Genomic DNA, 72,089 nt, shown 5'->3' with positions numbered 1-72,089 from the left:
ACCCCATCGTTCTTCCTCTCCCACCCCGGCCCTCTCCTCTACCAACAGAGGCTTCTTTCATACCTCCCTCCTCCTAATGAACCCCTCCTGTACATCCTGTACCAGCACGCAGTGCTGCATGTCTATGGAGCTGCACTAGAATACCAGCAGCAGGGTCGGGCCGCAGTGGAGAAGATGAAAAGCTTCAAGTTCCTCTGCGTTCACATCACTGACAATCTTAAATGGTCCAACCACACAGACAGTGTGGGGAAGAAGGCACAACATTCCCTCTTCAACCTTTAGGAGGCTGAAGAAATGTGGGTTGGCCCTAAGACCCTCACAAACTTTTACAGATGGACCATTGGGAGCATCCTGTTGGGCTGTATCACCGCCTGGTACAGCAACTGCAAAGTCTGCAGGGCTCTCCATAGGGTGGTGCATTCTGCCCAACGTATCACCTGGGGCACACTGCCTGCCCTCCAAGACATCTACAGCACCCGGTGTCACAGGAAGGCCAAGAAGATCATCAATGACGAGGTCAGTACAGGTGCATCAAAGCTGGGACCGAGAGACAGCTTCTATCTCAAGGCCATCAAACTGTTAAATAGTTACCACTAGGCCAGACTCCACCCAGTACTGTGCCCTGAACTTTATTCACTGTCACTAGCCGGCTACCACCCGCTTACTCTACCATACACTGTAGAGGGTGCTGCCCTATCTATGTAGTCATGGAACACCGGTCTGTTTTACTGTTTTACCCACTTCATATGTATATACTGTATTCTAGTCAAGGCCATCCTATTCAACTATTGCTGTACATATACTATTCTACCCCACGTATTCTTCTGATATATTACATATTCTATCTGCTAAACATCTGCTAAAAATGTGTTTGCGACCAATACAATTTGATTTTTTATATGGATGTCAGTCTATAACACTGGGTTTATGGACACTGTAAGGGGTGTGTGTTAAGACATTGAATCAAAATGATAGGGTGTGAGTGAGAGGTATGCACACTGGAATTTTTTTTATGCATGTTTGTTAAGGGGCTCCCCCGACAACCGGTTTTGACTAGATGGGATAAAGCTTTTGTCAGATTTAACTTTTTGTAGCAGGTTAAGAGAACTTACAAAGCAGGCTAGGATAATTAAAGTAGCAGATTATGATAATTAGGTTAAGGTTATTAAAAGGGTTAGGGTTAACGAAAATGTAACAACAACAAAAAAAATCTGTTTTTGACATTAATTTGACAAAAGCTGATTCCCTTATAGAAATGACTTTGACAACCCTATAACTACTGTATGATCTGCGGGCCTACAAAAGAGGATGATCTGGATGATCTAGATTCATGAATTGGTTATCTCAACAGTATCACTGCACTGGACCTAGCTCTTGGTTCTTCTCTTTTGGTTATTCTCCTAGAGTGGGGATTAAACAACTGTGAATAGGAATGCTGACATTCCCCCCAGCTTAGGTCGGCCTTCCCTTCTTGCAGCTAGCTAGCGTACCAAACCCCTTTGTAAATTAAAACACATCCTGGGGGCTGGGAGGTGCCCCTTCTCCCTTTTTTCACACTTTTGAAATATGTAAGGGTAGACTTAGTCATATGTCTTGTTTGTGGTAGACAACAAGATCCCATTCATTTTAATGACGTTTCAAACGATGAATCACTTGATTGGGAAGGAATTTACACACAGAAGAATGATGTAATTTTTTTTTGGTCACCTCTGTATCGCTAGTATTTTTGTGTTGTTTCATTTAAGTGCACATGGGAACACCCATTTGCTTTCAACCCTGTCCAAACCCCCTTTAGCAAGTAAGCACTCTCATTTCTTCAGAGAAACCATAATGTATATGCTTCCACACACATTTCTATTTCAGCTAAAGTACTGGTAATCCTGCTTTGGCTGCAGTACTCTCTTCCCTGTCTTCTCGCTTGCAGACGCTTTTGATGTTTATTTTTTCCACCTCGCCCAATCCACTGGTTAAAGCCATGCTGCCCTTTCTCAAGTACCAATTATCTCTGTCTAATACTGGGCCCCTCACAGAGATATGTGGGGATCATATGGAACCATGGAACCATACAGAGCCGGCCACAGTCATAAGCGTCATAGCGGTTGCCTAGGGCCTTAGGCCTCTAGGGGGTCCCCGACCAATAACACATATCTATCTGTATACAGTACATGACCAAAAGTATGTGGAAACCTGCTCATCAAACATCTCATTCCAAAATCATGGGCATTAATATGGAGTTGGTCCCAATTTGCTGCTACATCATCCTCCACTCTTCTGGGAAGGCTTTCCACTAGATGTTGGAACATTGCTGTGGGGACTTCCATTCAGCCACAAGAGCATTAGTGAGGAAGGGCACTGATGTTGGGCGATTAGGCCTGGCTCACAGTTGGCATTCCAATTCATCCCAAAGGTGCTAGATGGGATTGAGGTCAGGACTCTGTGCAGGCCAGTAAAGTTCTTCCACACCGATCTCGACAAACCATTTCTGTATGGACCTCGCATTGTGCATAGGGGCATTGCCATGATGAAACATGAAAGGGCCTTCCCCAAACTGTTGCTACAAATTTGGAAGCACAGGATCGTCAGGCATGTCATTGTATGCTGTTGCGTTAAGATTTCCCTTCACCGGAACTAAGGGGCCGAGCCCGAACCATGAAAAACAGCCTCAGACCTTTATTCCTCGTCCACCAAACTTTACAGTTGGTACTATGCATTGAGGCAGGTAACGTTCTCCTGGCATCCGTCAAACCCAGATTCGTCCGTCAGACTGCCAGATGGTGAAGTGTGATTCATCACTCCAGAGAACGCATTTCAACTGTTCCTGAGTCCAATGGCGGTGAGCTTCACACCACTCCACCTGACTCTTGGTATTGCACATGGTGATCTTAGGCTTGTGTGCGGCTGCTCGGCCATGGAAACCCATTTCATGAAGCTCCCGACGAACAGTTATTGTTCTGACATTGCTTCCAGAGGCAGTTTGGAACTCGGTAGTGAGTGTTGCAACCGAGGACAGATGATTTTGACACACTATGTACTTCAGCACATTCTGTGAGCTTGTGTGGCCTACCACTTCACAGCTGAACCGTTGTTGCTCCTCGATGTTTCCACTTTACAATAACAGCACTTACGGTTGACCAGATTGTTTCAACAGATTGTAAATTAAAGATGAACATTTTTGCTAAGAGTATTATTATATAATATTGATCAATTGACTATGACTTTTCAGATCACCCAGCTGTGCTATTTGCAGATTTAATTCCAGGTTAATGTTGCAATTCCTCCGCCATTTCTGAACCAGTACCAAAACAAATGATTGAATGATCCTGTCTCTTTGCAGAAAAATCTGCAAAGGTGGGATGGTTGTATCCCCCATATATATAACATTCTATTGGATGCAATAATTTTTTAAATAATAATTTAAATTGAAAAACGTAAAGTTTGAATTTGCAGTTGTTTTGTGAATCAATTCATACACCATGGGGTCTCAATTTACTGTTGATAGGTAGAATACGGGCCTCCTGAGAGACGCAGCAGGTCCACAAAATGCTAGGCCCTGGAACCATACATCTGGACCACAACAGGGGTCTCCTCCAACACTTGGCAGGGGTCAAGGCATATGACTCCTGGGTTGTGTTGGGTGACATGGACTGTTTTCTTAAAATGAAATGTTAATGTAACCCCTCTCTACCCTTTCCCATTAGATTATACACGGACTGGACCCTCATTGGATTCCATTTTCACCCCTCCTTTTCTGAGCAGATATATTAGATCTCTATGGTAAACTTTGTCTAGTCAGCTCTGACGTCAATCTGCTAACATTTACAGATGCTCGGCAGGGAACTCAACAAGTTCAAAAAGAGAAAAATATCTGGTGTTAAAACAACCAAAACCCTGCAACGTCATGTAAGCATACTAAATGCATCACCATACCATGAGATGGTATCAGTAAAAAAAGGACTCCACATAAGCAGACCATTCAACTCACTAAATTATTCTTTACACCAGTTCCCAGCTTTACACAACTTCCCATAACCATGCTTATCTAGAACATATTCTGGAATATTTTAGTATCGGTGACAGGCCTTTTCTGACATCTACTACCTATAGGCCACATCATGTCCCAAATACAGAACTGTTTTGTTTTAATAGGATTGGTTAGAAGTGGAGAACATGTTAACTTAAACATATTTCTCTGTACTGTCAAAATAAATATTGCCATCATCTTGGGTGAAAAGTTAACTTCCAGACACTGCATTTGACAGTTTGAAGCTGGTCCTCTTTGTAAATGATATCTAATGTGGACAGGAGTTGGACATGCAGAGGCTTGACGCTCACATATTTCATGAACTTTGAGAGTAGAGTACCCTACAATTCCACTTTTCTCCTGCTACGGGGCTGAAAACAGATGACATCACAGTTTCTCTTTCCTGGAGCGAGGAGGTGAGGTATGGGATGACCGATCCATCTTGACGAAATAGTTACTTTCCTATTGACTATTCTCTGTTACAGCAATCAGTATAGATAAAATAAAAAATACAAATGAACAGAGTATTACGTCATTACTGTATTGGAACCTTCATGTGTTCTCTTTCAGCATACGCTTGTCTTTCTTGGGGTAACAGCAGAACAAGAAGCCTGAACTTTAAAATAACGATCGGTCACATATTTTTAATCTCCCTTCACTGTACAAGAGTCAGTCAGTCAGAGCCAACAGGAGCTTCATTTTTAGGAGGGATATACTGAAGGGAATGAGAGAAACATGTACGGAAGTACTATAATTACGCAGACAGTTTAATACATCTCAGAGAGACACTGTGCTCCTGCTTGCTGTTTGCGGTCTAGGCCAGGTTAATGTAAAGCACGTTATGACAACTGTTGAGGTAAAAAAATTAAAATAACAATTGACCGATTGATTGACTGTATCTAAAGGTTATCAAAATGAGCACCAATGTTATTGGATCCGCCTCAGGCAGAAAACAGTTGGAGGGGGGAGCGGAATAAACATGCACCTACTTCTCTTTCTTTATTAACACTCGGTTCTGATCAAAAGTTTCTCTTTGCCACTAATTGTTGATTACAGATCTAGGGGTAATATGAGGGTGCCTCAGAGTGCAACCAGCCATTATCTGACTGGCAGAATGCCTGACCATGCCAGGTAGGCTTGTGGCTCCACATGGAAGGCAGGTGATACACTGTCATACACTTCATTGTATACAGCAGACTGTGTTACATTAAAATACATGTTGGGTAATGATGACACAATAAACCTTATTCCTGCGGGGTATTCTAACACTTTTTAAATCTCACGCTGACATTTATGTAATGACAATTGTTCATTGCAGCGGGAGGTAGAATTTGATGGCGATTAAAAACAGGGAAGACTAGGGGCAAATAGTCACCTGGAAGTTAAGAGGAAAGAACACGCAGGGCAAGCTGAAACGTGTGTCTTATCTAACCATACACCTGCAGAAGTGAAGGTCTCTTTTTTTTGTAAATAATAATTTTTCTGTCCATTTGCTTTTTGGCAGCACACTCAATCACAACACGGGGCTTGTGGTGGAAGGTGGAAGTGAGCCCTGGTGCTGGTGCTGGAGGCAACGAGGGGGGCATTGCTGGGATGACACAGCCCAGACATGGCAGAGCAGGTCTGGGCAATACAGAGACAGGCAGCAGTCCGACGCTGGAGGTAGTGAACCAGCCAACACGAAGTGGAAGCATTGATCCTTGACCCCAACATGTTTCACCTACAGGCTGAGAGGTCAAAGGCCCTAGAGACAGCTGCACACCAACAGAGACACTGCAGCACCATGATAACACTACGCTGGTTGAAATAATGTAGTCCCTGCAGCATAGAGGTAGTTCTAACAACCCCCTTCAGAGTGAAAGAACAATCCTGGTGACTCCTGGTGACTATGCACAATCATTAAAACAATCCTGGTGACTCCTGGTGACTATGCACAATCATTAAAACAATCCTGGTGACTCCTGGTGACTATGCACAATCATTAAAACAATCCTGGTGACTATGCAATTACAGTGACCATGTTTAGACAAGATTGTGATTTCTGAAAACCATGATTGCACTTGGCTATCAAAGTGTGAGATTTGGTTTAATTTTGGGAGCGTTTGGAGGGCAACGATGTGATTATGCTGCACAGAGAGAGTACCTCCCTATTACTGCTGTTAAAGAGCTGTGTCTTTCTTACAGGCATTCCAAACAAGGACTTAAACAATCTCCCAGTGACAATGTTCATATTTCAGCTACTCCTATTCTCCACATTTTCTGTGTTTGCCAGACACCATCAAAACTTTGATTCGTTTCACTCACAATGTGAGTAAAACTCAGATTTTACTCAACTAAGACAACTTGGGCATGTTGGTTTGTGTCTGAACTGCGCCTAGCCATTGCCTTGACATGCTGAGAGAGAGAGAGAGGTGTATAGGCTACATCACTCAATTTGACAATGCACTATGAGGTAAGATTTAGCAGCTCAAGGCCAAAAACACCCTCCTTTGAAGCTTAGGTACCAGGTATGTAAGTCAGTAGCCTCGCAAGAGCCTTAGCTTGTGCCAACCAGAATGGCTAATAGGAGTCTATCTACTGTAACATGAGGCAGCTTGAAGTACACCACCTGGACAGGACGCTAGTCGATCACCGCGCTTTACCTCCAATCTAGCTCCTTAGAGACCCATCAGGTCCCATTTGTACAGACTTTGGTAAGACTCAGCCAGGACAGCCACTCTCACCACTATTCCACTCACCTCAGTAACACTGCATGTCAAATAAAACAATTGACTAGCAGCAGTCCTTTCACTGTTTATTTCTGTTTCAGGTGTTTGGATACACTTGCCAGCATGAAGGATGGAGTGAATTGATCCTCTTGGTAAAATAGGGTTGGGTGGCATAATCCCATAGCAGAGCAGCATGCAGGAAGAAAGAACAGTGTTAATGCTTTTCTTCCTCAAGGGGAGAGACTAAATGGCCTGAGCAGATTAGTTCAACAAGCCCACTGAGACTGCTGCCGTTCTCCTCTGCGCTCAGTACGCTGCTGGAGATGGGTTCTCTTCTTCTTCATCTTCATCTTCTTCGCTGATACTGAAAACAACTTCTCCAAATAACGGAGACATTTATTTGTGTTGAGATCACCCTACTTCTGATAGCCTTTGTAAAAAAGTACCTTGGAGGATTCTTGCTATACATTAGGCATATAGGCTACTATACATGAAAATCCTGTTCTGGCAATTGGCTCCTAGACATACAATTCAGGGCTTTCCCAAGTACAATCTCAATGACGCTTAACAACGATGGCCACTTTTCTTGGGAAAAACCCTGTATCATATAACAACTAAATCACAGGTAGACTAGCATCATGATACAACTACAGCAGTTTGCTTATCGTGTCGCATTTGGAGAGGGCTAGATCCTCTTTCTCAGGGGGTTCACCTGTGCTAAAGAATAGTGTTTTGCAGTGCATTACAGCAACCTCTGAGTAAATGTCACTCATTATCGTTCATGCCTATGTGGCAGATGGAGACTCTAGGTGAGCAGTACAGAGAGTCCATTGTAGCCCGTGTCAGGAGCAGCCTTCATGACTGGGTCCTTGTTGTAAGAGAAAATACTGATTCCATGTGAGGGCCGAAAATGCACCTCAAAATAGAGGTCCGTGGAGAGGCTCTATACCATGTCCCAACCTTACCCCCACCATGCCAAGAAGGCTGCCTTTCTCTATGCACACACTCAAACAAAAAACGACATAATGTACCATATATGCCTGATAAGATAAACCTTAAAGGCCAGACTTGGCCGATGAGTGATTAGGCTACCTTTCAACTGAGATTCACTGAGAAAAATTGGCAATAGAAAGGATCCTTTTTTTGTTAACCAGGTAAGTTGAATGAGAACACATTCTCATTTACAGCAACCAGCTGGGGAATAGTTACAGGGGAGAGGCAATGAATGAGCCAATTGGAAACGATGATTAGGTCACCATGATGGTATGAGGGCAAGATTGGGAATTTAGCCAGGACACCAGGGTTAACAGCCCTGTTCCCCAGGCACCGAAGACATTGATGTCAATTATGACAGCACTCCACACCTCTCTGATTCAGAGGGGTTGGGTTAAATGCAGAAGATAGATTTCAGTTGAATAACTGACAAAGTATCCCCCTTTCCCTACACTTACACCAAGTGCCATGGGACCTTTGGTGACCACAGAGAGTCAGAACACTTGTTTAACATCCCATCCAAAAGACAACACCCAACACAGGATAATGTCCTAAATCACTGCCTTGGGACATACAATTTTATTATTTTTTAGACCAGAGGAAAGAGCGCCTCCTACTGTCTCTGCAACACCACTTCCAGCAACATCTGTTCTCCCATCCAGGGACCAAACAGAACCAACCCTGTTTAGCGCCAGAAGCGAGCCAGCAGTGGGATGCAGGATGGTATTCTTCTGGTGGTAGGCTGCTGGATACAAATGATCATAATTATAAATGTGTTTTTTTTTCTTGTTTCTTGTTGAGGTAGCTAAGTTATACCTAGTTAGATTAGCAATGTTAGACCCTTTAAACTATGTCTATGTTGCTATTGGGAGACATATTTTACTGTCGTGCTTCAACATGCTGAAACTATTTGATAGCCTGAACATCTAATTGTTGTTTTCAAAAAGTACCTTATATTTGTTTTGAACTTCTCTTCTTACAGGCAATGATAAACTCTGATACAATGCAGCAAGATCCCTTGGACAAATCCTGGGTCTTTTTTCTACTGTAATTTGTTGGTATGAAACCATAACTCCACATCTCAGCTCTCTGTGGTCTCCCCAGACTGAGCCAACATGTGTCAAACAAGGACTTCATGAGTTGATTAGAGAGGCAGTGTCTGAAAATGTCAATGTCTGGCACGAAGGCCTACGCTTGTCATCTCACAATGTTGTGACGTATTTAGTCCGTACTATTGGGGGCCTCATATAGAGCTTTACTATCAAGAGGGTGTGGTCCGAAATTAGCTTAGATTTGTTTCTGTTCTTGGATGACATAATTGGATCTAACTACCCATTTATGTATTAGCATGTTAACTCAAAACATTAGGGAGTGAATTTTGGCCATTCCTAACAAATATATATATTTTTCTTCCTATCCTTCCTTGTCAATACCATGGCCATGTAGAATGTCACCAGGAATGACACCTGGTGGGCACTACTGTATACCTCACCCACAGGCTCGCTTAGTGACCAAATAAAAGGAACTCAGTCTGAGATTTTAGGAACTCAGTTGGGGTCTAAACTTACTGTTGAGAGTTATAATAGTAGAATAAACAAGGTGCCAGCTATCTAAACTTGTGCCCAGGGGCCCTGATCCCCAGGGGGCCTCCATTGATTTTGTTAGTGACTCTTACTCAGATACGCTATATATACAAATGTATGTTGACACCCCTTCAAATTAGTGGTTTCGGCAATTTCAGCCACACCTGTTGCTGACAGGTGTATACAATCGAGCACACTGCCATGCAATCTCCATAGACACACATTGGCAGTAGAATGGGCTTAACGAAGAACTCAGTGACTTTTAACATGGCACCGTCATAGGATGCCACCTTTCCAACAAGTCAGTTTGTCTACATTCTGCCCTGCTAGAGCTGCCCCAGTCAACTGTGCTGTTATTGTGAAGTGTAAAAGTCTAGGAGCAACAATGGCTCAGCTGCAAAGTGGTAGGCCACACAAGCTCACAGAATGGGACAGCCGATCTCTGAAGCGCGTAGCGCGCAAAAATTCTCTGTCCTCGGTTGTAACATTCACTACTGAGTTCCAATCTGCCTCTGGAAGCAACATCAGCACAATAACTGTTCATCTGGAGTTTCATGAAATGGGTTTCCATGGCCAAGCAGTCGCACACAAAACAAAAATCACCATTCGTAATGCTAAGCGTCGGCTGGAGTGGTGTAAAGCTCACCGCCACTGGGACTCTGGAGCAGTGGAAATCCGTTTTCTGGACTGATGAATCACGCTTCACCATCTGGCCGTCCAACGGACAAATCTGGGTTTGGCGAATGCCAGCAGAACGCTACCTGCCCGAATCCATAGTGCCAACTGTAAAATTTGGTGAAGAACGAATAATGGTCTGGGGCTGTTTTTCATGGTTTGGGCTCGGCTCCTTAGTTCCAGTGAAGAAAAATGTTTATGCTAAAGCATACAATGACATTCTATACGATTCTGTGGTTCCAACTTTATGGCAACAGTTTGGGGAAGGACCTTTCCTGTTTCAACATGACAAATTGCCTTGTGTACAAAGCGAGGTCCATACAGAAATGGTTTGTTGAGATTGGTGTGGAAGATCTTGACTGGCCTGCTCAGAGCCCTGACCTCAACCGCATCAAACACCTTTGGGATAAATTGGAATGCCAACTTTGTGCCTAAATGCCCAACATCAGTTCCGACCTCACTAATGTTCTTGTGGTTGAATGGAAGCAATGTTTCAATATCTAGTGGAAAGCCTTCCCAGAAGAGTGGACTCCATATTAATGCCCATGATTTTGGAATGAGATGTTCGACGAGCAGGTGTCTACATACTTTAGGTCATGTAGTGTATACAAACATGGCATAAGTCATCGTAAATTGTGTAGAATTGCAGCAAATTTTCTTTGAAATTGCAATATTTTCTCTGCGTCCCAAAATGATGGTCAGGGCCCCAAAAAGTCTAGGGCCGGCCATGCTCCAAAGGGAGAATATACCGGAATAACACAAGATTTAGTTCCTTCATCATTGATTATCACTAAGGCCCCTTGAAACACAAGGAGGATATGGGCCTAATATGGATAACATCTAGGACTGGACTTTGTCTGTCTGCAGTCAGTCATCTATACTGGCTTCCAGTGTAGTTAGTGCGTGTAGCCAGGCTAAGAGACATGAAATCAGGAAAACAGAGATTCCAGCACAGAAACCACAATCTCATTCAAATAAATGAAGATGAAATAAATACCGGGACACTATCAATTTGTATATGACTGTTGGCCTCAGTACAAAATGTCATAATCCTCTTCCTGGTCGAAGCAGTGCAGGCCACCTTTTCCAGTTCAGTTCTGTTGTTGAAAGCAGATTGAAGAGAGCAAAGAAGGGATGAAAAAAAGAAACCCTTTTAAAAAAGTCCTGCCTGGCGTAGATTTTTTTTCCATCAAAAGAAGTGAAGCACATCTGCATGGCACATTACCGTGGAAAACCAATGGAGCAGGAGAGTTCATATCCTCTGGACATGCTTCTCATTATGCTCTCTGAGATTAACTAAATGTGTGAAAACACAGATTTGGCCCTGTTTTGCCCCATTTAATAACAAGCAACCCATGTAATAGTATGTCATTATTAAATATTGGTGGTGATCCTACAAATACCTTCATTGTGTGTGGATAACTCAGCTAGGCTGCATCTTGTAAGCACCCTATTTCCTATAGAGTGCACTTTTGACCAGCAGGATAAGATGAAAAAAAATCTTTGAATCTTAAATAACCAAAAAAAGACTAGTTTCATGCATCTTATCGTGTTAAAACAACACAAATAGAAACCCACCCTGTGAACACCATGGAAACTGCACTCCCAGTTCGCCACTTCCTGTCCAGGCTAATGAAAGGACAACTTCAGTTTCCATAAAGGCCATTATAAACACACTGTCTGGCCCCTACTTACCTGAGGGTACTCTCTCCCCTACCTAGATCCAGTTCTCCCATAATGAAAGACCTCACTCTGAGGCTGGGGATGACCTGGTTTACTGTTTGGGTCTGGGCTGAGGTTGCTGCACCAACGACCTGCTGAAGGAGCACTCAGGGAGCTTGAACAAACAGTACGACCCAGGCCAAGCTCAGAAATATGGAACCTTCAACCTTTGGAATATGGAACCTATTTTAATATCTCTCTCTCTCTCTGCAACTGGATATTGAACTTCCTGACTCCCCAGGTGGTGAGGGTGGGCAACATTTCTTCCCCCATGCTGACTCTCAACGCGGGGGCCCCACAGGGGTGTGTGTTTAGTCCCCTCTTGTACTACCTGTTCACCCACGACTGCGTGGCCACGCACGACTCCAACACCATCATCAAGTTTCCTGACGACATGGCGGTGGTAGGCCTGATCACCGGTGAGGATGAGCCTACAGGGAGGTCAGTGATCTGGCATGGCACTACTTAGGGTGGTGCGTTCAGCCCAGTATATCACTGGGGCCGAGCTCCCTGCCATCCAGGACCTCTATAACAGGCAGTGTGAATGGAAGGCTCAGAAAAGACTTCAACCACCCAAGCCATAGACTGTCCTCTCTGTTTCCGAAAGGCAAGCGGTACCGGAGTGTCAAGTCTGATACTAACATGCTCCTGAACAGCTTCTATTGCCAAGCCATAAGACTACTAAATAGCTAACAAAATGGCTACATGGACTATATGCATTGACCCTTATATTTTTATTTTAGACTCTACACACACACACACACACACACTTAATTTGCTCACACAAACATAACAAGCACACACATTCATACTGACTCTCCACACACGCACACACACTCAGGCATAATCATAATATACGCTGCTGCTACTCTGTTTATCATATCTCCCGATGCCTACCCTACCCCTATACATACTGTATCTACTCCTACTACAGTAAAGGTGCTATCTAAACCATAAAGTGTTCTTCGTCTCTCCCCATAGGAGAACCCTTTCTAAGAGTGTACCACTCCAGTATCCCTGCACATTGTAAATATGGTACTGGCACTGATCCTGGAACTAGCTTACATACTTTCTTGTGTGTTTACTTTACTTTATTTTACAGTATAATATTTTTTACAAATGATACTGATTACAGCATTGTTGAGAAGGAGCTTGCAAGAAAAGCATTTCAGTGTACTTATGCACATGACAATAAAACTTGAAACTTGAATCAGGAACCTTCTCAGAGGACTTCTAACCTGCTGGTCCCAGATCAGTTTGAGCTGTCTTACCAACTCCTAAGGTCGCTGTGTGAGTATTACAGCACGAACAGATCTGCAACCAGCAGGCTTGTGGATCTCTGCTGAAGTTCCCACCCACTGTTAAGAAAGTGACTGAGAGATGTCAGATTTGAAACATCTGCTCCACATAGCTCTAAAACTTAAAAGTGGGCAACTACAGTTCACCCCTCAAAGAAGAAACAATGTGACATTTTCTGAAATAATGTACTATTTGCAGGTGGACATGTATTTCCGCGTACATACATCTCCAATCATCGGGTTCAAGTCTAAGGACGCAGAGCTGAAGCCTTGATGGCTTTTAAAACATGTATTGTATATAATGACCAGCAGTCATGTTAGAAGACGTTGAATGTTTTGGGATTTGAGGTTTTCCTTCAACCTTAAACAGGAGTCTTGGTTTAGAGCTGTCCTATATATTACTGCATGTGGAATGTGCTCCTTAAACGTTGTGTGGATTCAGACTTACACATGAACTGCATCCTGGCTAGTACGCTGATTCCCAGTCTCTTGTCCCCCACACTCCAATGGATGTTTATTACTGGCAAACATCTCCAACTTTGTCTGGTCTCCCAGTGGAGAACGTTGAGAAACCATGGTCTGTCTCTTTGGGGAGAGGAAGAAGAGGATGAACCGGTGTCATTGAACACACCAAGACCTTGCCAAATACTGAAGAACATGGCTTTTCTACTTAGGTCCTAGACAGCAGGCCCAAATCTTTACTGTTGGCTACTGTCATATACAGCTAAGAAAGTATTTCTCAAAGTGACCAGCTTACTAATAGAGTTGAAGTTGGAAGTTGGCATACACCTTAGCCAAATACATTTAAACTCAGTTTTTCACAATTCCTGACATTTAATCGTAGTCTTAGGTCAGTTAGGATCACCACTTTATTTCAAGAATGTGAAATGTCAGAATAATAGAAGAGGGAATGATAGATTTAAGCTTTTATTTCTTTCTTCACATTACTAGTAGGTCAGAAGTTTACATACACTCAATTAGTATTTGGTAGCATTGCCTTTAAATTGTTTAACTTGGGTCAAACATTTCGGGTAGCCTTCTACATGCTTCCCACAATAAATTCGGTGAATTTTGGCCCATTCCTCCTGACAGAGCTGGTGTAACCGAGTCAGGTTTGTAGGCCTCCTTGCTCGCACACACTTTTTCAGTTCAGCGCACACATTTTCTATGGGATTGAGGTTACGGCTTTGTGATGACCACTACCATACCTTGACTTTCTTGTCGTTAAGCCATTTTGCCACAACTTTGGGAGTATGCTTGGGGTCATTGTCCATTTGGAAGACCCATTTGCGACCAAACTAATATCTTGAGATGTTGCTTCAAAATATCCACATAGTTTTCCTACCTCATGATGCCATCTATTTTGTGAAGAGCACGAGTCCCTCCTGCAGCAAAGCACCCCCACAACATGATGCTGCCACCCCCGTGCTTCACGGTTGTAGATGGTGTTCTTCGGCTTGCAAGCATCCCCCTTTTTCCTCCAAACATAACGATGGTCATTATGGCCAAAATGTTCTATTTTTGTTTCATCAGACCAGAGGATATTTCTCCAAAAAGTACGATCTTTGTCCCAATGCAACCTGTAGTCTGGCTTTTTTAATGGTGGTTTTGGAGCAGCCCTTCAGGTTATGTCGATATAGGGCTCGTTTTACTGTGGATATAGATACTTTTGTACCTGTTTCCTTCAGCATCTTCACAAGATCCTTTGCTGTTGTTTTGGGATTGATTTGCACTTTTTGCACCAAAGTACTTTCATCTCTAGGAGACAGAATGTGTCTCCTTCCTGAGCGGTATGGCGGCTGCGTGGTCCCATGGTGTTTATACTTGTGTACTATTGTTTGTACAGATGAACGTGGTACCTTCAGGCGTTTGGAAATTGCTCCCAATGATGAACCAGACTTGTGGAAGTCTACAATTTATTTTCTGAAGTCTTGGCTGATTTATTTTGATTTTCCCATGACGTCAAGCAAACAGGCACTGAGTTTGAAGGTAGGCCTTGAAATACATCCACAGGTACACCTCCAATTGACTCACATTATGTCAAATAGCCCACCAGAAGCTTCTAAAGCCATGACATAATTTTCTGGACTTTTCCAAGCTGTTTAAAGGCACAGTCAACTTGGAGTATGTAAACTTCTGACCCACTGGAATTGTGATACAGTAAATTGTCTGTAAACAATTGTTGTAAAAATGACTTGTGTCATGCACAAAGTAGATGTCCTAACCGACTTGCCAAAACTATAGTTTTTTAACAAGAAATTTGTGGAGTGGTTGAAAAACCATGTTTAACGACTCCAACCTAAGTGTATGTAAACTTCCAACTTCAACTGTACATTTACACTGCACCGAACACAAATCCCAAATCTCAGGGCTATCCATCTGTCAGTTCCATGTATGATTTGAGACAAAATGCATTTGAATTTTCTACTGTAAAGTGATATTGCTCTAATCACTGTAAAATATATTTTACAAATAAATCCTTGATGGTCACTGTGAGAATGTCTCTCTCTCAATTCAATTCAATTCAAGGGCTTTATCTCTCTCTCTCTCTATCTCCTCTCCCTCACTCTCTATCTATGTCTCCTTCTCTATCTCCCTCTCCCATAAAATTCCACCCAACCTCTACCAGGGGCTTGGGCTGAGTGCGTAGTCCTGGGATGGGAAAAAAGTATACCGTTCCTCCCCTCACCTGTGAAATTTCAGAGGGAGCCAGGGTGAAAGGGGGCATTGTTTCCCCCCTAGAGGAATGCCCCGTGTTGTCCTCAAATAAAGGCTTCATTTGCACAGGAATTTGGAAGCTCCTTGAGACTTGAGAACATAGAGGAGATCTTGGATTAATGTCCTCTGGTGGGACTGGTCACTAACTGGTCAGTGGGTTGTGTAACTGTAGATTTATATGCCCTAATTTGCAATGAGATATGAGTATGTGACAGTAAGGAACTTCTGTGATGATGTTATCTGATGAGTTATTTTTCGTCATATTTCAGAATACATTATCATACATTATAACATCCCAGATAGTAACCAACTGTTTGAGAGGCATTTTCAAAACTGTCTCTAGAAGCTTGCCTCTATGAAAGATGAAGTGTGACACAGGAAACTAGTTTGGCCTGGAATGAATGAGTGACAAAAGTTGACAATTTTACTTGGCCAAATGCCAACTATACAGGCCCCTGAGAGAGAGAGCCACTGCGGACAATACACTGTGGTACTTAGGACAACTGGGGTAGTTGAGGAAATATATATTAATACTGGATTCATTGTCTTGTCTACAATAGTTTCAGGGGTTGTTGTTCCTCATTACCCAGACCAACTAAGTAATAAAATTTACTTTCAGTTGTCTGTGTCTTCTTGGTAGTATCTCTAGACAATTAAAGACAAATAAAACGGTGAGTATACCTACAATACTGTGATGTGCTTTGTGCAATGGGTTTCAAACTAAAACCTCTAATTTCTCATAGTTCATCAACTTTAGGGACCTGACTATTTTATTGATAATGTTGACCTCTACTGGTGAAAGGAAAGCGATACACTCAAGTAAATAATCCTAGTGATGGACATCCTGCTTAACCAACAGACTTTGAATGCTTGGTAGGCGGTCAAATATGTAAACATCCAATCATCGATCATTTTGGTCGGAAGTGGTTCGCATGCGCTCCTGGCTGCAAGAAAACCTATATTAGCTAGCAGGTATGTGGCAAAAACAGTTCTTTAAATTCATAAATTTACTTCATTACAATGAGCTACTCATTGAATGACTTGTTGTAATGTTATAGCAACATGTACGACATTAAATGGTGGAGAATGTGAATTAAACGCTAGTTACAAATATCAGCTTGTCTAGCTGATGCAGGTCCAATAGCTATCTAGCTAGCTACCTACTGTACTTGCCTCGGAGTCTGAATTGAGTTAATCGACAAAATGTTAGGTCTGTGTCTGGACGCTGTGGGATATTAGCTATCAGAAAGGAATAACCAAATACATCTTTGATATGTTGGATATCATACCGGTGTGGGTTTTGTTTGGCAGGCCGGGAGGATTTCAGAGGATGAACTAGCTGGTTTCATTTCGCTGATCAATGTATAGGTAACGTTAACGGGTGGGGATAATTTGTGGAACGCTCGAACAGGAATCTGTTGCAAAAACGTCGTAAATAACAAGGCTGCCAACAAACAACGCATACAAAGTTGTATAGCGGCAGAATAAGATACCCGGTAACGTAGGCCGTGGGCTTTTTAATTACGTTTTTCACTCCCAACGTATATTCCGAAAAATGTTTGTCCTCACTCTGGTAGTCTATGGACAAACGTTAAGAATAAGCGACGTGGTTAGTTGATGCCTATTCTGCAGCTAGTTAGCTAGGTGAATTGGTCATGCTACTTTGTATGCGTTGTTTGTTGGCAACCTTGTACTTTACGAAGTTTTTGGAACAGATTCCCGTTGGAACGTTCCACAAATTATACCCTGCCAATATAATGTTAACGCTTGAGTAAATGAGGAATACCAAATCAAATTTTATTTGTCAGATACACGTGGTTAGCAGATGTTAATGCGAGTGTAGCGAAATGCTTGTGCTTCTAGTTCCGACAATGCAGTAATAATCCATCAAGTAATCTAACTAAATTCCACAAAAAAACGACTGTCTTATACACAGTGTAAGGGGATAAAGAATATGTACATAAAGATATGAATGAGTGATGGTACAGAGCAGCTTAGGCAAGATACAGTAGATGGTATCGAGTACAGTATATACATATGAGATGAGTATGTAAACAAAGTCACCAAAGTACATATAAGGTCTATTGAAAGCAGGTTCTTCCACACAGGTGTGGTTATTGAGTTGTTTAAAGGAAAATTCCATTTAAGATCTATAACTTTAAGAATACAGTTGGTATGATGCATTTTGCATCATATGATGCTGCGTTTTCAAATACAATTGTATTGGTCGCATACACATATGATGCTGCGTTTTGCGTCATATTATGCTGAAACGTCATTCCAGCTGTGTTTCTGTTTTTGAAAGCTATATCTCTTGAATGCTGACATGCAAAACATTTTGGTACTATATCGACAATGGACTAATGAACGAATACCAGACGGTAGTTTATGGGTCGAGTTTTCCTTTAAGCAATTAACATACATCATGCTTAGGGTCATGTATTAAAATGCTGTACAGGTCATTATTTTGGTCATTCGTTTTTGCTACCATGGCTATGCCCCCATCCACAGGTCACTGAATGGTTTGACGATCTCAGTCACCAAATCTCAACCCAAATGAACACTTCTGGGAGATTCTTGAGATGTGCCTGAGACGGCGTTTTCCAACAAAACACCAAATGATGGAATTTCTTGTGGAAGAATAGTGTCGCATCCCTCCAATAAGAGTCCCTGACATTTGTAGAGTTTATGCCTAGGCACATTGAATCTTTTCTGGCTCGTGGCCCAACACCATATTAATAACACACTTTATGTTGGCGTTTCCTCTATTTTGACAGTTAACTGTACACAACAGCAACTAGCTAGCCAGCACAGGTTAGTCTCTCAATAATGTAGGTTATTTCCCAGCCTTGTCATTGATTCTTCTTTATCTGCACTCTGATCTGGAACACAGGGTAGGTAAAAGCCCAGTTCCTATAAATCACTACAGATAAAGTAATGGAGACAAGAGGTTCACACCATTGCAGATGCATACTTGCAAGCCACCATATTGCATTCAACCCTCCCTCAACAGTAACATTAAGTCTCGTAGCTCGTTAGCTTTCTTTTTCTATCCCCAGGTAATGTTACCGGGTTAGTCAACATATTCTGATCTGTCTCTGAAAGCGCTATGGCGGGTGAGGACGAGGAGTTGGTCCAGTCGAGGAAAAGTAGAACTCTGATCATCCGCCATCTCCCTGCTGACCTGTCCAGGGATGAGAAGCAGGATCTACTCAAGTACTTTGGTGCCGTGGGAGTCAGAGTGTTCTCTGATAAAGGAGTACTGGTAGGTCAGACCATGTAGCCCACTGCCGTATCTTCAGTCGTAGGTGGCTACTGTCTTAAAACAGTAGATTTTTCACCATAAACAACACCATCATGACAACAAAACAACATGACATCAAAAAACACAATCCAATAGCACATTTAATACATCACTGAAGCTGGAGACTCATATCTCCCTCACTAACTTTAAGCACCAGCTGTCAGCAGCTCACAGATCACTGCACCTGTACATAGCCCATCCAACTGCCTCATCCCCCATACTGTTATTTATTTGATTTATTTTGCTCCTTTGCACCCCTGTATCTCTACTTGCACACTCATCTTCTGCACATCTATCACTCCAGTGTTTAATTGCTACATTGTAATTATCTCGCCACTATGGCCTATTTATTGCCTTACCTCCCTTATTTGCACACACTGTATATAGGCCTTTTCTATTGTATTATTGACTGCATGTTTGTTTATCCCATGTGTAACTGTGTTGTTCTTTGTGTCGCACTGCTTTGCTTTATCTTGGCCAGGTCGCAGTTGTAAATGAGAACTTGTTCTCAACTAGCCTACCTGGTTAAATAAAGGTGAAAAAAAACCTTTATTATTATTCTTTTTTTTTTACAACAATTGTACATTCATTCAAAACCGCTGGGCCTCGATGGACCACCTTCAAGCTAATGAGCACTCATTCTGACTGCAGCATTGTAACAGTGTAATTTATATATTTCATAGCCTATATGTGCAAAGTTGCCTTGATAAATAGTGAAACTCGGCACAAATGTAATAATTGCATTATAATTAATGTGTCGATATGATGGCAGTCAAAAATAGTCAATTGTCAGCTACGTGCTTGTATTGTGTACATCTTCAGGCAATGGCATCATTTGGATTTCATTTAGCTGTTATCCCTTGTCCTAACAGTTGACACAAATTTCGTAACTTTCACTTCCTTGACACACTTTGACATACTTTTGTTTGGTTGTAGTGCATAATAGTCTCCGGTTTTCTCTTTGTGTTCCCGTTGTCTTGTCATTCTTTGGCACCGTTGTACGGCTGTGCCGGGGTGCCTTATTATGCGCAGCGGGAAGGAGCTTGCCTCTCACTTTGTTCATGGACTCCGACATTCGCTCACCTGCTGCCCGATGTAGATATTTTCACAGATATTGAAAGCCGTTCAGCATGTACAATTCCGCCTACTATAACTGTGTAGCCTACTCCAAGTATGGCCAGAGTAGACTGATAAGACTGCTTTTATTTAGTGGACTGAAGTAGGGTACATACCATTTTAAGATTAGAATGGATCAGTACAATAATTGGTGATGACATAATTATGCATCGTTCGCTTCCCCTCGCTCATCAACTCACCCATTCTCCCCTTTTCTCCCCTTCATACTGGAGAATGCATTTCCACTTCTCCAGAGTCCAATGGCGGCGAGCTTACACTACTCCAGCTGACTGTTGGCATTGCGCATGGTGATCTTAGGCTCCCGACGAACAGTTCTTGTCCTGGCGTTGCTTCCAGAGGCAGTTTGGAACTCGGTAGGGAGTGTTGCAACTGAGGACAAACGATTTTTACGCACTTCAGCACTTGGCGATCCCGTTCTGTGAGCTTGTGTGGCCTACCACTACGCGGCTGAGCCGTTGTTTCTCCTAGACGTTTCCACTTGACAATAACAGCGCTAACAGTTGACCGGAGCAGCTCTAGAAGGGCAGAAATTTGATGAACTGACTTGTTGGAAAGGTGGCATCCTATGATGTGCCATGTTGAAAGTCACTGAGCTCTTCCGTAAGGCTATTCTACTGTTAGTGTTTGTCTATGGAGATTGCATGGCTGTGTGCTCGACGTTATACACCTGTTAGCAACGGGTGTGGCTGAAATAGCCAAATCCACTAATTTGAAGGAGTGTCCACATACTTTTGTGTGAAATTCATTTTGGTATAGTTTAGATTCAGTTTTGAGGCAATTATTGGTGTGATTATCAGAGAAGGAGAGGCAGTGGGGAAAACAATACAAAAAAATGACTTGTCCTCCTCAAACTGGTTCTGGCTCTATTTCTTTTTATGATATTAAGATTTTAGCACCAACGGTGTGTTTAGACTTATTTAGGAAAAGTCAAGGGTGGATATTGACTTAAATGGCAGAGTAATAAATAACTACAAAATCATGAACAGTCACAATGACTGCTTTAGCGGTTCCCGTGCTAATGCAATTCAATCCTTATACCTCCAGAGACACACAGCCTTTGCAACATTTGCGAGTGAAAAGTCTGCAGCAAAGGTAGGCTAATTGTTTCTGCCTTCAGTAGCAGTTCATTATTATATTACATGATGTAAATTAGTGTTCTAGTAAAACCTGTATTCTCTCCCCTGTCCTGCAGGCTCTGAGCAGGCTTCACCAGCTACAGATCCTCAACCATACCCTGGTGGTGGAGTTTGCCAAAGACCAGGAACATGTGACAGTGCTGAAAGACCCACCTGTGTCAGACAGGTAATTTACTTCAACTAGGTGAGGCAGTCAAATATGTTCAATTGTAAAGCAAAACTTGTCTAGTGTGTATTAAACCCTTTATTTTTCTCAGTGCAACAGATGGCAAAGATGTGAAGAAGAAAAAGGAAGTGACACAACCGAGTATACCACTAATAGAGACTGGCACTGCACCCAAACTCGGGTAATTGTGTGCGTGCATGTGTGTGTCTTGAGACTGATGCTGTGTGTGTGTGTGCGTGTGTGCTGCCTGGGGGGAGACTGACTAAGACTCGGCCGGAATCTCCAATGAGGAGCTGTCAGCATTCTCATGTCCAATTATAACCCCAGGTCTCAGGTCTGTGGCTGAGCACATCAGCAGTGGCAGGTCAGGTCTGTGGCTTGGTGCTCGGCAGTGACATTAGCAGTGGCAGGCCATCTGCCGCTGCCAGTTGGTGGCACCAGGTGGCCTTTGATAAAGACACTCAGGGCTGAGGTGTAAGGTGTCATGCCACTATGAGAAGTCACCTATCCTACACATCACACACATTGGAGGTTGATTTGTCTGTCAGTTATTTGAGGGTATGTGCATAATCGTTGTTGGATGAAATGCATATGTACAGTCATTTTTTGTAATTACTTGGCTTTGAAGCTCCAGTAAGCCGAAAGCAAGACTTGCAGCAAGTTGTGCTTTAGGGACGGTTTCTCAGTCCTATACTGAAAGTGTTTTTTAGTCCAGGAATAGGCTTATTCCAGGAAAGCGGCCCATTGAGTTCATGTTCCCTGCACATTCAGTTACAAAGTATAATTTTTAATGCAGGTAATGGCTTTTTAAAATTAAAAGCCCCCCATACCCTGAGTGTAAATAGACTTTGAATTGAATGAGTTTCAGCCTCTATGGCTGGCCCAGCACAGAACAGGGCCTAGCCTAAGCTCGGACCTTAGTCATTACATGAGAACAGACCTTGAATAGATGCTGAGATGGCATACTGTTCCCAACGTCCCTGAAGAGGAAGTGTGATATTGAGTGTATTTCAGGCGCATGCTGTGCAGGTTGTTAAGGAGAAAGGCAGCCAAAGCCCGCTACTAAACCTCGGTTGCCTGCTTACGTATTTATGCGGCCCCATTATTTAGACATATATTGTTTCTGGTATTATTTTTGCGTGTTGGGAGACCGTACGTTTGTAGGTAGCGCTTGACATGTTTTATGTGCTAATTATTCTCTTTCCTGTTGCCTTTTTTGTCCCTCATTTGCTGCAGGTTGAAATTTCAATCAAATCCCAGTCTGAAATATTTATATCCACCTCCTTCGAATGGGATTCTGACAAACATAACACATGCCCTTCTGAGCGTACCAAACTTTTACGTTCAAGTGAGTACATCCTGCAAAGTGACTCCTTCTGTGTTGGTTTATTTCAGAAATCATGCTGGGAAATGTATTTATTCAAATATATATTATTCCTCATATCTCTGCTTTTATCTATTCCACAGTTAGATGTCCTCCTTTTAACCTTAGAGAAAAACAATTGTGTTAACAAAATAACATTTATATATTGTTATAAGAGGTCCAAATTGACTTAGAACATTAAAAAAAAAAAAGTTATCCCTTGTGTTTTTTTTGACCACATCCAACACACTTTAAAGATCTAACAGAAAACATTTGCCTTGGAAATTACAATTGAGGGTGCGTTGCAAATTTTAATATTAAGACTAAGTGGGAGGCATGAGTAAAGGGTTTAACATTTGCCTCCATGCTGCTGGGCTGCCCTTCTTACTCTGTGGGAACTATTCACATTTGCAGTAGCTCATAATGGTCTCTTGGTGGCGCTAGTGTGTTGTGGAAGAGCAGGCTATTGTCCTAACAATGCAGGCACTCTCCTCAATCAGTACCTCACCCACTATATAGTTCCATGGGTAAATGTTGCAGACATATGCTCTCCTTGCAATCTGTGTTGCATATGGAGCTGAGGTCACAATGACAGTGTGTTTGTGTTGCTAGCATAGATGTCAAAACCAGTAGCTGGTGATAATGCTGATTAGAGGTCGACCGATTATGACTTTTCAATGCCAGTACCGATTATTGGAGGGCCAAAAAAATGCCGATACCGATTAATCTGGCAATTTTTTAAATATATATATGTATGTGTGTATATGTATGTTTGCATGTGTAATAATGACAATTACAATAATACTGAATTAACACTTATTTTAATTTAATATAATACATAAATAAAATCAATTTAGTCTCAGATAAATAGTGAAACATATTCAATTTGGTTTAAATAATGCAAAAACAGGGTTGGAGAAAAAAGTAAAAGTGCAATATCTGTCATGTAAAAAAGCTAACATTTAAGTTCCTTGCTCAGAACATGAGTCTTCAATATTCCCAGTTAAGACATTTTAGGTTGTAGTTTATTATAGGACTATTTCTCTCTATACCATTTCTATTTCATATACCTTTGACTATTGGATGTTCTTATAGGCACTTTAGTATTGCCAGCCTAATCTCGGGAGTTGATAGGCTTGAAGTCATAAACAGGGCTGTGCTTTAAGCATTGTTAAGAGCTGCTGTTTGAATGAATGCTTGCGAGCCTGCTGCTGCCTTCCACCACTCAGTCAGACTGCTATATCAAATCATATACTTAGTTATAGGATAATAAACACACAGAAAAATGAGCCTTTGGTCATTAATATGGTCAAATCCGGAAACGTTCATTTTGAAAACAAAACGCTTATTCTTTCAGTGAAATACGGAACCGTTCCGTATTTTATTGAACAGGTGGCAGCCCTAAGTCTAAATTTTGCTGCACAACCTTCAATGTTATGTCATAATTATGTAAAATTCTGGCAAATTAATTACAGTCTTTGTTAGGAATAAATGGCCGTTCAAACAGTTCGCAACAAGCCAGGCGGCCCAAACTGCTGCATATACCCTGACTCTGCTTGCACTGAACGCATGAGAAGTGACACCATTTCCCTAGTTAATATTGCCTGCTAACTTGAATTTCTTTTAACTACATATGCAGGTTTAAAGATTATACGTGTATTGATTTTAAGAACGGCATTGATGTTTATGGTTAGGTACATTATTGCAACGATTGTGCTTTTTTCGCGAATACGCTTTTGTTAAATCATCACCCGTTTGGCGTAGTTGAAGTAGGCTGCGATTCGATGATAAATTAACAGGCACTGCATTAATTATATGCAACACAGAACAAGCTAGTTAACCTAGTAATATCATCAACCATGTGTAGTTAACGAGTGATTATGTGAAGATTGTTTTTTATAAAGTAAGTTTAATGCTAGCTAGCAACTTACCTTGGCTCCTTGCTGCCACAAGGTTCTTTTGATGCTGCACTCGCGTAACCGGTGGTCAGCCTGCCCACGCAGTCTCCTCGTGGATTGCAATGTAATCGGCCATAATCGGCATTCCAAAAAGGCAGACTACCGATTGTTATGAAAACTTGAAATCGACCCTAATTAATTGTCCATGCCGATTAATCGATCGACCTCTAGTGCTGATGTCATCCACGTATTCCTATTGAAAACTCCCATTGGCGCATGAAGCCAGAAGTATTTCAATTTGAATTGTGCCATATTGCTGAATGGCACCAAAATATCTCTAAGGATCATGGTGAAAGTGGCCATAACTAGCAAAGGATCATGGTCGATGTAATTGTTTCATCCTGACAGAGGGTCAACTATAGTCTCCTCGAAGCCTACTCACTCGTGATTTGTTTGTGTCAGCATGTATGATGACAAATGTAGTAGTCAGAATGGATCACTGTTTCATAAAATATTTAAATTTGTACTGAACGTTCAAATAATTCACTGTGGGGATTGAACTCGATCATAATAAACAAACTTTGAAATCCAAAACGGCAGCCCAAATTTTTGGGGGGCCGATCTGGCGATCATAATTTACGCATTAGCCGCCTAGCAGAGTTTGTGACTTCGCGCTCCAGACCGGACACTGGGGGCCTGGCTGCTAGTGTGTGTTTGTGATATTAGCACAGTCACGCCAATCCGCCCAGACGTTTTACAATAAATCATTTGATTCAGAGCTTCAGCTAGCTAAGCCTTTAAGAAGTGGAGCATTGTAGTCTGGGTGCTACAGTACAGTGTGTTGTCATCCAACAGGTCCTTCACCTGATGAACAAGATGAACCTACCGTCTCCGTTCGGCCCCATCACAGCAAGACCTCCGATGGTGAGATTACCGGATCACACTCCAACACACAGATTAGTAGATTATATACTAGCTTCATTTCATATTCTAGAACACAGATTAATAATCTATAGATTGTTCAATAGCTAGATTACGGGAACCATACTCCGAAAGACCCAGATTATTGTCACAACTAGACTGTCCAATACCTGTATATTATACACTAGTTAGATTTCAAACCCATCTGTGGATGTAGACTAGTGTTACAACTTTGTGTGTGATTGTATGAAAGATTGTGTACTGTAGCAGATCTTGTAAATTCAGGCCTCAATTAATATACTCTCTCTTTCTACCCTTAGTATGAGATGCATCCTGCCCCCCCTCCACCAATGCCGCCCCCCTATCCTCCCCACTACCCCCCCTTACCAGCAGATGAGATAGACCTCTCCAGCGAGGAGGGGTCTGAGTATGAGAGTGGAGATGACGAGGACAAAGAGAGGTGAGGGACCAATCACACGACTTTATTGGCGATTGATTGAAATTTCAACCAATAAAGTCAGTTTAGAGGCTGCCCCCGTCAATGCATTTTGGTCTCAAGCCAAATGATTACAAGAGAGATGAGATTTTGGCGTTTTTGTGTTGTACCTGTGTTTTTTTTCTTCACCGCTAGGAATTTGCTCGAGCATATCCAAATGGGTTGTTGCAATGAATGTTGAGTCACATTATTCTGACAATATTTCACAGTATACCACTATTTCCCCTGTGCCATTTCTAGAGCAGTCATCATTTGCACAGTGGCATGAATGTCTAGGCTGCCTTTATTTTCTTTTGTTGATTTCTTCTCCAGGATGATTCGCCTGATGGGTCTGGTCAACCAAGCATGCAAGAGACCTCTGAGAACTAAAGTGTCCTCCAAGAGAAAGAAACCCAAGTTCAAGGACCTTCTCTTTGTCCCCAAGCCCGAATCTCAGAGGTACCCAGCCGCTCATGCACATCAACCCTCTCCCTTTTCTTCTTAATCTATTCTCAACTTTAAAATATGCAGTTTTCTGTTTGAAATGTACAGGGTTGTCTGTCTGAAGGGCCAGACAACACTACTAGCTGTGAAGGATTTATCCGCCTTCCAGACATTTCTCACTTGTAATAGTCCGCCAATGTGGCTTTGACTGCATATTGGATATCTGCCTGCACCTTGTGTAACCCCAAAACAGATCAGACCACAAACTCAGTTTGAAGAGAGTAGAAATACAACAAACGCACCCTAAAATGTTCCCTAAGTCTACTCAGTGGCCTGGGAAATATCAAGCTGACCAGAAAAAAAGATAAACTAGCTAGATTCACAGATAAATACAGTTTACTGTGCCCATTGCCAGACCCTGGTGTTTAGTGGGGTATGTTAGCTTTCTTGTACCAGACCCTGGTGTTTAGTGGGGTATGTTAGCTTTCTTGTACCAGACCCTGGTGTTTAGTGGGGTATGTTAGCTTTCTTGTACCAGACCCTGGTGTTTAGTGGGGTATGTTAGCTTTCTTGTACCAGACCCTGGTGTTTAGTGGGGTATGTTAGCTTTCTTGTACCAGACCCTGGTGTTTAGTGGGGTATGTTAGCTTTCTTGTACCAGACCCTGGTGTTTAGTGGGGTATTTTAGCTTTCTTGTACCAGACCCTGGTGTTTAGTGGGGTATTTTAGCTTTCTTGTGGTCTCAGTGCTCCAGGGCCCATCTTGCAGCCATCAGATGTGTTTGAGCAGCCCCAGCCCTGCGGACAGAAGAAGATTGAGTTCCACATTTCAGCAGACGTGTCAGCCATACTGGAAGGAGGAAACTCCACCCAGCCACAGGAGCCCACTAAGGAGGCTGAAGGTAGGGCCTTCGACTCGGACTCGCCACAGGGCCAGGCTGCACAGCTCTGGGAAACACACCAACTACCTACAGTTTCAGTAGTCTAAGGTTACATCCAAAATGGCACCCTATTTCCTATATAGTGCACTACATTTGGCTTTGGTGAAAAGGAGTGCACTATATAGGGAATAGGGTGCCATTTCAAAATGAATCCATAAGTCATTTACAGTACCAGTCAAAAATTTGGACACCTACTCAAGAGTTTTTCTATATTCTTTATTGTAGAATAATAGTAGTAAATGTAGCCACCCTTTGCCTTGATGACAGCTTTGAATACTCTTGGCATTCTCTCAACCAGCTTCATGAGGTATTCATTTAAATTAACAGGTGTGCCTTGTTAAAAGTTCATTTGCGCATCATTTAGCAGACACTCTTATCCAGAGCGTCTTACAGGAGCAATTAGGGTTAAGTGCCTTGCTCAAGGGCACATTGACAGATTCTTCATCTAGTCAGCTCGGGGATTGGAACCAGCAACCTTTCGGTTACTGCCCCAATGCTCTTAACCTCTAGGCTACCTGCTACCCCTAGATGAAGCTTCTATTCCTTGAGACTTGGAAGAACAATTCCAAGGGGGAATTTAACATGTCAACTTAAAAAATTGAGAAGATAATATTATAGGCCACACAAAGGTTATAATACAGCTTTAGCATATTTTAGCACATTTTGAATGGTAATAATGAGTACTCATAGAATTATGTAAAAGGAATTTTAATTGGAACATCTGTGATTCCATGTTTACAATACATGGATTAATTTCAATCAGTTGCCGCACCCCTAGAGGAATCACAGGATATGCTATATTGTATTTCAAGGCTTCTATAGAATGCACTATAGAATTATCAAAGCAGGAAGGTGTTTCACTATCAGGATTAAAGAAATGTCATCTTTTGGCACTGTTGTCGTCACCTGCCACCTGACTGGCTGTCTCAGCTTGTCTTATCTTCCGTCTCTTATAAGCCACCCTCTTCCCATGAATCCACTCTCGTCCCAACTCCCGAGAAATAACGCGTATCTAAACAAATCCAGGGCAAAAGATTGTCTAACGCATAGAAGACAAACTGTGGCAGGTTGGTTTTTGGATTAGTCTTGTTTTGGGGCACTGATAAACAACCCGTTTTAAATTATGTGAAGGGGGTTGGGGTGTGATGAGGAGGATCATTTGAAAAAAGGATCTAGTTCTCTACTGAGAACATATCAGAACAGCCCTGGCGTTCCGCCGTGGTGGGCGAGCACGCGCAAGCTGGATGTGTGTGACAAGTTTCCAGAGGATTTGTATAAGCTCGTTGCTCTTCATCATTTTGTGTGCGTGTGTGTGCGCGCGCACCTCCGAGTTAACCTCCAGGCTACAGTTCCAAAATACTTTTTTCCCTCAGCCTCAAGTGAAAGTTCCATGGAGCAGTGCCTGCTGAATGCTCTGTTTTAAAACTGTCCGCATAGCAGTAGCAGTCAACCAAATGCTTTAACAAACGTATCATTTATTGCAGCTTGTCCACTCATTACAGTAGACTGGTTCAGCCTAAACACATAAGATTTCCAATGTGTTTATTACATAAGCCAAATTTAACATGACATTTGAGACTAATAATCCCATATTTGTCCCAGTAGCAGCTGAGGAGATGCAGGCCACCACCACTACAGAGGAGGATCCAGGGGAGGGCTTTGGGAAGATCTACCCTGCCGCCCAGGCCTCCCAACTGGAGGAGGACAGTGATGAGGACGAGGATGTCCCCTCTGATGTCATCTCCAGGAAGGAACTGGATAAGGGACGGCTGTCCAGAGACGGTACACTTACCTACCAGATCACTAGTCTGTTACTACAGCATTTGATCAACAGACAGAGACAGTACACTTCTCACTTTACCCAGACCACTACACCACTCTGTCTGGGTAGCTCAGACGCCACTCTAAGCATTTCAAAGTTTGAAAGGGCACCATTACTTGAAAAGTCTGAGAGAAATGCGTAGTGTCTGGATTTGTAACTGTTGTGAAGCGTTGTTGGCAATGGGTCTGCCAGGCTGGCTGTTTGGTTCCAGCTCACTTGTTTATAAAGATCAAATGGAAAAGAAAATGGGGGTGTTGAGATCAAACATGCCTTTTTAATGTAGCAATGTGTTCTGACTGTAGGGAGTGACTCAATGTTTGGCCTTGAATTGAAATAAGGTTTGAATTGCCATCAGATTAGTAGAGGCACCCCCGTGGTCTTCTGTAGCTGTGTTTATTGAAGTAGGACTGGGGTTGACTGGGTTCTTCTCTTACCTCTTTTAAACCAGAGATAAAAAGGATGTCCGTGTATAAAAATTATGAACCTGGAGAGCCGACCAGCAGACTTTACGTGAAGAATATCGCCAAGTCAGTAGAAGAGAAAGTAGGTACCTTTATACTATAGAGTTGACAAACTTTCAATATGTATGTTTAGTTTACACACATTTGCTTCTCGTCTTCTGCTTCTACCGTCTAATTGCATCAAATCATGTACAATGTGGTGTTAAGATGGCTATGTTGATGGTAGCTGTTTGTTCTCTGTATTGCAGGATCTGAAATACATCTATGGGCGATACATCGACGTTTCATCTGAGGCAGAGAGAAATATGTATGTATGAAGACATTTCTTGCAGTGTACGGCGCTTCAAATCACAATCAAATATTTAGGATATCTTCATGAGAATGATCTGCGTCACTTCTCTCCCCCAGGTTTGACATAGGGAATGTGTAGACTAGGTATCAGTGAGAATAACCTCTCCCTTGTCTCTGCCTAAGGTTTGACATAGTGCTGATGAAGGAGGGTCGTATGAAGGGCCAGGCATTCGTTGGTCTCCCAAGTGAGAGGAGTGCAGAGAAGGCCCTGAGAGACACCAATGGTTACGTCCTCTATGACAAGCCCCTCGTCGTCGTATCCTTTACTTCTAATCACTTATAAAACAGACAAATATATACTTTCAACAATCATTAAGAATATACTTGTTTAGTTCATTTAAAAAAGGTCATCACAACAGTGTTAACAGTTATAAAGCTAGGTTGGTTTTGAAATTCTTCAGAGATGCATATTACGCTTAGTGGATCACAGTTTGTGTGATGCTTCCTGTACAATATTTGAACTCTTTCAGACCTTAACTCAGACCTTCCAGTCGTTTGCCAGGTCTGCCAGACCTAAAGCGGACACCCCGGACCCCAAGAAAGGACCCAAACGAACCCGATGAACAGGTGAGAAAGGGTTCTTCTGCTCTTCTAGGTCCAAATTACGTTGTCTCACCGACTTTTGAAAAAGGGAAATGGAACTCTTGAAATATAAATTCTGTGTTGATTCAAAGATCGCTTGAACTTCTCAGATTAGGCCTATTTATTTGTGAAATTATAATAGTTCTGTATCTAAAACATGATCCCTATATTTATCTAAAACACTATCTGTATCTTTAAATTTTTTTGTTGAAGATATTGATGTCAAGTTGAAGTTACATGGTGATAGTGTGGCCCAGCAGTCAGTACCATTCGTATCCTTCTGATTCTGTCATATCCTTTCCAAAGCACATCATACCATCACAATACCTGTGTTTTCCTCCTCTTTGGTACACATTAGACCCATAGACAACCATGCCGTTCGGAAATGATCTTGTAGTTAAAACGCCAAACATTAAGCATAGCTCTAATATCCAGTGAAATCAAGTAGTTTTATAATGATAGGTTATAACCTAACTGCCTAACATACCTTTTTTTAAAGAAATCACAGTATACAGGCTTATGGGTTTTTCTTTTCTGATGAGGGACATAATACACACCTGTTTGTATCCTTCACACACACTGATTCTTGCATAAATTGTAGCGCCTGGAGTCAGTGTTATTTATCTGAAATGTTCTTCTCCCCTGATAATAAAAAAAATATATGTAATAATGTTGCTGTGAGATGTAGTATTTTTAATCTGTGAAATTCTATTTTTGACATCTCCCCTGTTTGGTTCTGAACTACAGGTGATGGAATCCTCTGCAAACTGAAGACAACACGTTAGGAATATAATTTCTTCAGTTTTTTTAAAAAATAAAATATATTTTATATATGTATTGTCTGTCTATAAATGCCTTCTAGTCCACTGTAAGGTCTATGTGTTTTCTTTTAATACTTTTTTTGGTACATGTTACATAATCACACAATGTCAAAGTTGCCTAATTAGAACATATAGATATGAATTTACACAATTTTGTATTATTGGTGAACTATCTGTAGGGTCACAGGAATTTTTATCCTCAGAGAAAGTGAGAACTGAACAGGAGAGAGAGAGTAGGTAAATATAGACAGTGAAAGCAATTTGAAATCTGAATTGGCTGTGAGCTGCAGCAACAGATGGTGGTGTCAACGCTGTAGACTAGAGTAACACACTCCTGACGAGATGAGACAAACAAACAAACAAGCAAACAAACACGGACTGTGAAAGATGCTGGTAGGCAACGTGGCTGTACCCTGCTGGCTGTACTCTGGATTCATGATGATTGCTAGATTTTATTGGGGATTGAGCAAAGTGCACACTGGAGGAAGGTGAGCATTTCAATTAAAACAGACATTGTTTATTATTAAAATCACGTTTCTTGTATTGTCAGTTCCATGCACCGAGGTAAAGAACTGACAATTTTGATATTCGACGGATATTCGCTCTTTCAAACCTCAATAGCTTTCAAACCACTTGAGCCACAGACTCCAAATAAGTGTCATGATTTTGGAAAAATTGCGTACAACATTGCACAGGTCTTATTTTCACGATTTAGACATTCATTTGCTTTCCAAAGCTAATAAACATGTGGAAATGTGAGCAGCGTCTTGTATTCCTAGTTGAATTAGTTAGGGCGCTTGAACAAACTTTTTTTTACATTCGAATTTCAATCGCTCCTAGGTTGTGACTTCAAACAAGGTTCAGAATGTCCACTCAGTGGGTCTACACATTGCACACTGATGTTTGTCTACTTTCATCTCATGCTATTAGACTTAAATCTGTAAGCTTTGCAGGCCTTCATTTTACATGGGTGTTTAAAAAAACTTAAGTCAACAAATGTTCCATCCTCACAATAACTATCTTTCACATGGACACTAAAAACATAAGCAAATGGCTGTATGTGGAATGGATCAAGAACAGGAGAGGTGTTCAGAGGTGCTTACAGGAAGGCGCACAGGTAGGCCTCATGAAAAACACTGTTTCATATGCTCTTTTTAATCACAGTAATAGGCAGTGATTTGTCAGTCACAGTGAGCTTGATAACGTGAAATAACCTTTTTATAGCATCACTTTCATATACTGTACATTAAGACAAATCCTTCTACTTGAGTATTAGAACGCAGTTTACATAAACCGATAATGACTTGATATTTGAGTGCATTCACCCGCAGACAACTTACAAAATGCAATATTGCATTTGAGGGTTCGTTTTTCTGATGGAAATAGTTATTTGATGCATGGCCTACTATTTCTAACTGGGAAAATACATTCCTACTTCTTTTGTGAGTAAAATCCCTTTTCCAAAATTGATTTAGGTACATTTTTGTGAAGAGGTATGAGGGTTGTGATATGGGTCATTTAATAGTAATATCATTTAGGGGATCAATACATTTCTATATTGCTTCCCCAGTATCTGCATGAACCATCAGGCCAAGTGTTTTTGGTTGACCCTGCTGGACAGAAAGGGAAGGAGGAATCGGAACACACTGCATTCAAATTCAGGTCTTAGTTATTCCATTGTACTGGATCTAATACATATTTACATTCATAAGTGTAATACTTTTTTTATGACATACTGTGAAAAACTATTGGCTGTTGGCTCTGTCACTTTCAGACATGCACAGAGCAGACTTGAACCACAGGGGTTCTCTGTAAAGAGAGAGTAATCCAAAAGGCACAGACACACCCCTTGATTTTCAATTGGCACAGTTGACCTGTATGTATTCTCTCCTGATTGGCTCTGTGGTGCACAGTCTGGCAGTCTGACTAAAGTACCAGAGGTATGAGGAGAGACATCCTCCTTTGTATTTATGGGAAAAAATATTTCCTAACACTTTGGATCCTATTCTTGGACAGTTAGAAGACAAAATGCATCAATGCAAAAAAATATGTATTACTAATTACTGTCCATGAGTAACCTCAACCTTGTGGGTCTGTGGGTGTTTGGGCCAATAAAGTGCCAACTCAATTCTACCACTGACTAGTCTCTCATGCCCCTATGAACGGGGACACAGGGCAATAGTTTTTAATCTAAACCAGCCCTTTTTTACTGGACTACACTAACCCCTAATTGGGTCTCTTTTCTTGACACATAGTAGCAGTTTACCAGATAAGTCAAGAACAAAAAGTAGATTGTTGTAAGGGTGTATTACATCCTGTGCTGGCCCCATTGTCAAATCCATTCTGGATTCTGAGTGGTAAAATCAGAGCTGAAAAATGCCTTTATGTATGTGTATACATTTTCCGCCAAGACAGAACTGCCAAAGGGGGTGGAGTTGCAATCTACTACAGAAACAGCCTGCAGAGTTCTGTCATGCTATCCAAGTCTGTGCCCAAACAGTTCGAGCTTCTAATTTTAAAAATCCACCTTTCCAGAAATACGTCTCTCACTGTTGCCGCTTGTTACAGACCCTCCTCAGCCCCCAGCTGCACCCTGGACACCATATGTGAATTAATTGCCCCCCATTTATCTTCAGAGTTTGTAATGTTAGGTGACCTAAACTGGGACATGCTTAACACCTCGGCCATCCCACAATCTAAACTAGATGCCCTCAATCTCACCCAAATTATCATGGAACCTACCAGGTACAACCCTAAATCCATAAACTCGGGTACCCTCATAGATACCATCCTGACCAACCTGTCCTCTAAATACACCTCTGCTGTCTTCAACCAGGATCTCAGCGATCACTGCCTCATTGCCTGCATCAGTAATGGGTCCACGGTCAAACGATCACCCCTCATCACAGTCAAACTCTCCCTAAAACACTTCAGCGAGCAGGCCTTTCTACTCGACCTGGCCCGGGTATCCTGGAAAGATATTGACCTCATTCCGTCAGTAGAGGATGCCTGGTTATTCCTTAAAAGTGCTTTCCTCACCATCAAAAAATGTAGAACCAGGAACAGATATAGCCCTTGGTTCACTCCAGACCTGACTGCCCTTGACCAGCTCAAAAACATCCTGTGGCGTACTCCATTAGCATCGAATATCCCCCGAGATATGCAACTTTTCAGGGAAGTTAGGAACCAATATACACAGGCAGTTAGGAAAGCTAAGGATAGCTTTTTCAAACAGAAATTTACATCCTGTAGCACAAACTCCAAAAAGTTATGGGACACTGTAAAGTCCATGGAGAATAAGAGCACCTCCTCCCAGCTGCCCACTGCACTGAGGCTAGGAAACACTGCCACCATCGATAAATCTATGATTATCGAGAATTTCAATAAGCATTTTTCTAAGGCTGGGCTTGGTTTCCACCTGGCTACCCCTAACCCGGTCAACAGCTCTGCACCCCTCACAGCAACTTGCCCAAACCTCCACCATTTATCCTTCACCCAAATCCAGATATCTGATGTTCTGAAAGAGCTGCAAAATATGGACCCCTACAAATCAGCTGGGCTAGATAATCTGGACTCTCTCTTTCTAAAATTATCCGCCGCAATTGTTGCAACCCCTATTACTAGCCTGTTCAACCTCTCTTTCGTCTCGTCTGAAATCCCCAAAGATTAAAAAGCTGCCGCGGTCATCCCCCTCTTCAAAGGGGGAGACACTCTAGACCCAAACTGTTACAAACCTATATCTATCCTACCCTGCCTTTCTAAGGTCTTCGAAAGCCAAGTTAACAAACAGATCACCGACCATTTTGAATCCCACCGTACCTTCTCAGCTATGCAATCTGGTTACCAAGCTGGTTATGCGTGCACCTCAGCCACGTTCAAGGTCTTAAACGATATCATAATCGCCATCGACAAAAGACAATTCTGTGCAGCCGTATCCATCGACCTGGCCAAGGCTTTCGACTCTGTCAATCACAGCATTCTTATCGGCAGACTGAACAGCCTTGGTATCTCAAATGACTGTCTCGCCTGGTTCACCAACTACTTCTCAGATAGAGTTCAGTGTGTCAAATGGGAAGGCCTGTTATCTGGACCTCTGGCAGTCTCTATGGGGATGCCACAGGGTTCAATTCTCGGGCCGACTCTCTTCTCTGTATACATCAATAATGTAGCTCTTGCGACTGGTGATTCTCTGATCCACTTCTATGCAAACGACACCATTCTGTATACTTCTGGCCCTTCTTTGGACACTGTGTTCACTAACCTTCAAACGAGCTTCAGTGCCATACAACTATCCTTCCGTGGCCTCCAACTGCTCTTAAATGCAAGTAAAACTAAATGCATGCTCTTCAACCGATCGCTGCCCGCATCTGCCCACCCGCATAGCATCACTACTCTGGACGGTTCTGACTTAGAATATGTGGACAACTACAAATACCTAGGTGTCTGATTAGACTGTAAACTCTCCTTCCAGACTCATATTAAGCATCTCCAATCCAAAATTAAATCTAGAATCGGATTCCTATTTCGCAACAAGGCATCCTTCACTCATGCTGCCAAACATATCCTCGTAAAACTGACGATCCTTGACTTTGGCGATGTCATTTACAAAATAGCCTCCAACACTCTACTCAGCAAATTGGATGCAGTACGTTTCATCAACAAAGGCCCATATACTACCCACCACTGCAACCTGTACGCTCTCGTTGGCTGGCCTTCGCTTCACATTCGTCACCAAACCCACTGGCTCCAGGTCAATCTATAAATCAAATCAAATCAAATGTATTTATATAGCCCTTCGTACATCAGCTGATATCTCAAAGTGCTGTACAGAAACCCAGCCTAAAACCCCAAACAGCAAGCAATGCAGGTGTTCAAGCACGGTGGCTAGGAAAAACTCCCTAGAAAGGTCAAAACCTAAGAAGAAAGAAACCTAGAGAGGAACCAGGCTATGAAGAGTGGCCAGTCCTCTTCTGGCTGTGCCGGGTGGAGATTATAACAGAACATTGACAAGATGTTCAAATGTTCATAAATGTCCAGCATGGTCAAATAATAATAATCACAGTAGTTGTCGAGGGTGCAGCAAGTCAGCACCTCAGGAGTAAATGTCAGTTGGCTTTGCATAGCCGATCATTAAGAGTATCTCTACCACTCCTGCTGTCTCTAGAGAGTTGAAAACAGCAGGTCTGGGACAGGTAGCACGTCCGGTGAACAGGTCAGGATTCCATAGCCACAGGCAGAACAGTTGAAACTGGAGCAGCAGCATGGCCAGGTGGACTGGAGACAGCAAGGAGTCATCATGCCAGGTAGTCCTGAGGCATGGTCCTAGGGCTCAGGTCCTCCGAGAGAAAGAGAGAATTAGAGAGAGCATACTTAAATTCACACAGGACACCGGATAAGACAGGAGAAGGACTCCAGGTATAACAAACTGACCCTAGCCCCCTGACACATAAACTACTGCAGCATAAATACTGGAGGCTGAGACAGGAGGGGTCAGGAGACACTGTGGCCACATCCGACAGGGCCAAAGAGGAAGGATATAAGTCCTTGCTAGGTAAAGCCCCGCCTTATCTCAGCTCACTGGTCACCATAGCATCAGCACCCACCCAAAGCACGTGCTCCAGCAGGGGTATATTTCACTGGTCACCCCCAAAGCCAATTCCTCCTTTTTCCGCCTTTCCTTCCAGATCTCTGCTGCCAATGACTGGAACGAATTGAAAAAAATCACTGAAGCTGGAGACTCATATCTCCCTCACTATCTTTAAGCATCAGCCGTCAGAGCAGCTTACAGATCATTGCACCTGTACGTAGCCCATCTGTAAATAGCACATCCAACTACCTCATCCCCATATTGTTATTTATTTTATTTATATATATATATATATATATATATATATATATATTATCCCCTTTGCACCACAATATCTCTACTTGCACATTCCTCTTCTGCACATCTCACTCCAGTGTTTATTTACAAAATTGTAATTATTTCGCCACTTATTGCCTTACCTCCCTAATCTTACTTAATTTTCACACACTGTATATAGACTTTTCTATTGTGTTATTGACTGTACATTTGTTTATTGCATGTGTAACTCTGTGTTGTTGTTTCTGTCACATTACTTTGCTTTGTCTTGGCCAGGTCGCAGTTGTAAATAAGAGCTTGTTCTCAACTGGCTGACCTGGTTGAGTAAAGGTGAAATAAAAAAATACTGTATGTGGGAATGTCTTATGTCCGTCCTACATGTAGTGTTGGTACATGGAATATTCCTCAACTGCATATATCATACATTTCTATTGTAAATAGAACTATTATGTTCAACAACTGACATTTTCAGATGTTATTTTGACAAACACTTTGGTGCTTACAATTTGTTCTCTATTTTCATAGATTTGGTGGGCACTGTCATCTGTGATCTTTGTGATATGACTTTCTTTAAGCACGTACTGATGAAACTGTCACTTAATATTTTTTTCTTAAAATCTACAAACGCTCTACAGTCGTGGCCAAACGTTTTGAGAATGACACAAATATTAATTTGCTGCTTCAGTGTCTTTAGATATTTTGTCAGATATTACTGAAGTATAATTACAAGCATTTCATAAGTGTCAAAGGCTTTTATTGACAATTACATGAAGTTGATGCAAAGAGTCAATATTTGCAGTGTTGACCCTTCTTTTTTCAAGACCTCTGCAATCCGTCCTGGCATGCTGTCAATTAACTTCTGGGCCACATCCTGACTGTGAGCAGCCCATTCTTGCATAATCAATGTTTGGAGTTTGTCAGAATTTGTGGGGTTTTGTTTGTCCACCAGCCTCTTGAGGATTGACCACACATTCTCAATGGGATTAAGGTCTGGGGAGTTTCCTGGCCATGGACCCAAAATATCGATGTTTTGTTCCCCGAGCCACTTAGTTATCACTTTTGCCTTATGGCAAGGTGCTCCATCATGCTGGAAAAGACATTGTTCGTCACCAAACTGTTCCTGGATGTTTGGGAGAAGTTGCTCTCGGGGGACATGTTGGTCCATTCTTTATTCATAGCTGTGTTCTTAGGCAAAATTGTGAGTGAGCCCACTCCCTTGGCTGAGAAGCAACCCCACACATGAATGGTCTCAGGATGCTTTACTGTTGGCATGACACAGGACTGATAGTAGCACTCACCTTGTCTTCTCCGGACAAGCTTTTTTCCGGATGACCCAAACAATCGGAAAGGGGATTCATCAGAGAAAATGACAGTACCCCGGTCTTCAGCAGTCCAATCCCCGTACCTTTTGCAGAATATCAGTCTGTCCCTAATGTTTTTCCTGGAGGGAAGTGGCTTCTTTGCTGCCCTTCTTGACACCAGGCCATCCTCCAAAAGTATTTGCCTCACTGTGCGTGCAGATGCACTCACACCTGCCTACTGCCATTCCTGAGCAAGCTCTGTACTGGTGGTGCCCCGATCCCACAGCTGAATCAACTTTAGGAGACGGTCCTGGCGCTTGCTGGACTTTCTTGGGCGCCCTGAAGCCTTCTTCACAACAATTGAACCGCTCTCCTTGAAGTTCTTGATGATCCGATAAATGGTTGATTTAGGTGCAATCTTACTGGCAGCAATATCCTTGCATGTGAAGTCCTTTTTGTGCAAAGCAATGATGATGGCACGTGTTTCCTTGCAAGTAACCATGATTGACAGAGGAAGAACAATAATTCCAAGCACCATCCTCCTTTTGAAGCTTGCAGTCTGTTATTCGAACTCAATCAGCATGGCAGAGTGATCTCCAGCCTTGTCCTCGTCAACACTCACACCTGTGTTAACGATAGAATCACTGACATGATGTCAGCTGGTCCTTTTGTGGCAGGGCTGAAATGCAGTGGAAATGTTTTTGGGGATTCAGTTCATTTGCATGGCAAAGAGGGACTTTGGAATTAATTGCAATTCATCTGATCACTCTTCATAACATTCTGGAGTATATGCAAATTGCCATCATACAAACTGAGGCAGCAGACTTTGTGAAAATTAATATTTGTGTCATTCTCAAAACTTTTGGCCACGACTGTACATTTATTCACTCTGTGATAGGGTTGGATCCTATATGATACTTTTATTGTCCTGTAAATGGTTCAGTGCCTATAATTTAGGCTGTGTGTGGAATGGGGCATACAGGAAATGACCTCTACTAATAAATTACTCCTAGATTATAGTGATATGGAAAACAGCATACAAATTTGGCTTGTGTATTCATTTGCCTGTAACTAATCATAATTCCATTATTTTTACATAAAAAAGAGAATACTTCAAAATGAGAAGATCCTGCCATGGAAAAGACGACTGGGCGGACATAAAGTGTAAAGGAGGGGAAATAACTCCCACCATGCAGCAGGACACCTTCAGCTGTGTGGTCTTCGTAATGCAGGTTTGATAGTTATATGTTCAATAATGAATAGCTGATATGTGACAATTAGGTCAAAAACTCTATTGCTCTATTGCTCAGAACTTCTCCAACATCCCCTCCCAAATTGATATGGAACCTTCAAAAACACATGGAGCAACTGGGAACAGAAAATGGCTGAGGATATACTAAACATGTCTGGTAATGACATTTAATTCAAAGTTAATGTAAATTCTTTATTTTTATGTAGTTGTGTGGGACAGCCATATATTCAGTTCATGCCTATGATTTCAGAGTTCAACAAAGCCAACAACCGCTTCATGTGTGCCACTGATAAAGAACCTGGATGTGGCCCAAAGACTGACTGGGTTCGTAACTTTATTTAACATGTTCATAATCTTTTGACGACAGTGACGGCATGTAAGACAATTTGTGATATAACACAATGGATGGCTAATTTGTCATACTGCATTGATATTTGATATTATTTACAACGTGTTACACTTTGTTTTGTTTTGATTGATTGTTTTGCATGCCAACGGGGGTTCCATGTGCTGTGCCTAGGAATGAAGACAAAAGAGTTCAACAGAGTGAAGAACACAAACTGGATGTGCAGTCTTTGTTGTTGAAAATGTATGCTATACCCCATCCACACTGAAGAGGCTCTGACATGTACATCAACCAGGGTTAATGCTCTATGTACATCAACCTATACCCCATCCACACACACTGAAGATAATGGCTATACCCCATCCACACTGACATGTACATCAACCAGGGATAATGTATGCTATACCCCATCCACACTGAAGAGGCTCTGACATGTACATCAACCAGGGATAAAGAGAACGTTAACACGGTGGAATGTTTCATACTTAATTGAAGTTAAGTGTCTGTTGACATGTTGGAAAAGATTAAAGGTCTACAATTTGTTTAATTTGTCAATATTATATTTGTATTAATTGATTTACTAGCCACCATTACTGTGGTTACATGTTCAGTATATGTATTGACCAGCAAACCCACTGCAGCCTACCTCACTAACTCACTCTCCATCCCTGCTTTGGACAATTAATAGCATGACTCTCATACTTTGCCCTTTTCCTTTATGGTTGATATTAATGACGAAATGAGATATTATCTGTCTCTCTCCTATTGTTAAATACTGTGGAAAAATAAAATAAAAAACAGGGAAAATAAGTACTTAGAACGACCAATTATTGTAGATAAATATTAAAGAAATGGGCAAACACAACACTGGACTGAACCCCCTAATTGTCAAACTATTAATAATGTACAACAATATAGAAGATACATGACCAGAGGTTATGCAATATGGGTGTATATCCACTGCATGCTTCTTAGGTGTGTAATTGACATGACCAAGGAGCTATTGCAAATTTGAAACTATGAAAAATGTACGTTACACTGTATGATTTTACAGTACACAAACAAGAGTGTGCAATATAGAAGGGCAGTCAGCGGACATTAGGTCACATGACCAAGGAGCTATTGAAATTCTAAATGTTGAAAAATTCATGTAACACCACGTGAGATGAAAATGGACAAACTACAGGGTGTGCAATGTGTAGGGCCACTGAGTGGACATCCTGAAACTTGTTTAAAGTCACCAGGTCACATGACCAAGGAGCTATTGAAATTCTACATTTTAATTTTTTGGGTGTAAAACCATGTGAGATAAAAGTGGGCAAACTAAAGGGTGTGCAATATGGAAGGGTAGACAGTGGACATTCTGCACCTTGTTTGAAGTCACTAGGTCACATGACCAAGGAGCTATTGAAATTCGACATTTTGAAAAATTATTTTAAATTCTTGTGAGATTGAAAATGGACAAACTAAAGGGTGTGCAATGTGCGTCTATGCCATCGGGTTAGCTACAACCAGTGTTGAAAGTGTTTGGAGTAATGGTTTAAAAGCTATTGAAATGTGAAAAATGTAATTTGTCACTATGTTGACGGTCCCTAACTGCTGTTGGTGGACGTGAGGAAAGCTACAGGCGAATATCCAACCTGAAACTGTTTTTACCTCTGTGTTCCATGCAGATAATCAGTCACCCATTCATATCTTAAGCACCTATATATGGTATTCGCAATGTATGGTAGCGTTTGCATGACTTGCAACTACTGGTAGAGATACTGACCCGGGTATCTTGGTTACTGCCCTGCCCAACGAGGGTGCCTGATCTGTGGGCTTCAGAAGAGGAACAGCTCCCTGCTTTAAGGGCCTGTCATAAACAAACCCCTTCAAATGCTGCAGACTGGCTGTGTTGTCTGAGAAGCAGCTTGCAACTGGACTGCATGGATCTGATGAGCAAACATGAAGGTGAGCCATTTAGAACTATAGGCTACTGCAGATGTGGTATTGAATGAGATACTAACACACTAGTTAGAAATATCTGGTGTGACAGGCCTTTATCACTGCCAAAAATTGTGAACAGACAAACTAGTATCCTTTGCAAATGAATGATTATTTTTCTTGATTTGATGTTTTCTATTGCATTGACACATTTGTTCAATCATTCCCATGTAATTGGTTGTAGGACTTGTGTTCGTGGGGTTTCCTTATCTCACGTCGAGGTTTCACTACAGGCCTTATGGCTGCAGCAACTTTGTCTGTAAAATGTCCCTATTTTGACTAAACGTAATACTTGCAAGACGAGGTGGGATCTTTTTTTGTCGCTGAAATGGATTATGCGACAATTGCGGTGGCAACGCTTTTGTGCGGATTTGTTCATATAAAAACCATCACGCGATGTTTCGTGTTACCACCACGTGGAAAAACATGCAGCGTTTATAGACAGATGGAATACATTATGAACTTTATAACTTATTTAGTGACTTAATTTATGGTGGTTAGGTGCACGGCAATGAGCTTCATGCACATTTCCACTAAATATCGAGGGTGGGCTATTTGAATTATGCTGGTGACATCGGTGCTTGGCTACCAATAATAAAATAGAAGTGATCTGGCGTTTATCTATCCGGCTGATGGCGATATTGAGTCGTTTCATTTGATTGTCCAAGTGAATGCATGCAGATGGCTATACACTTTTATCCGCTGTGGATTGGTTCGTGAATAAACAGTCTTCATTCAGGCTCCAAAGACATATATTTCCTCCTAAATTCGATTGAATGAAAAGGCGGAAAAATACGGAAAATATGACTACTTGGTGATACAACATTTTCCACCAGCATGTGGCGAATGCCTAGTCCCGGATATTACGTTCAGTCAATCAGGTTGCTGAAGTCCGTTGTTTACCCCTGGCTGAACTAGGGAAGTATTAGCCATAGCATGGTGATGGAAATGGTGCTTTATAAAGAACGTATGCATATTTCCCTTTTTTATATATTTTTGTCTTCTCGCCATTAAATCGAGTTAAGGAGGTAATCGTCATCTTTGCAGCCTGAATAGAGAATGGTTTATGTACAAACCGGTCCACAGGGGAAACGAGTGTATAGCTCGTATGCATGCATTCCCTTTGTACAGTAAGATAAAACAACTTAATATCCATATCAGTTTTTGTGACAAAACCATTGGTAGAGTTGAAAATGTGATGGAAATCAATTTAACTTAGATTTTTTTATTGCATACATGGGAACTTAACCACAAAAGTGTGTGTGTATTTATTTATTATAATATTTTTTTGTAATTATTATAATAAAATAAAAATGCTCTTACTGCACCTGGTATTCCCATGTGGTCATCGTACCAGTACTAACATAATTTTTTTTACCCGTTTTCTCCCCGAATTTGATCCCTTGGCTCATCTCTGCAACTCCTCAATGGGCTCGGGAGAGGCTAAGTGTCCATCGAAACATGACCCACCTGGTCGCCTACTTCTTATCACACTGCTCTCTTGACCAGAATGTCAGCCGCACCAATGTGTCGGAGGAAACACAGTTCAACTGACGACTGGAGTCAGCTTGCAGGCGCCGGCCCTGTCACAAGGAGTCGCTAGAGCAAGAGGAGCCAACAAAAGCCCTACCGGTCAAACCATTCACTACCCCGGACGGCACTGGGCTAATTGTTCGCAGACCAATGGGGCTCCCGGTCACAGCCGGTTGTGCGGTGCAGTGCTTTTGACCGCTGCGCCACCCAGGACCAAAAGTTTTTTTTTTTAATGTATACTGCATTATCACTCACGGCCTTTTATACACAACAAGTCAGTGTTGATGAACACACCTCTGGAGGGAACATTTGCATATAGTTTTTATACAGATTTTAGAATATTCACATGAAAATCTCTTTCGCCAGTTGGATGGAAACCTAGGTATTGTAATCAATTAATCATTCACTTGTGTCATTGCTTCCACCAGGTAAAAGCTAAACTATGTGGCTGCCTGTTGGCTCTGGGTCTTGGAGTAGGCCTCTCCCAGTACCCGTCTAAAAGTCACACAAAGCATCACATCCAGCAGGGCAGGTCAACCATAGTCCACCTGTTTGAGTGGCGCTGGAATGACATAGCTGAAGAGTGTGAACGATATCTGGGACCCAATGGATTTGATGGAGTGCAGGTAGGCTCATGTGTTTTTCTACCAGGCAACAGTACAGTAAAATCACATTGTATTTCTGTTGGACGACCGCTTCTACTTTTAAAGTCTATTACACCATTTAGGTATAAGATCTGATGACCCAGCCTCCACTGTTAACCCTACTGATAATATAGATAATGTACATACAGTATAGATGCACATCAATGGAGGCTGCTGAGGGGAGGACTGCTCATAATAATGGCTGGAATGGAGTCAATGGAATAGTATCAACCACTTGTGTTTGGTACCATTCCATTAACTCCATTCCAAACATTATGATAAGCCGTCCTCCCTTCAGTAGCCACCGCTGGAATGGAATAAATGGAACAGTATCGAACACATCAAACATGGAAACCACGTTTGACTACATTCCATTTATTCCATTCCAGCCATTACAGTGAGCCCACCCTCCAATAGCTCCTCTCACCAGCCTCCACTGATGCACATGCACAGTAGGTATTCCTCATAGAAACTGACTGATAAGTGATACATTTTACAGACTATATTCTTCATAGAAATGTTTTGTACTAGATCTCCCCTCCCAGTGAGAACGTGGTGGTGACTAAACCATGGAGACCGTGGTGGGAGAGGTACCAGCCAGTCAGCTACAACCTCTGTTCCCGCTCTGGAACCCAACAGGAGCTCCAAGACATGGTCTGCAGGTGCAACAATGTCGGGGTAATGATGATGGAACAGGATTCCTTTGAATTCATTTATAGAAGGAAAAATGGACATGGTTATATACATTTTGAGAAAGATGTCTTGGCTCAATCATTTCTCATCTCATTTGTTATCATCTCATTGGTTATGCAATGGGTTATTGCAATGGATTGCTTGAGAGGAGACATAATTTAACTCATTTGTATGAGAGGGATGTACCAAATTTCTGTTTTAATTGTTAAGGAAGGAACAGGACTGCCTACAGATACTGCATGCGTTTTGACCTCATTGTGTAAATATATTTGAATAGTGTGAACGAGAGCCTTAAATTAAGACACAACATGTAGTATTCACACCCTCTGACTTTTTCCACATTTTGTTGTGTTACAGTCTGAATTTAAAATGGATTAAATTGAGATTTTGTGTCACTAAACTACACACAATACCCCATAATGTCAAAATTGAATTATGTTTTTAGATTTTCTTTTACAAATTAATTAAAAATAAAAAGCAGAAATGAGTCAGTAAGTATTCAACCCATTTGTTATGGCAAGCCTAAATAAGTTCAGGAGTAAAAATTTGCTTAACAAGTAAAGTAAGTTGCATGGACTGCAATAATAGTACTTAACAGGATATTTGAATGGCTACCTCATCTCTGTACTTCACACATACAACTATCTGTAAGGTCCCTCAGTCGAGCAGTGAATTTTAAACACAGATTCAACCACAATGGCCAGGGAGGTTTTCCAATGCCTCGCAAGGAAGGGCACCTATTGGAAAGAAGGGCACCCATTGGTACAGTAGATGGGTAAAACAAAAAAACAGACATTGAATATCCCTTTGAGGATGGTGACCTTATTATTTACACTTTGGATGGTATATCAATATACCCAGTCAATACAAAGACACAGGTGCCCTTCCGAACTCCGTTGTCGGAGAGGAAGGAAACCGCTCAGGGATTTCACCATGAGGCCAATGGTGATTTGAAAACAGTTACAGAGTTTAACTCTTGGAACCACCCATCCCGGATCCGGGATAATTGTCATCAACTACGCTAAATAGCATAGTGCAACGGTCAAATAATCTTACTAGAAAATATTCAAATTCATGAAATCACAAGTGAAATATAGCGAAACACAGCTTAGCCTTTTGTTAATCACCCTGTCGTCTCAGATTTTGAAATTATGCTTTACAGCGAAAACAATACAAGTGTTTGTGTAAGTTTATCGATATACCAACAAAACATTATGTACACCTAGCGGCAGGTAACTTGGTCACGAAAATCAGAAAAGCAATCAAATTAATTGTTTACCTTTGATCTTCGGATGTTTTCACTCACGAGACTCCCAGTTAGATAGCAAATGTTTCTTTTGTTCCATAAAGATGTTTTTTATATCCAAATACCTCCGTTAGTTTGATGCGTTATGCCCAGGAATCCACCGGAAATAGCGGTCACGACAACGCAGGCAAAAATTCCAAATTATATCCATAATATCGACAGAAACATGTCAAACGTTTTTGATAATCAATCCTCAAGGTGTTTTTCAAATATCTATTAGATAATGTATCAACCGGGACAGTTGGCTTTTCACTAGGACCGGGAGGAAAAATGGCTACCTCTCTGTTTTGCGCAAAAATCACACTGAGAGCCAACAACTGACCACTTACCCAATGTGGACGTTTACGCTCATTCTTCAAAATAAAGGCCTGAAACTACGTCTAAAGGCTGTAGACACCTTAGGGAAGCCACAGAAAAGGGAATCTGGTTGATATCCCTTTCAATGGTCAATAGGGATGCATAGGAACACAGAGGTTTCAAAATAAGAGTCACTTCCTGATTGGATTTTTCTCAGGCTTTCGCCTGCAATATCAGTTCTGTTATACTCACAGACAATATTTTTACAGTTTTGGAAACTTTAGAGTGTCTTCTATCCTAAGCTGTCAATTATATGCATATTCTAGCATCTGGTCCTGAGAAATCGGCCGTTTCCTTTTTGAACGTTATTTTTCCAAAAATAAAAATAGTGCCCTCTAGCTTCAAGAGGTTGTGATAAGAGAGAACTGAGGATGGATCAACAAAATTATAGTTACTCCACAATACTAACTAAATGACGGAGTGAAAAAAAGGAAGCCTGTACAGAATAAAAAATATTCCAAAACTTCAATCTTTTTTGCAATAAGGCACTAAAGTAAAACCGCAAAAAATGTGGCAAAGAAATGAACTTTATCCTCAATACAAAGAGTTATGTTTGGGGCAAATCCAACACATCACTGAGTACCATTCTTCATATTTTCAAGTTTGGTGGTGGCTGCGTCATTTTATGGGTATGCTTTTCATTAGCAAGGAATATGAAGTTTTTTTTAGGATAAAAAGAAACAGAATAGAGCTAAGCACAGGCAACATCATAGAGGAAAACCTGGTTTTGTGTGCTTTCAACAGACACTAGAAAACAAATTCAACTTTCAGCAGGACAATAACCTAAAACACAAGGCCGTATACAATTGAAGTCAGAAGTTTACATACACCTTAGCCAAATACATTTAAACTCAGTTTTTCACAATTCCTGACATTTAATCCTAGTAAAAATTCCATGTCTTATGTCAGTTAGGATCACCACTTTATTTTAAGAATGTGAAATGTTAGAATAATAGTATAGAGTGATTTATTTCAGCTTTTATTTATTTCATTACATTCCCAGTGGGTCAGAACTTTACATACACACAATTAGTATTTGGTAGCATTGCCTTTAAATTGTTTAACTTGGGTCAAACATTTCGGTAGCTTTCCACAAGCTTCCCATAATAAGTTGGGTGAATTTTGGCCCATTCCTCCTGACAGAGCTGGTGTAACTGAGTCAGGTGTGTTGGCCTCCTCGCTCACACACTCTTTTTCAGTTCTGCCCACACATTTTCTATAGGATTGAGGTCAGGGCTTTGTGATGGCCTCCCCAATACTTTGACTTTGTTGTCCTTAAGCCATTTTGCCACAACTTTGGAAGTATGCTTGGGGTCATTGTCCATTTGGAAGACCCATTTGCAACCAAGCTTTAACTTCCTGACTGATGTCTTGAGATGTTGCTTCAATATATCCACATAGTTTTCCTACCTCATGATGCCATCTACTTTGTGAAGTGCACCAGTCCCCCCTGCAGCAAAGCACCCCCTCAACATGGGGGGGTGCTTCACAATTGGGATGGTGTTCTTCAGCTTGCAAGCTTCCTCCTTTTTCCTCCAAACATAACGAAGGTCATTATGTCCAAACAGTTATTTCTTTGTTTCATCAGACCAGAGGTCATTTCTCCAAAAAGTACGATCTTTGTCCCCATGTGCAGCTGCAAACCGCAGTCTGGCTTTTTTATGGTGGTTTTGGAGCATTGGCTTCTTCCTTGCTAAGCAGCGTTCCAGGTTATGTCGATATAGGACTCGTTTTACTGTGGATATAGATACTTTTGTACCTGTTTCCTCCAGCATCTTCACAAGGTACTTTGTTGTTGTTCTGTGATTGCTTTGTACTTTTCGCACCTAAGTACTTTCATCCATAGGAGACAGAACGTGTCTCCTTCCTGAGCGGTATGATTGCTGCGTGGTCCCATGGTGTTTAAACTGGCTTACTATTGTTTGTACAGATGGACTTGGTATCTTCAGGCATTTGGCAATTGCTCCCAAGGATGAACCAGACTTGTGGAGGTCTATAATTTTTTTTCTGAAGTCTTGGCTGATTTCTTTTAATTTTCCCATGATGTCAAGCAAAGAGGCACTGAGTTTGAAGGTAGGCCTTGAAATACATCCACAGGTACACCTCCAATTGACTCAAATGTTGTCAATTAGCCTATCAGAAGCTTATAAAGCCATGACATAATTTTCTAGAATTTTCCAAGCTGTTTAAAGGCACAGTCAACTTAGTGTATGTAATCTTCTGACCCACTGGAATTGTGATACAGTGAATTCTAAGTGAAATATTCTGTCTGTAAACAATTGTTGAAGAAATCACTTGTGTCATGCACAAAGTAGATGTCCTAACCAACTTGCCAAAACTATAGTTCGTTAACAAGAAATTTGTGGAGTGGTTGAAAAACAAGTTTTAATGTCTCCAACCTAAGTTTATGTAAACTTCCAACTTCAACTAAATACACTGGAGTTGCTTACCAAAACGTCATTAATTTTTCCTGAGTGGTCTAGTTACAATTTTGATTGAAATCGTCTTGGAAATATATGGCAAGACTTGGAAATGACTGCCTAGCAATGATCAACAACCAACTTGACAGTGCTTGAAGAATTTAAAAAAATTATGTGGAAATTATTTACCCAGACTTACCCAGAAAGACTGACAGCTATAATCGCTGCCAAAGGTTATTTAAACATGTATAGACTCCGGGGTGTGAATACTTATGTAAATTAGCTATTTCTGTATATTCATTTTTCCAAACATTTGCAAAAATGTCTAAAACATGTTTTCACTCTGTCATTATGGGGTATTCTGTGTAGCTGGGTGAGAATTTGTATTTACACTGAGTAATAATATAAATGCAACAATTTCATTTTATTGAGTTACAGTTCATAAAAGGAAATCGGTCATTTGAAATATATTCATTAGGCCCTAATCTATAGATTTCACATGACTGGGAATACTGATATGCATCTGTTGGCAACAGATACCAACAGATACCTGAAAACCAGTCAGTTTCTGGTGTGAACACCATTTGCCTCATGCAGCGTGACACATCTCCTTTCGCATAGAGTTGATCAGGCTGTTGATTGTGGCCTGTGGAATGTTGTCCCGATCCTCTCCAATGGCCGTGCGAATTTGCTGGATATTGGCAGGAACTGGAATACACGTAAATCCAAAGCCTCCAAAACGGGTGACATTTCTGGTGAGTATGTAGACCATGGAAGAACTGGGACATTTTTAGCTTCCAGGAATTGTGTACAAATCCTTGTGACATGGTGAGAAATTAGGTGACGGCGTTGAATGAATGGCACGGCATTGGACCTCAGGATCTCATCACGTTATCTCTGTGCATTCAAATTGCCATCGATAAAACACAATTGTGTTCGTTGTCCCTAGCTTATGCCTGTCCATATCCAGGGTTGTGTGGGTTACTTTCTAAATGTAATCTGTTACAGTTACTAGTTACCTGTCCAAAATTATAATCAGTAACGTAACTTTCGGATTACCCAAACTCATTAACGTAATCTGATTACATTCAGTAACTTTTAGATTACTTTCCCCTTTATAGGCATTAGAAGAAGACAAAAATGTATGTCACCAATTAAACAACATCTATTGCAGGATACATTAATGTTAAAGTTCATATAGCTGGCCATACATGAATGTTAAATTGTACTTTATGGGTCGGTTATGTAGGCTTCTTCTAACCCATCGCTTTCTACTACATATAATAATACGATTCAATTTTATCTTTACATTAAAAAACCAAAGTCTTTCAGAATTCCAGTCATTCCAATAAATGTTGTACCCCTTGATCTTCAAAAATAGGACTTGGAAATATGGAAGTATACATTAGCCAAATTGTTTTACCTGAGCATAACCCCAGAGCTAAGGACTTATTAGCCAGGCCTACTCTGTTTATGATTTTGTCGTTATGGAGGACTGATTGGGCTCATCGATTTGAGTTGAAAAATAATTGTTGTGCTCATGGAATGGCATGCTTTGAGCACGACTGCAAAGAGCTATTTACATGTGTAAAATGAATGCCATATGTTGTATTTGCTATAGGCTTATTGTTTACCTTTTTGTTGGTGACACTTTAATATCTTGATAATGCACCTATTTAAAGGGCACATTTACAGATGAAGCGATAACAAAACGGTCGACCTGCCTCTGTTTTGGTAAAACGCTGAGGAATGGGCCTGGAGAAATGTAACCACTCTCAGATGAATAGACAGAGCTATGGATGCAAGGACTGACCTTCCATTATATCAAAATTATGGTTTTAACCAAGTTATGAGGCTATACATTGTTTGTTTACATTTACAATGTTTACAAACATGTGTAATATATGTATATTTGTGTAATATACAAACATGTGTTATATATATATATATATATATATATATATATATATATATATATATTATATATATATATTACAGTACCATTCAAAAGTTTGGACACACCTACTCATTTAAGGGTTTTTCTTTATTTGTGCTATTTTCTACATTGTAGAATAATAGTGAAGACATCAAAACTATGAAATAACACATTTGGAATCATGTAGTAACCAAAAAAGTGTTAAACAAATCAAAATATATTTTAGATTCTTCAAAGTAGCCAAATGATAGTCCCACTAAGCGCAAACCAAATGGGATGGCGGTTAGAATGCTGTGGTAGCCATGCTGGTTAAGAGTGCCTTGAATTCTAAATAAATCACTGGCAGTGTCACCAGCAAAGCACCATCACACCACTACCTCCATGCTTCACGGTTGGAACCACACATGCAGAGATCATTTGTTCACCTATTCTCGGGTCTCACAAAGACACGGTGGTTCGAACCAAGTCTCCTCTGAACAGTTGATGTTGAGATGAGTCTGTTACTTGAACTCTCTGAAGAATTTATTTTGGCTGCAATCAGAGGTGCAGTTAACTCTAATGAACTTATCCTCTGCAGCAGAGGTAACTCTGGCTCTTCTTTTCCTGTGGCGGTCCTCATGAGAGCCAGTTTCATCGTAGTGCTTGATGGTTTTTGCGACTGCACCGGATTGACTGACCTTCATGTCTTCAAGTAATGATGGACTGTCATTTCGCTTTGCTTATTTTAGCTGTTCTTGCCCTAATATGGACTTGGTCTTTTACCAAATAGGGATATCTTCTGTATACCACCTCTACCTTGTCACAACACAACTGATTAGCTCAAACGCATTAAGAATGAAAGAAATTTCACAAATGAACTTTTATCAAGGCACACCTGTTTATTGAAATGCATTCTAGGTGACTACCTCATGACGCTAGATTGAGAGAATGCCAAGAGTGTGCAAAGCTGTCATCAAAGCAAAGGATGGCTACTTTGAAGAATCTCAAATATAAAATATATTTGAATGTGTTTAACACTTTTTTGGTTACTACATAATTCCATGTGTGTTATTTCATAGTTTAGATGTCTTCGCTATTGTTCACAATGTACAAAATAGTACAAATAAAGAAAAACCCTGGTATGAGTAGGTGTGTCCAAACTTTTGACTGGTACTGTGTATATATATAATTTATCTTTCCAAAAATGGATGTAGCAACTACAGATGGCCCCTTTTTTATGTCTATTAAAAGTGTGAGTTCGAGCATGTGTCCATTACGTCTATGGATGTATTTGTTTAATCAGCATGAATTAGATTGCGTAATAAAAGCCCTACTTTTATTTCGTAGTCTGGGATCCTCATATCTGCAGCTGTTGCAAGAGCGCATTTTTTCAACGGCTGTCCACTAGTTTCAAAAACAATGATTGATAGGCACTTTAAATTTCTTGAATTCAACCATTATTGGGTTTAAATACACATTTACATTTATGAACAGCCGTCCACAACAACCACAATCCGTAAGGCGCATATCATAACCCCACCGCCACCATGGGGCACTCTGTTCACAACGTTGACATCAGCATACCGCTCGCCCACACAACGCCATACACACTGTCTGCCATCTGCCCGGTACAGTTGAAACCAGAATTCATCCAGCATGCCAGTGGCAAAGGTGAGCATTTGCCCACTGACGTTGATTACGAAGCAGAACTGCAGTCAGGTCAAGACCCTGGTGAGGATGACGAGTATGCTGAGTATTTATGTATAGAAATTCTTCGGTTGTGCAAACCCACAGTTTCATCAGCTGTCCGGGTGACTGGTCTCAGATGATCCCGCAGGTGAAGAAGCTGGATGTGGAGGTCCTGGGCTGGCTTGGTTGCATGTAGTCTGCGTTTGTGAGGCCGGTTGAGCGTACTGCCAAATTCTCTAAAGCAACATCGGAGGTGGCTTTTGGTAGAGAAATTAACAATACATTATCTGGCAACAGCTCTGGTGGACATTCCTGCAGTCAACATTTTTCCTTTCCTGCAGTCAACCAATTGTACGCTCCCTCAAAACACAAGATGTCTGTGGGATTGTGTTGTGTGGCAGAAGGTGCATCTGTTATAGTGATCATGCTGTTTTATCAGCTTCTTCATATGCCACACTTGTCAGGTGGATGGATTATCTTGGAAAATGAGAAATTAGACTTCCGGCGCCGACAGAGATGGCCGCCTCGCTTCGCGTTCCTAGGAAACTATGCAGTTTTTTGTTTTTTTACGTGTTATTTCTTACATTAGTACCCCAGGTCATCTTAGGTTTCATTACATACAGTCGAGAAGAACTACTGAATATAAGATCAGCGTCAACTCACCATCAGTACGACCAAGAATATGACTTTCATGAAGCGGATCCTGTGTTCTGCCTTTCAACCAGGACAACGGAATGGATCCCAGCCGGCGACCCAAAAAAAACGACTCCGTAAAAGAGGGAAACGAGGCGGTCTTCTGGTCAGACTCCGGAGACGGGCACATCGTGCACCACTCCCCAGCATTCTTCTCACCAATGTCCAGTCTCTTGACAACAAGGTTGATGAAATCCGAGCAAGGGTAGCATTCCAGAGGGACATCAGAGACTGTAACGTTCTTTGCTTCACGGAAACATGGCTCACTGGAGAGACTATCGGAGGCGGTGCAGCCAGCGGGTTTCTCCACGCATCGCGCAGACAGAAACAAACAACTTTCTGGTAAGAAGAGGGGCGGGGGCGTATGCCTTATGGCTAACGAGACGTGGTGTGATGACAGAAACAAACAGGAACTCAAATCCTTCTGTTCACCTGATTTTAGAATTCCTCACAATCAAATGTAGACCGCATTATCTACCAAGAGAATTCTCTTCAATTATAATCACAGCCGTATATATTCCCCCCCCAAGCAGACACATCGATGGCTCTGAACAAACTTTATTTGACTCTTTGCAAACTGGAATCCATACATCCTGAGGCTGCATTCATTGTAGCTGGGGATTTTAACAAGGCTAATCTGAAAACAAGACTCCCTAAATTGTATCAGCATATCGACTGCGCAACCAGGGCGGGAAAAACCTTGGATCATTGTTACTCTAACTTCCGCGACGCATATAAGGCCCAGCCCCGCCCTCCTTTCGGAAAAGCTGACCACGACTCCATTTTGCTGATCCCTGCCTACAAATAGAAGCTAAAAGAAGAAGCTCCCACGCTGAGGCCTGTCCAACGCTGGTCCGACCAAGCTGATTCCACACTCCAAGACTGCTTCCATCACATGGACTGGGATATGTTTCGTATTGCGTCAGACAGCAACATTGACGAATACGCTGATTCGGTGTGCGAGTTCATTAGAACGTGCGTTGAAGATGTCGTTCCCATAGCAACGATTAAAACATTCCCTAACCAGAAACCGTGGATTGATGGCAGCATTCGCATGAAACTGAAAGCGCGAACCACTGCTTTTAATCAGGGCAAGGTGACTGGTAACATGACTGAATACAAACAGTGCAGTTATTCCCTCCGCAAGGCTATCAAACAAGCTAAGCGTCAGTATAGAGACAAAGTAGAATCTCAATTCAACGGCTCAGACACGAGGTATGTGGCAGGGTCTACAGTCAATTACGGACTACAAGAAGAAAACCAGCCCAGTCACGGACCAGGATGTCTTGCTCCCAGGCAGACTAAATAACTTTTTGCCCGCTTTGAGGACAACACAGTGCCACTGACACGGCCTGCAACGAAAACATGCGGCCTCTCCTTCACTGCAGCCGAGGTGAGTAAAACATTTAAACGTGTTAACCCTCGCAAGGCTGCAGGCCCAGACGGCATCCCCAGCCGCGCCCTCAGAGCATGCGCAGACCAGCTGGCTGGTGTGTTTACGGACATATTCAATCGATCCCTATACCAGTCTGCTGTTCCCACATGCTTCAAGAGGGCCACCATTGTTCCTGTTCCCAAGAAAGCTAAGGTAACTGAGCTAAACGACTACCGCCCGTAGCACTCACTTCCGTCATCATGAAGTGCTTTGAGAGACTAGTCAAGGACCATATCACCTCCACCCTACCTGACACCCTAGACCCACTCCAATTTGCTTACCGCCCAAATAGGTCCACAGACGATGCAATCTCAACCACACTGCACACTGCCCTAACCCATCTGGACAAGAGGAATACCTATGTGAGAATGCAGTTCATCGACTACAGCTCGGCATTTAACACCATAGTACCCTCCAAGCTCGTCATCAAGCTCGAGACCCTGGGTCTCGACCCCGCCCTGTGCAACTGGGTACTGGACTTCCTGACGGGCCGCCCCCAGGTGGTGAGGGTAGGCAACAACATCTCCACCCCGCTGATCCTCAACACTGGGGCCCCACAAGGGTGCGTTCTGAGCCCTCTTCTGTACTCCCTGTTCACCCACGACTGCGTGGCCACGCACGCCTCCAACTCAATCATCAAGTTTGCGGACGACACAACAGTGGTAGGCTTGATTACCAACAACGACGAGATGGCCTAAAGGGAGGAGGTGAGGGCCCTCGGAGTGTGGTGTCAGGAAAATAACCTCACACTCAACGTCAACAAAACTAAGGAGATGATTGTGGACTTCAGGAAACAGCAGAGGGAACACCCCCCTATCCACATCGATGGAACAGTAGTGGAGAGGGTAGTAAGTTTTAAGTTCCTCGGCATACACATCACAGACAAACTGAATTGGTCCACTCACACAGACAGCATCGTGAAGAAGGCACAGCAGCGCCTCTTCAACCTCAGGAGGCTGAAGAAATTTGGCTTGTCACCAAAAGCACTCACAAACTTCTACAGATGCACAATCGAGAGCATCCTGGCGGGCTGTATCACCGCCTGGTACGGCAACTGCTCCGCCCACAACCGTAAGGCTCTCCAGAGGGTAGTGAGGTCTGCACAACGCATCACCGGGGGCAAACTACCTGCCCTCCAGGACACCTACACCACCCGATGTTACAGGAAGGCCATAAAGATCATCAAGGACAACAACCACCCGAGCCACTGTCTGTTCACCCCGCTATCATCCAGAAGGCGAGGTCAGTACAGGTGCATCAAAGCTGGGACCGAGAGAAGCTGTTTTTCAGTCTATCTCAAGGCCATCAGACTGTTAAACAGCAACCACTAACACTGAGTGGCCGCTGCCAACACACTGACTCAACTCCAGCCACTTTAATAATGGGAATTGATGGGAAATGATGTAAAATATATCACTAGCCACTTTAAACAATGCTACCTAATATAATGTTTACATACCCTACATTATTCATCTCATATGTATACGTATATACTGTACTCGATACCATCTACTGTATCTTGCCTATGCTGCTCTGTACCATCACTCATTCATATATCTCTATGTACATATTCTTATCCCCTTACACTGTGCATAAGACAGTAGTTTTGGAATTGTTAGTTAGATTACTAGTTGGTTATTACTGCATTGTCGGAACTAGAAGCACAAGCATTTCGCTACACTCGCATTAACATCTGCTAACCATGTGTATGTGACAAATACATTTGATTTGATTTTGATTTGATTTTTTAAAAGGGATCTAAACAAATGTGTGCATTTTGTGCGTATGGAACATTTCTGTGATCTTATTTCAGCTCATGAAACATGGGACCAACACTTTACATGTTTCTATTTTTGTTAAGTATATTTAATCCATTTTGAATTCAGACTGTAACACAAGAAATTGTGGAATACATCATTGGGTGTGTAATACTGAAGGCACTGTATAAGATATGAATAATATTTCAATATAAAGTTCTGGTGTGAATTTCAGGTATGCATGAGGATGTGAACACTTGGAGGTGGGAGCACGGCTGCACTGCACTAAATGCCTTTAGGTCTCTCATTGTAGGTCCATTAAAATAGCATGAACTACAGCCATGAATGGATGTTATATCCGTTTGAATAGTGAAAAACATTTGTGCATCAGTATTAGTGTAGTTATGAACACATCTCCCTCTGCAGGTGAAGATCTATGCAGACGTGGTCATTAATCACATGTGTATGTCTGGCGCGGGCAAGGGGGAGGGCAGACACCGTTCGACCTGTGGCTCATACTTCAATGCCAGCAAGAGGGAGTTCCCATCTGTGCCCTACTCCGCTTCCCACTTCAACGATGACAAATGCACCACCAGCAGCAGAAATATTGAGACTTACCAAGACATTTATCAGGTATTATTTCAGAGAGAAAATAAGAAGCATAACTCCTTGTAAATACCACTAGACACTGATGGAGACGTATTATGTTCTCTCTCTCTGCAAACCTCTTTTAAAAAATAATGTAATGTAATATAAACCCAGAGATCATACACTGTATTGCTTTGGCATTTCAACCCACCAGGTGCGTAACTGTCGTCTGCTAGGTCTTCTGGATCTGGCGCAGGACAAGGAGCATGTGAGGGAGAGGATAGTGGACTACATGAACAGACTGGTGGATATGGGTATAGCAGGTTTCAGGGTGGATGCAGGTAAACACATGTGGCCTGAGGACCTGAAGAACATCTACAGCAGACTTCACAACCTCAACACCACCTGGTTCACACAGGGATCCAGACCACTCATTTACCAAGAGGTGGGATTGAGAAATGTCCATATGTTGACTTATTGTTGTCACGTTCTGACCTTAGTTCCTTTTGTTTTGTCTTTTGTTTTAGTATGGTCAGGGCGTGAGTTGGGTGGGTTGTCTATGTTAGTTTGTCTATGATTTTCTATTTCTGTGTGTGGCCTGGTATGGTTCTCAGAGGCAGCTGTCAATTGTTGTTCCTGATTGAGAACCATATTTAGGTAGCCTGTTTTCCATTGTGTTTTGTGGGTGGTTATTTTCAGTCTTAGTGTGTCTACACCAGACAGAACTGTTTCAGTTGTTTCTTTGTTGTTTGTTATTCAGTGTTCAGTTTTTTCATTAATTAAGATGAACATTTACCACGCTGCGCTTTGGTCCTCACCTTCTTCCACCGACACAATTGTACTTGTATTAAGTATTTATAATATATTTATAATATATATATATATATATATATTTACTTTTTGTCATGCATTTCCTGTAAGTGTCAATTAAACATTAATGCTGCAGATTTAGGAATTTATCGATCAGCTTCTGACACTGAAGCTGTAGGTCTACTGGGGGCACCACGTTTACTTGTGGGATTTAGCAAAAACACTACATATCCAACAGCAACACATTCCCATTTTCTCTTCAAGGTTATCGACCTCGGTGGCGAGCCGATAAAAGCGACAGAATACTCTGGACTGGGCCTTGTCACAGAGTTCAAGTATGGTACTATGCTGGGCTCTGTCATCCGCAAATGGAACCAAGGGAAACTCTCTGACCTCAAGTATGACATAGCATGCCTCCCAAATGGCACCATATTCGCTATATAGTGCCCTATGTTCCCTGCTGGTCAAATCTAGTGTATTATGAATGGAATATGGTACCATTTGGGGGGGGAAACACACATTACAACATATTGCCATGGTCTAAGTATATAAATATGGCAGATTGTATATCAGAAAATTCTCAAATATATGTTGAACCCTCAGCATTAATGACTAAAGTATATTGTCTAGGTTACTACGTAACCCTGGTTTTCTGGTGGAGAGAACAAAACATCACTGATGAGAACCAGCTTGTGATACTGTGAGAATTCAGACTATTCTGAGGTGAAAATTAGCTTCTAGTCTGTTGTTTCAGGACGTGTGGTGAGAGCTGGGATCTGCTGCCCTCAGGCGAGGCATTGGTGTTTGTGGATAACCATGACAACCAGAGAGGGCACGGTGCAGGAGGGGCCTCCGTCCTCACCTTCTGGGAGCCCAGGTTGGGACAAATACTGTAGAATCTGATTATAGATGTTGTATAAGTATAGACAAATTATTTCTATCATATATCCTCAGAATGTATAAAATGGCCGTGGCTTTCATGCTGGCCCATCCCTATGGAGTTACGAGAGTGATGTCAAGCTACCGGTGGGATCAACATGTTGTGGATGGGAAGGTATGCTTTTGACAGTCTAAAACTATATAAAGAAAGGTTCTGGTGACTTAAACTGTTAAACCGCAACACTTTAGATCTTAAACCTCTCACATTGTGTATGACTATGGTCAATGTGACCGCTCGCCTCACGGTTGGGCTGTTCGTCTTGCTACCTGTCTGTCTGTCAGGACCAGAATGATTGGATAGGTCCTCCCAGCTTCCCTGACGGCTCCACCAAGCCTGTCCCCATACAGCCAGACGGCAGCTGTGGGGAGGGCTGGGTGTGTGAACACAGATGGCCCACAATCAGGTGACAGTTTACACCTCCAGATCTCAGTCAGTCAATCATGTTGAATAGTATTGTGTTGACCTACTGTAAAGGGTAACACTTTATTTGAAGGGTACTTTAACAAGGACTTCATAACACGTTCGTAAGCAATGTGTAAAGCATTCTTAAAGTCTGTAAGCGTCTCAAAAATGTGGATGTTGACATAAGCATCTTATGAAAGTGTTATGTGAAGTTTTAATGTAGGTCCCCTTCGAACAAAGCGTTGTCCATCCAGTAATGTGAGTATTTTGGCCTGGTCAATGTACAGTTATTTTGTATGTGTGCTTGATGGTGATTATTATTTTGCTGAACTGCTTTCTCTCTCCTTGTAGAAATATGGTGATGTTCCGTAATGTTGTCGATGGAGAGCCCTTGTCTAACTGGTGGGACAATGGGGGTAACCAGATAGCTTTTGGACGAGGCAACCAAGGCTTCATAGTTATCAACAATGATGACTGGTACGTTTCACCTTATGGAAGAAGTTGTAGATAACACATTAGCATATATTTAAATGAATGCCATTAATTCATTTGTTAGAGGACATTTTGATGGTCCATTTTTGATCGGAAGAGAAGCACTTTTTGACGGAATTGACAAATACTAATAAGGTGATCTCTGAATGGGTAAGGAAATCAATTCCATAACCTAGTAGTCATCCTACAGTACTTGTTTGTAACACTTTGAGCTATTTCCTATTATTCAGTTCCCTGGATGTGACGCTGTTCACCGGCCTTCATAGAGGAACCTACTGTGATGTCATATCCGGTCAGAGGTCAGGGGGGCGTTGCTCGGGGAAACAGGTGACCGTTGGAGGGGACGGGAGAGCACACTTCACCATCAGCGCCTCTGACCCGGACCCTGTCATAGCCATTCACACGCACTCTAAGCTAGAGTAGGAGCTAATAACACTGCACTTTATACCACACTGTGATATTATAGTTTGTGTATCATTACTGTATTTCAAGTGGTCTTTCTATCGAGGTTTGGAAAGATGATGATTAAGAAATAAGGCACGAAGGGGTGTGGTATATGGCCAACATGTGGTATATTGGCCGTATACCACAAACCCCCAAGGTGCCTTATTGCTATTGTAAACTGGTTACCAATGTAATTAGAGCAGTAAAAATACAATGCTGTCATACCCATGGTATACAGTCTGATATACCACAGCTGTCAGCCAATCAGTATTCAAGGCTCGAACCACCCAGATTATACTACAGTGGTGTACTGAGATATAGAAATGTCATGTGTTATTATGGCTCATCAATTTGGGTCGTGAAATGCAAACAACAGCTGTGTAAAAACATCATCAATGTTAATTTCATGTCAGATGTGATCATGCACTATAGATTCTGCATGACTCTTCAAATGTAGCGCTAATATACATACCTTTACATTCATTATATACTGTATGTATGTGTTCTCATTTGTCAAATACAATTAAACGTCCAGTTGGAAATATATCAAGTTCCGTTTGTATTTTTACTGACAACTGTCATGTAGTTTTTCTAAAGCTACCTGGCCATGGCACAATGACGACATAACCAGTTTTACAACCCCTCCTAATATTGCTGATGTGGCTTCACATAGTGTGTAAAGAGAACCCAGCTAACTCTAGAGAGTACTCTTGTAATCAGTTTAACAAGACTTTCCTGGAGCAAATCTGTCAATTCCAAGGTGTGCTTATTCATTATCCAACGAGTGATGGCTTTACTATGCATATTTTATGGCTTTAAACCCTGCAAGTTTCATGAAGTTGTCCAAATGAGTAGCATTTAAAACTGAAATGAAGTCATTCATTTGAATCATTCATAGTGGATGTCTCTGATAAGCATTAGCACCATGGTCATCTGTTTTTGCTTCAGCCAGGAGGTGCTTTTCAATAATGCTGCCCATTGATAAACAACTTTGTAGTCACGGAAAGAGAGAGACACACAGAGACACAGACAGACAGAGAGAGAGACACACACAGACAGAGAGATAGTCACAGGTAGAGAGAGCGTCAGAGAGAGAGAGAGAGAGATACAGAGATATAGTAAGTCACAGAGGAGAGAGAGAGAGAGACACAGAAAGAGAGGGAGACGGAGGGAGAGAGTGAGAGAGACAGAGAGAGAGAGAGTCACAGAGGGAGCTTCCTCATTCAACCAAACATGCTTCTTATGTATTCAGAAGGCTTGGTATAGACATAACACCATAGCTGTGGTACAGTACAGGGCTTGAATTATGCAATCCTTCACCAGCAAAACAACAACACATGGAACAGACATGTCACACTCTCTACAGTAAACTCAATGCATGTGTTGAGAGTATAATGGGGTGGTGTTGTCACATTAGGCTGAGGAATATTCTCACTAGACCCAGCTTGGGAGCACACACACATATCAACACACACAACGATGCTAACGCTACACGGCCCAACACCAGTCCCTTCCTCATCACTCGTCCGGCGCTGTCTGAACCGCCAACTAAATCTCGGCCTCATCTTATCCACTGTAGCCTTGCTTATTCCCCGTAGTGGCATTAGTAGAGCTGTAAAAGCATTTATGGGGGGACAAATGTGGAAGAGGCAATATAAGGCAAATATATATGACCTGCCTGTTGATTTCTCAGGGCCAGAAGGGTGTGGGCAGTGATCAGTATGGATATAACTATTCCCTGGGTAACTCTTCAGGACTAACGTAAGGCGACAGAGCAGCATGTCAAACAGCACGGCAGTGTGTGTGTGTGTGTGCCCGCTGTGACACCATGGTTTTAATATGGCTCAGGTGGCCTTCGGCTCCAAGACAGCCGGTAAGGCGGGCCGGTATCCATCTATGAGTGTGTATCATTAGCCCAGGCCTAGTGGGCCTGACTCAGCTGTGTGTGTGTGTTATTGTTATTTTATTAGGATCCCCATTAGCTGTTGAAAATGCATCAGCTACTCAACCTGATACAGAACAATAATAGACAAGAACAGCACTACACACATTTAAAATATATATTTTTTATTTATTTAACTAGGCAAGTCAGTTAAGAACAAATTCTTATTTACAATGACTGCTTACCGGAAAACAATGGGTTAACTGTCTTGTTCAGGGGTAGAACGACCGATTTTTACCTTGTCAGCTCAGGGATTCGATCCAGCAACCATTTCGGTTCGTAGACCAACGCTCTAACCGCTAGGTTACCTGCCACCCCCAAATAAAAATCTAGAAATGAAAAAGGTCCTGTAGTAACACTGAGAAAGCAGGAAGATCTATGTTCTCAGCCCGCATTCATTCACATCTATCATAGATACATATCTGTTTACATGCAAGTTATTCAAGTGTGTGTGTATTTGTGTCAGGGGTTAACATAGCCATTTGTTTTACAAGATGTTCAGTTTGACCTGAAGAACAGACTGAGTCCCAGGCCTGACTGTGTTTTGAATGTCTTACAGGCATGATAACACTCTTGGGAATGGGAGTTACCACCCACTGGCTCTGTAATACAGGCATAACAACATAGAAATACAATTCACCAAAATAGTCCAGTCATTTCTGTCGAGCCTGTTCAAACGAGAACGATCAAACGGATAGGGAGTGCAACTGAAGGTATTGCATGAATAAAAAATATTGCTATTTCCTCTGACATTATACAACCCACTATTTGCTATCTACTAAACCATATGTAGCACCAACTACCGTAGTGCAACATGTCGCCATTGAATATTGTAATCAATGAGATAGTGTCTCCAGCGATTCCCTTCAGAGCACAGAGAATAATGTTTTCCCACATCTGAGAAGCAAATGCTTCCTTTATTAATGGGATGAATTATGGAACATAATGTTTATCTTTATCTCCCACCTAAAGGGGGATTCCTCATAGGGGATGTATGAAGATGACCTGACAGCATACTGATGAAGAGAGAAAGGGAGGGAGAGGATGGGAGAGGGAGACCGCGTAAGAGAGGAGGAAGATTCTTTCTTGAGAAATGGCTCTTTGCCAAGAAGCTATTTTTGTTTTGGACCATTTTAATTGAAAACAATCACAGTAAGGTACTTCATTTTTTACCCAGAGATGATTTGATATTGAGATAAAAACGGCTGCATTGGACCTTTAAGGGAGAGATTTCTAGCTTTCTAGCTCCCAGCATGCAAAGCTCCAGACAGGTATGCATTACTTTGGGGCCTCAAACCTCAACAGAACTTTGGTAAACTTTTAACATTGTGCTCCGCTCTCTCGCAGCGTGTGTAGAGAGAGCAGCCGGACGGCCTGGTTTCTTATAGAAGTTGGGTAGGAGCCATCGCAGGGTGATGATGTAACCTGGGATTTCCACCCTCAATATTGTCCAGGAGATCGATGTGGTGAGTTAAACCTTCGTTGCACAGTGTGCAATCGGCTGTGAGCCTAAAAAAATTAAAATGTCAATTGAAATAATCCAACAGGTTTTCTTTCGCTGTGCCAGAGTCAATAACAAAAGGGTAATCTAGGCCCACTGGTAGAATTAGATATGAATCCTTAAATAAAGATGAATTAAAGCAACAGGAACACAGAGAGACGTATGACCTTGAAGAGTGAGATGTTTGAGGAAAGTCCTACTCATTTCTCTGGAGGGAGTAAAGTTTCTGCGCGTAACGCATGTACAGGATTCGGACCTGGGTTCAAATACTATTTGAAATGATTTCAAATTCTTTAGCTGTCCTTGATTGAGCTTGTCCGTTGCAAAGGCTACAATTAACACTCAAAGTATAAAATAAAAATTCTAATAGTATTTGAACCCAGGTCTGACAAAATCCTATCGAGTTCCTACAAACTCACAACTTCATTTTTGTGCATTACATTGTCAAGCCTGATGGTGTTAACCTCAGCACCCGTATGAAGTTCAACACTGTTTTCTCAGTCATGAACATTACTCCAGTCTCTGCACTCATCTCCTAGGCCAACAGGTCTTTGTAAAGTCTGCCCGCCTCACCAACCATGTTGATAGACAGTCAACCAGCACCTGGTAATTAGCCATGAATATTAGCTGGGAGGGAGCAGCCCAGCCTGGGTAATTTCATCTAATGCTCATCTAATGCATTTACATATTCCTGTTAATTTACCACTGTGTGATTGAGAAAGCTGTGTGTGTGTGTGTGCGCATACTTTGTATATGTGTGTGTGTGTGTGTGTGTGTGTGTGTGTGTGTGTGTGTGTGTGTGTGTGTGTGTGTGTGTGTGTGTGTGTGTGTGTGTGTGTGTGTGTGTGTGTGTGTGTGTATGTATGTATGTATGTATGTATGTATGTATGTATGTATGTATGTATGTATGTATGTATGTATGTATGTATGTATGTATGTATGTATGTGTGTGTGAGTGTGCGCGCGCATGTGTGTGCACACTCCCACTTCCAATGAGACCCCCATAAATCCTAGGTCTTTGCTCTGTTATTATTTAGGAGCTGGCTGGGCCAGACTCGGACTCAGACATATGAAGGGGAGAAGTCAATCACACATTACATTAGGGCTAGTTGAGCTGCTCTTAGCTCTATATGAGACGGGTAGCTGAGCTGTCCCTTTCATTTTGATGAGATCTAGTATCCCCTTCCTGTCTGTTTGTCTGTCCATGTCTGTAAGTCAGGCAGTTTCCCAGCCAAACAGGTTTATCATCTAAGCCTCTAATAATCTTCCTTGTTTATGAGAGGTCAAGTTAAATAAAATGGCAGATCAATTTAAAGGGCTCCACTCTCTTGTGTTTCTCAATCGTCTGTGGCCTCAAAGTCACAGACATACAATTTGTTTTGCAATATTGAGAAATAATAGCTTTTCCGTGGTCGTCAGTGTGTGTGTCAGTTACCCTCAGAATTGCATTACGGAGGTTTGTTTAAATGGGAGCAAATCGATACTATCTACCTTCAGATACCCCGACTGTCTCTCTCTCTCTCTCTCTCTCTCTCTGGTCTGCCATAGCAACCAGGCGTATTGATCCAGGTCTGCTGCACATATGGAACATCCCATTGTAGCATCTCCATCTCTCTCTCTCTCTGTCCGTCACTCTCTCTTTTTTGTTCTCTCTCTCTCTCCTTCTCTCTCCCTCTCTCCCTCCCTGTCTGCTTCTCTTCCTCTCTCTCTCTTTCTCTCTCTGCTTCTCTTCCTTTCTCTCTCTCCCGCTCTCTCTCTCTCTCTCTACTCTCTGTGAAAGGGAAGATAGCATCAGGCAGACATTTAGCTGAACTGGGAGTCACTGACATCAAACATGAGTGGTTATTAAGCTCAAGCATGACACAGTAGATAATTGTTCTGCTGCCAATATGAACAACTCATACACATTATGTCCATCAAGAAAGGATTCTCATAGAGGAGTTATTACTACTGTGTTTGTATGCATGCATATTTGTTCGTGTGTGTGCATGCCTGTATGTACAGTTGATGTCGGAAGTTTGCATACACCTTAGCCAAATACATTTAAACTCAGTTTTTCACAATTCCTGACATTTAATCCCAGTAAAAATTCACTGTCTTAGGTCAGTTAGGATAACCACTTTATTTTAAGAATGTGAACATGTCAGAATAATAGTAGAGAGAATGATTTATTTCAGCTTTTATTTCTTTCATCACATTCCCAGTGGGTCAGAAGTTTACATACACTCAATTAGTATTTGGTAGCATTGCTTTTACATTGTATAACTTGGGTCAAATGTTTTGAGTAGCCTTCCACAAGCTTCCCACAATAAGTTGGGTGAATTCTGGCCCATTTCTCCTGACAGAGCTGGTGTAACTGAGTCAGGTTTGTAGGCCCCCTCTTACACACGCTTCTTCAGTTCTGCCCACAAAGTTTTGATGGGATTGTTGTCCATAATAAGCCATTTTGCCACAACTTTGGAAGTATGCTTGGGGTCATTGTCCATTTGGAAGACCCATTTGTGACCAAGCTTTAACTTCCTGACTGATGTCTGGAGATGTTGCTTCAAAATATCCACATAATTGTCCTCATGATGCCATCTATTTTGTGAAGTGCACCAGATCCCTCCTGCAGCAAAGCACCCCCACAACATGATGCTGCCACCCCCACAACATGATGCTGCTACCCCCACAACATGATGCTGCCACCCCCGTGCTTCACGGTTGGGATGAGGTTCTTTGGTTTGCAAGCCTCCCCCTTTTTCCTCCAAACATAACGATGGTCATTATGGCCAAACAGTTCTATTTTTGTTTCATCGGACCAGAGGATATTTCTCCAAAAAGTACAATCTTTGTCCCCATGTGCAGTTGCAAAACGTAGTCTGTGTTTTTTTATGGCGGTTTTGGAGCAGTGGCTTCTTCCGTACTTTTGTGCCCGTTTCCTCCAGCATCTTCACAAGGTCCTTTGCTGTTGTTCTGGGATTGATTTGCACTTTTCACACCAAAGTACGTTCATCTCTAGGAGACAGAATACGTCTCCTTCCTGAGCGATATGATTGCTGCGTGGTCCCATGGTGTTTAAACTGGCTTACTATTGTTTGTACAGATGAACGTGGTACCTTCAGGCATTTGGAAATTGCTCCCAAGGATGAACAAGACTTGTGGAGGTTAAAAATAATTCTTCCCGAGGTCTTGGGTGATATCTTTTGATTTTCCCATGATGTCAAGCAAAGAGGCACTGAGTTTGAAGATAGGCCTTGAAATACATCCACAGGTATACCTCCAATTCACTCAAATTATGTCAATAAGCCTATCAGAATTTTCTTAAGCTATGACATAATTTTCTCGAATTTTCCTAGCTGTTTAAAGGCACCATCAACTTAGTGTATGGTCCACTGGAATACAGTGAATTCTAAGTGAAATATTCTGTCTGTAAACAATTGTTGGAAAAATGACTTGTGTCATGCACAAAGTAGATGTCCTAACCGACTTGCCAAAACTATAGTTTGTTCACAAGAAATTTGTGGAGTGTTTGAAAAACGAGTTTTAATGACTCCAACCTAAGTGTATGTACAATTCCGACTTCAACTGTATGTACAGTACAAGTCAAAAGTTTGGACACACCAACTTATTCATGTGTTTTTCTTTATTTTTACTATTTTCTACTTTGTAGAATAATAGTCTAGACATCAAAACTATGAAATAACATATATGGAATCATGTAGTAACCACTTCGCATTCTCTTAACCAGCTTCGCCTCAAATGATTTTCCAACAGTCTTGAAGGAGTTTCCACATATGCTGAGGCTGCTTTTCCTTCACTCTGCGGTCCAACTCATCCCAAACCATCTCAATTGGGTTGAGATTGGGTGATTGTGGAGGCTACGTCATCTGATACAGCACTCCATCACTCTCTTAGTCAAATAGCCTTTACACAGCCTCAAGGTGTGTTGGGTCATTGTCCTGTTGAAAACCAAATGATAGTCCCACTAAGAGCAAACCAGATGGGATGGCATATCGCTGCAGAATGCTGTGGTAGCCATACTGGTTATGTGTGCCTTGAATTCTAAATAAATCACTGACAGTGTCACCAATGTCACGAACCGGCTTGAAGCCCGTAACAAAAAGGGAGACGACGTGGAGATAAGGAATAAAAAAATATATTTATTAACTAAAGTAAACTAAATTCAATTAGCTCCTATGGTCTATTTATTGCCCACCTCCTCATACCTTTTTATTGCCTCTGTGTTGTTGTCTGTGTCACACTGCTTTGCTTTATCTTGGCCAGGTTGCAGTTGCAAATGAGAACTTGTTCTCAACTAGCCTACCTGGTTAAATAAAGGTGAAATATAAAAATAAATAAAAATATTTAAATTTTTTTACAACAATTGTACATTAATTCAAAACCGCTGGGCCTCGATGGACCACCTTCAAGCTAATGAGCACTCATTCTGACTGCAGCATTCTAACAGTGTAATTTATATATTTCATAGCCTATAAGTGCAAAGTGGCCTTGATAAATAGTGAAACGGCACAAATGTAATAATTGCATTACAATTAATGTGTCGATATGACGGCAGTCAAAAATAGTCAATTGTCAGCTACGTGCTTGTATTGTGTACATCTTCAGGCAATGGCATCAGTTGGATTTCACACACACAATCAAATAAAAAATTCACATCGTCTTCTCTGAACAGTTGATATTGAGATGTGTCTGTTACTTGATCTCTGTGAAGCATTTGGGCTGCAATTTCTGAGACTGGTAACTCTAATGAACTGATCCTCTGAAGCAGAGGTAACTCTGGGTAACTCTTGGTCTTCCTTTCTTGTGACAGTCCTCATCAGAGCCAGTTTCATCAAAGTTCTTGACATTTTCGGGATTGACTGACCTTCATGTCTTCTATTAATGATGGACTGACGTTTCTCTCGTTTCTCTCTTATTTGAGCTGTTCTTGTTATAATATAGATTTGGTCTCATACCAAATAGGGCTATCTTCTGGTTACCACCCCTACATTGTCACAACAGAACTGATTGGCTCAAACACATTAAGAATGAAAGAAATTCCACAAATTAACATTAACAAGGCACAACTGTTAATTGAAATGCATTCCAGGTGACTAACTCATGACGCTAGATTGAGAGAATGCCAAGAGTGTGCAAAGCTGTCGTCAAGGCAAAGGATGGCTACTTTGAAGAATCTCAAATATAAAATATATTTTGATTTCATTAACAATTTTTTGTCACTACGTGATTCCATGTGTGTTATTTCATAGTATTATTCTACATTGGGAAAATAGTACAAATAAAGAAAAAACATTGAATGAGTAGGTGTGTCCAAACCTTTGAATGGTCCTGTATGTATGTATATGTGTGTGTGTGTATTCATCTATGCTATCCAGTACACATTGGCTCACTCTCCTATGACTCTAACATTGTGCCCCCTGCTAGTTAAACATCTGCATTAAGACGATGTATCAGACTTCCCCTCCCAGTCTGAAGCATGCCTGATGCATCTCTACTGCTGTGAAGCCTTCCAGAGCCTAGTGTGTACAACTATAAGTCATTAGTGTAGCAGGGAACCCCCCCCGCCCCCCCACACACATCTCACATCTCTGTTGGGGTACACACACACACACACACACACACACACACACACACACACACACACACACACACACACACACACACACACACACACAGTGGCATGGTGGGCCTCCTCTTTCTGCAGTGGGTCCCAGTGTGATGCGCCATAATGACTTGTCAGAAAGGCTGCCTGATGCCAGCGTCTAAACGTGGCCTCTGAACAGAGATAATCCTATAGGGCCTATCCTCACTTAATGAATTGTAACAGCAGACAGTACTATACGGCCCAAGGCCCCTGATAGCAGCCTTATAATCTATTCTCCCTTCTCGTATCATAACTGACAGGAATATAGGCCCACTAAAAGACCCACCTTGAACATGCATCTTTTTGACAATATTCTGTGATAGTTGTTGGTGTTTGTGGAACAGTTTGTGGAAGTAATGCATTTCGGTATGGGCAGAGTATGACACCATAGCTATATTAATTTTCCACTCTAGTCTTACGCTGTAATAACTCAGGACTTGGTCACAGTGTTTGACTCTTGGCAGATGACAGTCAATCTCATTGATGGCTTTATGTGCCTTTTTCCTAAGTCTTCATAATGACATCTGTCATACGGTTTAACAATAGCTCTCAGACATGTCAGAAGCCTTTTCACACACCACTAACACACACACACACTGACGACCACAGAAAATCTATTATTTCTCAATATTTCTCTACAGTCCAATAATGAAGTTGTCACTTTTTAGAGGCGAGCATACGTAAGGGGGTGTGGGATGTGTGTGTGTGTGTGTCGGGAAGGGGGATTAAAGAGACACATATGGATTAGAGAGGGGGGAGGTGATCTCTGGCATCCGCACCTCTCTTCACTCAACCCCATTTGTCATGGTGAATAATATAGCCGTCAGCCATGACAGTTAGAGCCATTATTGTCAGTTAAACCCCAGAATGAATGGAGAGGAGAGGCATTGTCTGGAGGATTGACAGGAGGTCCCATGATACACAACAATGTTGAAACCGAGCCCAATCCTGTCTTTGTCGCTGTCTCCCTCTCTCCATCTCTCAGTCTCCCTCTCTCCCTCTCTCCATCTCTCAGTCTCCCTCTCTCCCTCTCTCCATCTCTCCATCTTTCAGTCTCCCTCTCTCCCTCTCTCAGTCTCCCTCTCTCCATCTCTCAGTCTCCCTCTCTCCCTCTCTCCATCTCTCCCTCTCTCAATCTCTCCATCTCTCCATCTCTCAGTCTCCCTCTCTCCATCTCTATATGTCCCTCTCTTTCCCTCCCCCTCTCTTTCTCTCTCTCTCGGGGGGAGTATTCTTCCTGCGGTCTACCACTCAACGGTGACAGTCTACGACAGCATCTGCTTGCTGTGGCACCTGTGTGGCACCGTGCCACTTCTCACAACAATGACTCGTCTAATAGGGACCTGAAAACACACTGAAAACACACTAGACTCCTGAAAACACACTGCATGATCTGTCATTACAATAGATGGTTTTGGTTGTAGGAGTTTACAGTTATTATTTGTAGGCCATACTCTAAACTTTACTGTGCGATCTCAGAAACAGCTGATGTTTACGAATATGAAACATCACATCATTTATACGGTTTACTGTGATACTGCCTTGTAAGTTCAATAACACAGCCCCTCAGATATACAGTGCATTTGGAAAGTATTCAGACCTCTTCCCTTTTTCCACATTCTGTACTGTTACACCTGTGTGGCACCGTGCCACTTCTCACAACAATGACTCGTCTAATAGGGACCTGAAAACACACTGAAAACACACTAGACTCCTGAAAACACACTGCATGATCTGTCATTACAATAGATGGTTTTGGTTGTAGGAGTTTACAGTTATTATTTGTAGGCCATACTCTAAACTTTACTGTGCGATCTCAGAAACAGCTGATGTTTACGAATATGAAACATCACATCATTTATACGGTTTACTGTGATACTGCCTTGTAAGTTCAATAACACAGCCCCTCAGATATACAGTGCATTTGGAAAGTATTCAGACCTCTTCCCTTTTTCCACATTCTGTACTGTTACAGCCCTTGTTCTAAAATGGATTTTTTATATATATATATATATATATATATATATATATATATATATATATATATATATATATATAGTCAGGGAGGTGACCAAGAACCCGATGGTCACACAGAGCTCCAGAGTTCCTCTGTGGAGATGGGAGAACCTTCCAGAAGGACAACTATCTCTGCAGCACTCCACCAATCAGGCCTTTATGGAAGAGTGGCCAGACGGAAGCCACTTCTCAGTAAATGACAGCCCGGTTGGAGTTTGCCAATAGGCACCCAAAGGACTCTTAGACCATGAAAACAAAATTCTGTGGTCGGATGAAACCAATATTTAACTCTTTGGCCTGAATGTCAAGCGTCACGTCTGGAGGAAACCTACGGTGAAGCATGGTGGTGGCAGCATCATGCTGTGGGGATGTTGTTCAGTGGCAGGGACTGGGAGACTTGTCAGGATAAAGGGAAAGCTGAACGGAGCAAAGTACAGAGAGATCCTTGATGAAAACCTGCTCAGGACCTCAGACTGGGGCGAAGGTTCACCTTCCATCACGACAATAACCCTAAGCACACATCCAAGACAACGCAGGAGTGGCTTCGAGACAAGTTTCCTTGAGTGGCCCAGCCGGAG

The 72,089-nt window shown here is 41.8% G+C and overlaps 2 protein-coding genes across 8 annotated transcripts; both read left to right on the top strand.

Moving 5' to 3' along the window:
• Positions 1-16,618: 16,618 nt before the first annotated feature.
• Positions 16,619-31,584, top strand: rnpc3 (RNA-binding region (RNP1, RRM) containing 3). Of its 5 annotated transcripts, none has more exons than XM_024374616.1 (16): positions 16,619-16,690; positions 18,824-18,983; positions 21,204-21,251; positions 21,352-21,461; positions 21,553-21,642; positions 22,698-22,809; positions 25,578-25,646; positions 25,964-26,103; positions 26,452-26,577; positions 27,309-27,463; positions 29,105-29,284; positions 29,773-29,867; positions 30,034-30,092; positions 30,260-30,392; positions 30,628-30,703; positions 30,932-31,584. In XM_024374616.1, exons 2-15 carry the CDS (start codon positions 18,828-18,830, stop codon positions 30,697-30,699), a joined length of 1,545 nt encoding a protein of 514 aa, XP_024230384.1. In that variant the 5' UTR covers positions 16,619-16,690; positions 18,824-18,827; the 3' UTR covers positions 30,700-30,703; positions 30,932-31,584. The 5 variants fall into 5 exon arrangements, with proteins under 5 accessions (XP_024230384.1, XP_024230383.1, XP_024230387.1 ...); XM_024374615.1 differs by having other exon boundaries at positions 18,778-18,983; XM_024374619.2 differs by lacking the exon at positions 16,619-16,690 and having other exon boundaries at positions 18,778-18,983; positions 29,108-29,284.
• An 84-nt stretch (positions 31,585-31,668) lies between these two features.
• Positions 31,669-60,951, top strand: LOC112215526 (alpha-amylase). 3 transcript variants are annotated; one of them, XM_042298994.1, is made up of 12 exons: positions 31,669-32,027; positions 41,975-42,254; positions 44,249-44,446; positions 44,996-45,142; positions 57,213-57,362; positions 57,532-57,762; positions 58,392-58,525; positions 58,882-59,004; positions 59,082-59,181; positions 59,349-59,470; positions 59,821-59,946; positions 60,192-60,951. In XM_042298994.1, the coding sequence occupies exons 2-12, from the start codon at positions 42,249-42,251 to the stop codon at positions 60,382-60,384; spliced, it is 1,530 nt and encodes a 509-aa protein (XP_042154928.1). In that variant the 5' UTR covers positions 31,669-32,027; positions 41,975-42,248; the 3' UTR covers positions 60,385-60,951. The 3 variants fall into 3 exon arrangements, with proteins under 3 accessions (XP_042154928.1, XP_024230381.1, XP_024230382.1); XM_024374613.2 differs by having other exon boundaries at positions 57,156-57,362; XM_024374614.2 differs by lacking the exon at positions 31,669-32,027 and having other exon boundaries at positions 41,776-42,254; positions 57,156-57,362.
• The last annotated feature ends 11,138 nt before the right edge of the window (positions 60,952-72,089 follow it).

Source organism: Oncorhynchus tshawytscha, linkage group LG16 (genome assembly GCF_018296145.1).
Source record: "Oncorhynchus tshawytscha isolate Ot180627B linkage group LG16, Otsh_v2.0, whole genome shotgun sequence".
Lineage (NCBI taxonomy): Eukaryota > Metazoa > Chordata > Actinopteri > Salmoniformes > Salmonidae > Oncorhynchus > Oncorhynchus tshawytscha.
Note: the sequence above shows the minus strand (reverse complement) of the source record. Positions and strands in the feature narration are given on the sequence as shown.

Bases quoted from the DNA above. Each gene is read 5' to 3' on its own strand.
- LOC112215526 (XM_024374613.2), top strand. The intron at 57,363-57,531 runs GTATTATTTCAG...TCAACCCACCAG, and splicing joins CTTACCAAGACATTTATCAG to GTGCGTAACTGTCGTCTGCT. The intron at 59,471-59,820 runs GTGACAGTTTAC...CTCTCCTTGTAG, and splicing joins CACAGATGGCCCACAATCAG to AAATATGGTGATGTTCCGTA.
- rnpc3 (XM_024374616.1), top strand. From the start codon at position 18,828: ATGGCGGGTGAGGACGAGGAGTTGGTCCAGTCGAGGAAAAGTAGAACT. The intron at 21,643-22,697 runs GTAATTGTGTGC...CATTTGCTGCAG, and splicing joins GGCACTGCACCCAAACTCGG to GTTGAAATTTCAATCAAATC. The intron at 30,393-30,627 runs GTATCCTTTACT...CAGACCTTCCAG, and splicing joins ATGACAAGCCCCTCGTCGTC to TCGTTTGCCAGGTCTGCCAG.